General features: G+C 37.6%; 1 protein-coding gene across 1 annotated transcript; it reads left to right on the top strand.

Annotated features, from left to right (window-relative positions):
- Positions 1-39573: 39573 nt before the first annotated feature.
- LOC130870522 (amine sulfotransferase-like) lies at positions 39574-59389 on the top strand. Its single transcript, XM_057763305.1, has 6 exons — positions 39574-39715; positions 42421-42629; positions 46735-46861; positions 48105-48199; positions 57554-57740; positions 59271-59389. Exons 1-6 carry the CDS (start codon positions 39574-39576, stop codon positions 59387-59389), a joined length of 879 nt encoding a protein of 292 aa, XP_057619288.1.
- Positions 59390-72089: the final 12700 nt, after the last annotated feature.

Here is a 72089-nt window from a genome sequence, read left to right as displayed (position 1 = left end):
AAATATAAAAGAACATTTATAAACAATATTTGGGAATATGGGTATAGTTTTAGAAATTATATTAATTAAATCACTGCTTGGCCCATTAGTTCTAGCCTCTTATTGGCTAACTCTCACATCTTGATTTAACCCATTTCTATTAATCTGTATATTGCCACATGGCAGTGGCTTACCAGAAAAGATTCAGCATGTCTGTCTCTGGCAGCTCTGTGGCATTCCTCTCCTACTCCAACTTTTTTTCCTCCCAGCATTCAGTTATGCCTTCACTGCCTACCTAAGTTCTGCCCTATTAACTAGGCCAAGGCAATTTCTTTATTCATTAACCAAGGAAAGCAACACATGGACAGAAGGACCTCCTACACCAGAGGAGGAAGAAGAGAAGAAGGAGGGGGAAGAAGGAGAGGAGGAAGAGGAAAAAGAATAAGAATAAGAGGAAGAGGAGGAGGAGGAAGAGGAAGAAGAAGAAGAAGAAGAAGAAGAAGAAGAAGAAGAAGAAGAAGAAGAAGAAGAAGAAGAAGAAGAAGAAGAAGAAGAAAGTCTAAGAAACTGAAAAGAACACCATAAGTTAGAGGTAGAAATAATAGGAGTGGAAATAATAGAAACATATTAGAAGAGACTGCTTAGTGAGATTTTAGATTTCATTAAACCTTTAAAGTTCTTAGCAAAAAGAGAGTTGGTAAAGCCTACAATAACTGCTATTTGAACAACAGGTTTTCAGGTACAATGAGGTTCCCAAGGTAAAATGAGGAACCAATAGGGGTGATAAAAGAAGTCAAAGGAAGACAGCCAGTATTTCCAGTCAAGAGCATTAACAATGTATCATCCAGGAAAAAATAATATGAGAAAGCATATCTAAAGTCAAGAGAACAGGAATAATTCCCACTGTGAACAAGGAACAAGAAGTTTCAGGACAGAGATACCCTTCAGGTGGATGTAGAACTTTTACACAACTTCAGAGAATACACTCTTAGATTCCAATGATGCAAATATATACTTATTACTTTCAATGAACAGGTGTTGGGGTACTGGTTTTTGAGTTGTCCTCACAACTCTTCATTGCAGTCAGAAGAAAAGTCAAAGACTCTGAATAAATATGTGTACTATCTAATAGGTTTTTCTCTATCTTGATACTAGGTTTCTGTTAGTGCAGTAAGTAATATTAAAGATGAATTAAAAAGTAAAAGACCAGATATATTCTGAGCAAAGCCATTCTGGGGATTGGGATAAGTGAGGAACAGGAGAAAATCACATGGCCATCTAAAGGAGGGAGCATAAATATCCTTTATGTGTGGAAGTGATGATGTGTTTACCACAAGCTGGGTTTGTGCCCAATCATAATACTTCAGTCATGGATTGGGCCACTGGCAGCTTCAAGGAAGAAGTCCCCACATGATGGTTTTTCTGAGAGGGTGGCATTTAGAGAGGCAGGAATGAGGCCCCTGTAGGGGCAAGCTGTTCCAGTCAAAAATCCCAACCTTCTTTAATATAAGGGCACTGGTTCAAATCTGGCTACTTTCTATTGGCATGGGTAGTTGGATTAGGAAGCATTTGGTTAACTGTCATCTTGGAGATGTCAGTGATCTGTTCCTTGAGGAAGCAGAGAAGGTACACTACTAGGACAAAAATAGATTGTTACCATAAGACCTACGAACAGGGCTAGCCATGGGAAGAGTGAAGACTGTCAGAGAAAATGGAACGGAGATGTGCCCTGGTTGTATTGATGAAGTTTTTTTAGACAATTTGTGGAGTGGATTGATTCGATATTAGTTTCCACCAGGCCAGATTTTTTGATACGGCAGAACTCTTTCCCAGGAACATGCAGGTGTCTGTAAAACAGCTCTTAAGATTTATACCTTGGTGTCATAACAAAGACTATGGCTTTGGGCTAGAAAGCATGAACCCTTTTCCTATATCTAGGGAGTCTACTTTTTGCCTCATGAAACACCCTTTTAAGTCTATACTTAGGAGACAACCAAAGGAAATTTAAAATCTTGAGCTTGTGACTGAATAGTAAATATTTGGTGTTCTATTAGTTTCCCAGGACTTCATTTATGTTAAAACTCTGAACCTCCAAAATCCTAGTGTACTAATAGCATAGAAAGAGTACAGAAGTCCAAAACATCTTTGCATTCCTTAAATCATTTACTTAGATCTTTATAACTTGCATCTTTATATCTTAAATCGTTTTTTCATGTTCCTTTAGTGAAACATTCCCTCTGAAACCTATTTATCCTTTATTATGAAGTCTGTGAACAAGGCAAACCCATCTGTATTTTTAGCAAGAAACTTAATGAACTACTAAAGCACTTGTAGCCTTGGGGGACAAAGAGGAGACCTGATAAACTGGTGGAGCTGTCAGTAGCCTATCAAATACCATGAGATCTGGAAAGGAAAAATTTCACCTGAGTAAGCGGAAGTGCATACCAAGCAGCTCCAGAAACTATTAAAAATAACACAGACTTATTGGATACCTGGACAGTTACCCAAGGTACCTCCATGGTCTATGGGAAGAGAAATCCTAGGGCAGCCTCAGTCTTCAGCTGCCAGGCCCAGAAGATCTGACAGATTTTTCTGTGGAGTAGGAATTTGGGGTGACCAGCCTACCTTGTCTTAGCCAAGTGGGGTATTGATTCCCCAGTTTCTTGCTTGTCCACAGTCTGGACAAGGTCTTGGTAGTAATTTAGATGAAAGGCAGTTTTCTTTTCAGCTCTGTGACTGGATTTGTTATGTTTAAAGCAAACTCCAGGTAGAGATTCTTCTGTGCTCATTCATCTTCTTTGGAGGAGATAGGGGTGCTGCCAGGACCTGGCATGTCTCTATCATGAAAAGCATTTTTATCAAACATTTTAAATGCCACATTCAGATCTCTGAAGCATTTGAGGATCATTATCTATTAAGTACATCTAAACTGGATAAATGTTGTTTGCTTCTAGTTACTTGTTTTAGGCTTAACTCTGAAAACATTTCTGAGAAATTAAATCTAAACGTATCAAAGAAGGTGATCCTTTAGGCGGTGACTGGCAGTTAAGATAAGGATTTTAGATCCTTATCCCTGTTTAGTTTAGCCTTAAGAAATAACAATTTCTGAATTGAAGTGTTTTTTTTATTTGTTTTTTTTTTATTTTTTTTTATATCAGGATAAGACTTTTAACCCATAAGTACAGTCCACAAAGACTGGGAACTTCAAGACAAAGCCAAGTTTCAACAGTGTAAACAATTCAGTGTCTCTAAAGTCAATATTAAGAGCTTTACTCTTACATTACAAAAGGGCTGCCAACAAGGTACATCTCTGTCCTTAAATGTATGGAGGTGCAGATTTAATAGCTCAGCAAACCAGCAATGTTTTAAATCCCATTTCATAAACCTTGTTTCCAGGAACAGGACAGGACAGAACAGGAATTATCATACAAAAATCCATCATAATCCACAATATTTCTGTTGTCTCCTTAGTCGTCCCATTCCATGTAGTCATCTTTAATCATAATATCAATGAAGTCACAGAACTTTCCTTTTTTCCAACCTTAGTCAAAATTCTGACTGCCCATGTGGCTGTACTTAATGGTGACTGCACATGCAGCTGTACTAAGTTAAGATGGTGACAAACCACATTTTGATTCCCAGGACAGTTTCAATATGGAGTTATAAATTTTGAGTTAATATTATTATAGATTTTTACTTATATCCAATTCCTTAGATATTTTTAATAGGGTAGAACAGCATAAAATAACTTTAATATCTAAAACTAAATGGACATATGATTCTATTATTACAACAGATTCACTGGCCAGAAACCCTTAAGGCAAATTCTGACCACAGGCAGCTATTTGAACAGTAATAGTTGAGCTATCACCAAGACACAGGGAACATAATAAACTCACACATTCAAGACTGGTCAGGAACAAACAGGCACTGGCCACATTCAGCTGAGCCAGATGTAAATTTGTGTGGCTAACATATCTACAAGAAAATTTATAGGCTTGACTTCTCTAGCCAGCCAGCAGTAGAGTGCCCTATAGGTAAGTTGCCCCAATACCCACTCCAACATACCAAACGCTGCAAGCTACTAGCCCCATCTCACTCCCAAACTCACCTATCCTGCAACCTTGGAGGAATTCTAAAACACAGCTTGCTACAATACATGGAAGACCAAGAGGTGAGTGACTAGTCACCTGGTGGGACACCCCACTCTATAGGACCTCCACAGTGGATCAAAACCCCGGGCTTCTCCCCCAACTGTTTTGTCTTCCCTAGGCAGCCAGGAGGAGAGTTTCTTGAAGGTAGGCTGCCCCAATACCCACCCCATCCACTGAACCCTATGAAACATAGACATTGATAGTACAGAGCACATCAAGAATAATTCCCAAAGACTTAGACACTCACTGTATGGATTGAACTAAGGCCCAATGACACTGCAAGCACCAACTGAAGAAAGAGATGGGTAGGTACCAATGAAAGAATTCATCCAACAACCTAAAAAGCAACACAGTAACACCAGAACCCAACAGTCACACAACAGGAAGACTTACTTGATCATCCTAACCCAGAAAAAAACAGAAGAAAATGATTTTATATGTAACTTTATGAAGATTATAGAGACTTTTAAAGAAGAAATGAAAAACTCCCTTAAAGAAATAGAGGAAAAAACAAACAAAATGGGAAGAAATTAATAAATCCCTCAAAGAAACTCAAGAAAACCAAGAAAAAACAATCAAACAGGTGAAGCAAATAGTTCAAGATATAAAGACTGAAATAGAGGCAATAAAGAAAACACAAACTGAGGGAATTCTGGATATGGAAAATCTGGGTAAGCAAACAGGAACTACAGAGGCAAGTATAGCCATCAGAATACAAGAGATAAAAGAGAGTATCTCACATGTTGAAGATATTATAGAGGAAACTGATTCACTGATCAAAGAAACATTATATCCAACAAATTCTTAACACAAAACATCTAGGAAATCTAGGACACCATAAAAAGACAAAATCTAAGAATAATAGGAGTATAAGAAGGAGAACTACAGCTCAAATACACAGTAAATATATTCAACAAAGTGATAGAAGAAAAATGTTCCCAACCTAAAGTAGGATATCCCTATTAAGGTACAAGAAGCTTACAGAATCCCAAATAGATTCGATCAAAAAAAGAAAGTCCCCTTGTTATATGATAATTAAAACATACAGAAAAAAGAAAGAATATTAAGAGCTGCAAAGGTAAAAGATCAAGTACATATAAAGGTATACCCAACAGGATTACCCTTGACTTCTCAATGGAAATTATGAAAGCCAGAAGGTCCTGGGCAGATGTACTTCAGACACTAAGAGACCACAGATGCAAGCCCAGATTACTATACACAGCAAAGCTTGCAATCATCATAGATGGAGAAAACAAGATATTCCATATAAAAACCAGATTTAAAAAATACATATCCAGAAACCCAGGCCAACAGAAAGTATTAGAAGGAAATCCCCAACCCAAGGAAGCTAACTGCACCCACATAAACATAGGCAATAGATAATCTCCTATGAGCACAATTCAAAGCAGAGAATCACACAGCCACTATCACTGAAAAATAATATGAATTAACAAGCACTGGTCACTAATATCTCTTCATATCAGTAGACTCAAGTCACCTATAAAAACACCACAGGATAAAAGAATGGATATGAAAATAAGATCCAACCTTATGCTGTATACAAGAAACACACCTCAACTTCAAAGACAGACATTACCTGAGAGTAAAGGGTTGGAAATTGGTTTTCTGTTGCATGGGAGGGTGAGCTGATTGTTCTTCCCAGCTGCCTGGCTAGCTTACACCCAAAATAACCACACAGAAACTGTTTAATTAAATCACTTCTTGGCCCATTAGTTCTAGTTTCTTATTGGCTAATTCTTACATCTTAAGTTAACCCATTTCTATTAATCTGTGTATTGCCATATGGCCGTGACTTACCGGGTGAAATTCACAGCATTTGTTTCCAGTGGATCCATGGCATCTCTTTGACTCTGCTTTCTTCCCCCCAGAATTCAGTTCCATCTTCCCTGCCTATCTAAGTTCTGCCTTATCAATAGGCCAAGGGAGTTTCTTTATTCATTAACTAAGAAAAGCAACATATAGAGGGGACCCCCACATCACCTCCCCTTTTCTGTTTAAATAAAAAGGAAAGTTTTAACTTTAACATAGTAAAATTACATATAAGAGGTATCAAGTAAGAATTACAGTTATAATATTTCTATTTACTTTATATTTTATCATAACTATAACTATCTATATATTTGTGAATTCCATCAAAGACTCCAGAAGGGTATAATATTACCTAAATAAACAGGAAGCACATTGTTAACAACTTCTAAAACTCTAGAATTGACAGAGACATATCGCTACCTGGACAGTCACCCAAAGTTTTTCTGTATTGTTGGGGCATCCATCTTTGGCCTTCAGGCCCATAGTATCCAGCAGACATTTTCATGAAGCAGGAGATTTCAAAGTCAGTTTAGTAACTTTCTTTGGTATCCTGCAGAATGTCTTGCATAGTCTTTCATGAAGCAGGAACCTTGAAGGATCATCTCACCATTAGGCAAGTTCAGTAGTCATTTTTCTGTGGGTACTAAATGTCTATTTCAGCAGTTCAGGCAAGAGCAATTTCTTGCCCAAATGACTAAGGAGCTCCTTCAATGCCCATCTTCCTCTCAAAGTAATTGGTGCTGCCAGGAGCTAGAGTAGGAGGTTTTTCTGTCTATGTGTTGTTTTCATTGGTTGAATAAAGAAACTGCCTTGGCCTTTTGATAGGGCAGCACTTAGGTAGGCGTAGTAGACAGAACTGAATGCTGGGAAGATGGGAGAGAGAACTGCCATGGAGCTGCCAGGTCAGACATGCTGAATCTTTCCCGGTAAGCAACGACCTCATGAACATTATTAGAAATGGGTTAAATCAAGATGTGAGAGTTAGCCAATAAGAGGCTAGAACTAATGGGCCAGGCAGTGTTTAAATGAATACAGTTTGTCTGTGATTATTTTGGGTGTAAGTTAGCAGGGAGGCTGGGATGAAAAGCAGTCCTACTTCTCCCTATATCAATTGGTGCCTCAACGTGGTCGACATAAAATATGAGAGAGCATCAAAAAGAATACAGAGTTTAACAGACGTTTTGCTGTTTGCTGGCGGTGTGCCACAGAAAGTTTTTCCTGACTCAGCAGCTTTATCAAAAAAAAAAAAGCCTTATCGTTTCAAAATGGGGCTTCCTGGGCTGTGCTGCCAACGCGAACTCTGGCAATGAAGCATTTCAATGGCTTTTATGGGACTGGATGTTTTTGTGCCCACTCAGGATCAGAAAGAAAATACTCTGAGACCATGCCAATAACTCAGTGTAGATGGCGGGATCAGGTCTACTAGGCATACACAAGCAGGAGAGCATGGCAGATTCCTGCCGCCATACACAGAGATGTTTCCAGGCTGGCTGGCATCTGCTTGACTCTGCCTACTCTCTCTTTATATCTCAATTTGGATTTTCTACATGGCTTTACTCTGGCAAGCCATTGGCCAAAATTACTTTATTCATTAACCGTTAAAGGCAACACGTATACAGAAGAACATCCCACATCAGCACCTGTGCCTGCAAGACCTTCAATGACAACTTCATTTATTTGTATTTTTAATTTTGGTCTTTGTTCATTTATAGAAGTTTACCAAAATATTTGCTTTATAGTTTCTCCTGAATCTTTTGTTCTCTCTTCTATAGCCTTTCAATCATGCTGAGCATTATGTTTTCTTACAATAGGCATTAGGTTCTTTAATTGCTCTAGTAAGTAGTTTCTTCCATGATGACAGAAAAATTACCTTATCAAGTTTGGCATGGGGACCTGTGAGAGACTCCACAAGGCATTTCTCACTGACAAAGGGTACCTTGACTGTCCCTTGTTGATCTGCAATCATTAGTCCAATGCCGTACCTTGCCCACCTTCTGCAAAATCCAGAAGGGAAGCTGTTCTGTTTGGATTATGCTTAGAAAAATTATTGTTTATAGGAACATCATGTTTATAATCACTTTTAAGGTGACCTTGTTTACTGCAATTGAAACACTTGCCATTTTTATTTTTCTTCAGACCTCTGGAAATCACCTCTGTTATCTAAGCATCTTCATGGTCATGAGATTCAATATTGATTATATCTTATACTCATTTCTCCAAGGGTGCCGATCTTTTCTTTAATGGCCTAATTACCCTTATGCATTGTACATTAGCATTTTCAAAAGCCAGAGATTCAAATATTTTTTGTCTAGCTTCTGAATTTGATTTCATTCTATATACTGCTAAGGTTAATCAATGTAAGGAATCTGTGAAGGTTTCCTTTGGGTCTTGTATAACTTTAGTAAATGACTCAATTTTCTTTCCTACATCTCCAATTCTGTTCCAAGCATTCAAAGATGCTATATGGCATAAATCCAAGGTGTGACCATCATATAGAAATTTACTTTGTACATTAGCATAACCTCCCTCTCCAAAAAGTTGGTCTTGGGAGATTTCTATGCCTCTATCCCTACTTCATTGTTCAATGATATTAGATTCATCTTTCTACCAGGTACTCCATTGTAATTGAAGACCAGGTTCCAAGACTGATGTAACCAAGTCTTTCCAGAGAAGTTGATCATGATTTCAGCACATGCTTCAGGATATATAATGTGTGCCATATGAAACTATTACTTCCTTGAATCTTAATATAGCATTTCCATAGGAGTCCATTCAGCAATTGCACAGCCTTGGGGACATTTTTTATTTGGTAGTTGTAACTGTAAGGCTACTGGATAGATTAAAGTTGGCTGTTTGAAAACTTTAGGCCATTTCTCTCTAACCTTAAAGTGCAATGATGAGATTGCTTTTCCTTCTAGTACTTTCTATAGAGATGGGCTTGAGGATAGGTATTGCTTATATCTGGTTTTGTCATGGTGATTGAAAGTTTTGCTGGGTAAAGTAGACTGGGCTGGCATCTGTGGTCTCTTAGTGTCTGTGTAACATTTGTATTGATCCTTCTGGCTTTCAGAGTCTCCATTGAGAAATCACGTGTTATTCTGATGGCTCTGCCATTATAAGTCCTTGGCATTTTTCATTTGCAGCTTTTAATATTCTTTCTTTATTTTTATATTTAGTGTCTTAATTATTATGTGGCAAGGGGACTTTTTTGGTTTACTCTATTTGGTGTTCTGTAAGCTTCTTGTACCTTCATAGGTATTTCATTCTTTAGTTTGGAAAAATTTTCTGTTATAATTTGTTGAATATACTTTCTTTGCCTTTGAGCTGACATTCTTTTCTTTTCCTATGCCTATTATTCTTAGCTTTGGTCTTTTCATTGTGTCCCAGATTTTCTGAATATTTTATATAATGCCTTTGTTGGTTTTAAAGTTTTCTTTGACTTATGAATCTATTTCTCTATCATAACTTCAATACCTGAGATTCTTTTATCTCTTATACTCTGGTGGTTATGCTTACATCTTTAGTTCCTTTTCATTTACCCTGATTTTCCATTTCCAGAATTTCCTCAGTTCATGTTTTCTTTATTGCATCTATTGTAATCTTCAAATCTTAAAATGTTTCCTTCATCTGTTTGGTTTTTCTTGGTTTTCAAGAAGGGACTTACTGATTTCTACCGATTTTTCGTTTGTGTTTTTCTCAATTTCTTTAAGAGAATTTTTCGTTTTCTCTTTAAGGGACTCTATCATCTTCATAAAGACATTAAGATATTTCTTCTGATTCTTCTGCAGTGAGATGTTCAGATCTTGCTGTTGTAGAACTACTAGGTTCTTGTGATGCCATATTGCTTTGTAGGATGTTGACTGTATTCTTGCACTGTTGTCTACTCTTCTCTTCCTCTAATCAGTTTCTGTGCTTCCAGGGGCCACTGATACCATGGTGGATGTTTGGGTTTTTGGATCACAGTGGGCCTTGTAGATTACCAGGTCCTGTGGGGGCATGGTGGAATGTCCAGCCTGCAGGACTCTTGCCTGGAGACCATTTCCAATACCCTTGCTTATAGTCTAGAATTTTATGTATGTTATATTTTTTCTTATTGCATAATTTCACTTTTAAAAATATTAAATTCTTTAAAGAATGATTTTTTTCTATACTATAAACAATTATTCTTTCTAGACAGATTTTCTGAGGCTTGGTTTTTCATGGCCTATTTGAAATGATTAATGGAACATTTTCATTGAACTAAACCCCACAGTATCATTTTAAAGAGGAGGTAACCTCCTATTGTTACAAAATTCTACATCAAATTTCCAATATTTACAGAATAATTTCCAACAAAACACATGGACTGAATTTTGTATGTTTAACCATCCCTGCATCTTGGGATGAAGACTATATGATATTGAGGCTGATCTTTTTGTTGTGTTCTTGAATTCAGTTTTAAGTATTTTTTTTAAATATTTTTGCATTTATGTTTGTCTTAGCTTGGGTTTCTATTGCTGTAAAGAAACACTATGACCACATAACTCTTATAAAGGGAAACATTTTATTGGGGTATCTTACAATTTCTGAGGCTTAGTTATTTATCATCATGGTGTGACATGGTAGTGTGCAGGCAGAAATAGTCCAAGAGATGGAGATGAGAGTTCTATATTGTTATTGGCAGACAGCAGAAGGAGTCTGTCCATACTAGGCACAGTGAGCATAGAGGAGGCATCAAATACTGCTCCCACTTTGACATACTTCCTCCAACAAGGTAATACCTACTCCAACAAGACAATACCTCTTAATAGTGCCACTGTCTATGAGCTTATGGAAACCAATTACATTCATACTACCACAATGCTTATGTGGGAAATTGAATTGTAATTTTCTTTGTTGAATCTTTGTGTGGTTTGGGTATCAAGTAACTGTGGCCTCATAAAATAAACTTGGCAATGTTCCTTCTGTTTCTATTTTGTGAAATAATTTGAGAAATATTGGTATTAGCTCTTCTTTGAAAGTCTGGTAGATTTTTTCACTAAAACTGTCTGGTGTTGGTAATTTTTTGGTTGGGATATTCTTAATAACTACTTCTCTTTCCTTAGGGGTTACAGATCTATTTAAACTGTTTATCTGATCTTGATTTATCTTTGGTAAGTGGCATCCATGAAATAAATTATTAATTTCTTTAGATTTTTCCAGTTCTGTGAAGTATAGGTTCTGAAAGTATCACCTAATTATTATTTGGATACCCTCAGTGTCTGTTTTTATGACCCCCTTATTGTTTATGATTTTGTTAATTAGGATATTTTCTCTGTGTCTTTTAGTTGGTTTGTATAAGGTTTTGTTTATCATGCTGAGTTTTCTCAAAGAATAATCTGTTTCATTGATGTTTTTATTGTTCTTTTTGTTTCTATTTTGATGATTTCATCCCTCAGTTTGATTATTTCCTGCCATCTACCTCTCTTGGGAGTGTTTTCTTCCTTTTGCTCTAGAGCTTTCCGGTGTTCTCTTAAGTCACTAGTATGAAATTCCTCCAATTGCTTTTTGAAGGCACTTAGTGCTATGAACCTTTCTCTTAACACTCCTTTCATTGTGTCCTTAAGCTTGGATATGTTGTGCATTCATTTTCATTGAATTCTAGAAAGTCTTTAATTTCTTTCTTTCTTTATTCCTTGATTCACTGGAATTCAAATGAGAGTTGTTCAGTTTCCATGAGTTCATGGACTTTCTGTAGTTTGTGTTGTTGAACTCCAACTTTAACCCATGGTGATATGATAAAATACAGGTAGTTGTTACAATTGTTTTTGTATCTGGCAAGACTCACTTTCTGACTGAGTGTGTGGTTAATTTTGGAGAAAGTTCTGTGAGGTGTTGGGAAGAAGGAATATTCTTTGATTTTTGAGTGTAATGTTCTGTAGATATCTGTTAACTCCATTTGAGTCATAACATATGTTAGTTCTATTATTTTTTATGTAGTTTCTGTCTGGCGGACCTGTCCATTGGTAAAAGTGGGGCACTGAAGACTCCCAAATTAATGTGGGGTTTGATATGTGATTTAAGCTTTGGTAATGTTTGTTTTACAAATGTGGGTGTTCTTGTATTTGGGGCATAGATGTTCAGAATTGAGACATTATCTTGGTGGATTTATCCTTTGACAAATATATAATGTCCTTCTCCATCTCTTTTGATTAATTTTGGTTTGAAATCTATTTTGTTAGATATTAGAATAGCTACATCAGCTTGCTTCTTCAGTCCATTTGTGAAAAAACTTATTCCAATCTTGTACTCTGTCCTTTACCTTAATCCTTTATGTCTGTTTATGATGTTGAGGTGTGTTTATTCTATGCAGCAGAAGGATGGATCCTATTTTCAAAGCCATTCTGTTAGCCTGTGTCTTTTTATTGATGAATTGATCCTATCGATACTGATATAGATATTAATAACCAGTGATTGTTAATTCCTGATATTTTTGTTGTTGTTGCTATTTTTGGTGGTGGTTGTGTATGTATGTATATGTATGTGTGTGTTTCTCTCTGATGTAGAATTATCTATTGTCTGTGTTGTTTTTTCTTTTTTAATTAAAATTTCCACCTGCTCCCCGTTTCCCACTTCCCTCCCCCTCCTCCCACATATTGCCCCCTCCCCCACTCCCCTGCCCCTATTCCCACCCTCTTCTCCTCCCCCCACTCCATTCCCCCTCACTCTCAATATTGAAGAGCAGTCCAAATTCCCTGCCCTGCAGGAAGACCAAGGTCCTCCCACTTCAATCTAGGTCCAGGAAGGTGAGCATCCAAACAGGCTAAGCTCCCACAAAGCCAGTTCATGTATTAAGATCGAAACCTAGTGCCATTGTCCTTGGCTTCTCATTAGCCTTCATTGTCCGCCATGTTCAGAGAGTCCAGTTTCAACCCATGCTTATTCAGTCCCAGTCCAGCTGGCCTTGGTGGGCTCCCAATAGATCAGTTCCACTGTCACAGTGGGTGGGTGCACCCCTCGTGGTCCTGACTTCCTTGCTCATGTTCTCCCTCCTTCTGCTCCTCATTTGGACCTTAAGAGCTCAGACCGTTGCTCCAAATTGGGTCTCTGTCTCTATCTCGATGCATCGCCAGATGAAGGTTCTAAGACGATATGCAAGATATTCATCAGTATAGGATAGGGTCATTTCACGTTCCCTCTCCTCAGTTGCCCAAGGTACCAGCTGGGGATATCTCCCTGGACACCTGCGAGCCCCTCTAGAGTCAAGTCTCTTGCCAACCCTAAGATGGCTCCCTTAGTTAGGATATATACTTCACTGCTCCCGTATCCACCCTTCCTATATCCCAACCATCCCATTCCCCCAAGCTCCTCCCATCCTCCCCTTCTCACGTTTCTTACCCCATTTCCCCTTAGCCCCATGCCCCGTCACCCGCAAGTTCCTAGTTTTTGCCCTGCAATCTTGTCTACTTCCCCTATCCAGGTGGATGACTATACGTTTTTCTTTGGGTTCACTTTCTTATTGAGCTTCTCTAGGATCACAAATTATATGCTCAATGTCCTTTATTTATGGCTAGAAACCAATTATGAGTGAGTACATCCCATGTTCCTCTTTTTGGGTCTGGGATACCTCACACAGGATAGTGTTTTCTATTTCCATCCATTTGCATGCAAAATTCGTGATGTCATTGTTTTTAACTGCTGAGTAGTACTCTAATATGTATATATTCCACACTTTCTTAATCCATTCCTCCATTGAAGGACATCTAGGTTCTTTCCAGGTTCTGGATATTACAAACAATGCTGCTATGAACATAGTTGAACAGATACTTTTGTCATATGATAGGGCATCTCTTGGGTATATTCCCAAGAGTGGTATTACTGGATCTTGGGGTAGGTTGATCCCAAATTTCCTGAGAAATCGCCACACTGATTTCCAAAGTGGTTGCACAAGTTTGCATTCCCACCAGCAATGGATGATGTGCCCCTTACTCCACAACCTCTCTAGCAAAGGCTATCATTGGTGTTTTTGATTTTAGCCATTCTGACAGGTATAAGATGGTATCTCAAAGTTGTTTTAATTTGCATTTCCCTTATCGCTAAGGAGGTTGAGCATGACCTTAAGTGTCTTTTGGACATTTGAATTTCTTCTGTTGAGAATTCTCTGTTCAGTTCAGTGCCCCATTTTTTAATTGGGTTAATTAGCATTTTAAGATCTAGTTTCTTGAGTTCTTTATATATTTTGGAGATCAGACCTTTGTCTGTTGCAGGGTTGGTGAAGATCTTCTCCCAGTCAGTAGGTTGCCAGTGTCCTTTGCTTTACAGAAGCTTCTCAGTTTCAGGAGGTCCCATTTATTCAATGTTGTCCTTAATGTCTGTGCTGCTGGGGATATACGTAGGAAGTGATCTCCTGTACCCATATGTTGTAGAGTACTTCCCACTTTTTTTTCTATCAGGTTCAGTGTGTTCAGATTGATATTGAGGTCTTTAATCCATTTGGACTTGAGTTTTGTGCATGGCGATAGATATGGATCTATTTTCATTCTTCTACAGGTTGACATCCAGTTGTGCCAGCACCATTTGTTGAAGATGCTTTCTTTTTTCCATTGAATACTTTTAACTCCTTTATCAAAAATCAGGTCTTCATATGTTTGTGGGTTAAAATCAGGGTCTTCTACTCGATTCCATTGATCGACTTCTCTGTTTTTATGCCAATACCAAGCTGTTTTTAATACTGAAGCTCTGTAATAGAGTTTGAAGTCAGGGATGGTAATGCCTCCAGACGATCCTTTATCATATAAGATAGTTTTGGCTATCCTGGGATTTTTGTTTTTCCACCTAAAGTTGATTAATGTCCTCTCAAGATCTGTGAAGAATTTGGATGGGATTTTAATGGGGATTGCATTGAATTTATAAATTGCCCTTGGTAGATTTGCCATTTTTACTATGTAGATCCTCCCAATCCAAGAGCAAGGGAGATCCTTCCATATTCTGGTATCCTCCTCAATTTCTTTCTTCAAAGACTTAAAGTTCTTGTCAAATAGATCCTTCACTTTTTTGGTTAGAGTTACTTCAAGATATTTTATGCTATTTGTGGCTATCGTGAAGTGATGCTTCTCTGATTTCTCTCTCTGCTTCCTTATCATTTGTGTATAGGAGGACAACTGATTTTTTGTAATTGAAATTGTATCCTGCCACATTACTAAAGGTGTTTATCAGCTGTAGGAGTTCTTTGCTGGAGTTTCTGGGCTCGCTTACGTACACTATCATATAGTCTGCAAATAATGAGAGTTTAACTTCTTCCTTTCCAATTTGAATCCCTTTGATCCCCTTATGTTGTCTTATTGCTATCACTAGAATTTCAAGCACTATATTAAAGAGGTATGGAGAGAGTGGACAGCCTTGTCGTGTTCCTGATTTTAGTGGAATAGCTTTGAGTTTCTCTCCATTTAATTTGATGTTAGCTGTCGGCTTGCTATAAATAGCTTTTATTATAGTTAGGTACGACCCTTGTATCCTTAATTGCTCTAAGACCTTTATCATAAAGGGATGTTGAATTTTGTCAAATGCTTTTTCAGCATCTAATGAAATGATCATATGGTTTTTTTCTTTCAGTTTATTTATATGATGGATTACATTGATAGATTTTCATATGTTGAACCAGCACTGCATCTCTGGGATGAAGCCTACTTGATCATAATGGATAATTTATCTAATGTGTTCTTGGATTCGGTTTGCCAGTATTTTATTGAGGAATTTTGTATCGATGTTCATGAGTGAGATTGGCCTGTAGTTCTCTTTCTTGGTTGTGTCTTTGTGTGGTTTTGGTATCAGAGTAACTGCAGTTTCATAAAAGGAATTTGGCAATGACTTCTCTGTTTCTATATTGTGAAATACATTAAGGAGTATAGGTATTAGGTCTTCTTGGAAGTTCTGGTAGAATTCTGCATTGAAGCTGTCTGGACCTGGGCTTTTTTTGGTAGGGAGGTTTTTTATAACAACTTCTAATTCTTTGCGACTAACAGGTCTATTTAGATTGTTCACCTGGTCCTGGTTTAACTTTGGTATATGGTATTTATCTAAAAAAGTGTCCATTTCTTTTACATTTTCCAATTTTGTGGCATACAGGCTTTTGTAGTAAGATCTAATGATTCTCTGAATTTCCTCTGTGTCTGTGGTTATGTCTCCCTTTTCATTTCTGATCTTATTAATTTGATTATTCTCTCTCCACCGTTTGATTAGTTTGGATAGGGGTTTATCAATCTTGTTGATTTTGTCCAAGAACCAGCTTTTTGTTTCATTGATTCTTTGGATTGTTTTCTGTGTTTCTATTTTGTTGATTTCAGCCCTCAGTTTGATTATTTCCAGTCTTCTACTTCTCCTAGGTGAGTCTGCTTCTTTTTTTTTCTAGAGCTTTCAGGTGGGCTATTAATTCTCCAATGTGTGCTTTTTCCGTTTTCTTTAAGTGGGCACTTAATGCTATGAACATCCCTCTTAGCACTGCTTTCATAGTGTCCCATAGGTTTGAGTATGTTGTTTCTTCGTTTTCATTGAATTCAAGAAAGACTTTAATTTCTTTCTTTATTTCTTCCTTGATCCAGGTATGGTTCAGTAGTTGACTGTCCAGTTTCCATGAGTTCGTAGGCTTTCTGGGGGTAGCATTGTTGTTGAATTCTAACTTTAATCCATGGTGATCTGATAAGACACAGGTGGTTACTAATATTTTTTTGTAACTGTGTAAGTTTGCTTTGTTACCAAGTATGTGGTCTATTTTCGAGAAGGTTCCATGAGCTGCAGAGAAGAAGGTATATTCTTTCCTATTTGGGTGGAATGTTTTATAGATGTCTGTTAAGTCCATTTGATTCATTACCTTCCTTAATCCTCTTATTTCTCTGTTATGTTTCTGTCTGATTGACCTGTCCATTGGTGAGAGAGGAGTGTTGAAATCTCCTACTATTAGTGTGTGTGGTTTGATGACTGCCTTGAGTTTTAGTAATGTTTCTTTTACATAAGTGGGTGCTTTTATATTAGGGGCATAGATATTCAGGATTGAGACTTCATCCTGATGAATTGTTCCTGTTATGAGTAGAAAATGTCCCTCTCCATCTCTTCTGATAGATTTTAGTTTGAAGTCAACTTTGTTAGAAATTATTATGGCCACACCTGCTTGTTTCTTATGTCCGTTTGCTTGATAAACCTTTTCCCAGCCCTTTACTCTGAGTAGATGTATGCCTTTTTGGTTGAGGTGTGTTTCTTGTAAACAGCAAAATGTTGGATCCTGTTTTCGTATCCAATCTCTTAGCCTGTGCCTCTTTATAGGTGAGTTGAGTCCATGGATATAAAGTGATATTAATGACCAGTGGTTGTTAACTCCGGTCATTTTTCCTTTCTTTCTTTCTTTTGGTGGTAGAGTTTGTGTGTTTCACTTCTTCAAGTTGTGCTGGTGAAGGGTCATTAGATGTCTGAGTTATTGTGAGCATTGTTGGACTCCTTGGGTTGTGATTTTCCTTCAATTACTTTCTGTAAGGCTGGATTTGTGGCTACGTATTGTTTATATTTGTTTTTATCCTGGAAAATTTTGTTTTCTCCATTTATAGTGAATGAAAGCTTGGCTGGGTATAGTAGTCTGGGCTTGCATCCATGGTCTCTTAGTTTCTGCAGTACATCTATCCAGGACCTTCTGGCTTTCATCGTTTCCATAGAGAAGTCAGGTGTAAGTCTTATAGGTTTACCTTTATAGGTAACTTGACCTTTTTCCTTTGCAGCTCTTAATATTCTTTCTTTATTCTTATGTTTTGTCTTTTGATTACTATATGATGAGGAGATTTTTTTTTGATCCAGTCTATTCGGTGTTCTGTATGCTTCTTGGACCTTCTAAGGAATATCTTTCTGATGGAGGTGGTTCTTGTATCTTCTCTGTTGCTTTCATTGGTTAACTAATAAGGAAAACTGCCTTAGCCCATTTGATAGGCCAACCCTTAGGTGGGTGGAGTAAACAGAGAGAATGCTGGGAGAAAGAAGCTGAGTCAGGAGTCGCCATGATTCTCCCACTCCAGACAGTAGCAGGTTAAGATCTTTCCTGGTAAGCCAGCTCGTGGTACTACACAGAATATTAGAAATGGGTTAGATCAATATGTAAGAGCTAGCCAATAAGAGGTGGGAACTAATGGGCCAGGCAGTGTTTAAAAGAATACAGTTTCCATGTAATTATTTTGGGTAAAGCCATGCGGGCGGCCGGGTGCTGGGGACGCAGCCCCGCTGCTCTTATTACAACATCTTTCTTAAGGTTGGGAAAGTTTTCTTCTATAATTTTATTAAATATATTTTCTGGACCATTGAGCTGTACTTCTTCTCCTTCTTCTATCCCTATTATTCTTAAGTTTGGTCTTTTTATTGTGTCCCAGATTTCCTGAATGTTTTGTGATGAGAATTTGTTGGTTTTGCTGTTTTCTTTGATCAGTGTGTTTATTTTCTCTATGGTCTTCAGTGTCTGAGATTCTTTCTTCTTTCTCTTGTAATCTGTTGGTAGTACTTGTCTCTGTATTTCCTGTTCGTTTATCCAAATTTTCCATCTCCATCCTTCCCTCAGTTTGTGTTTTCTTCATTACTTCCACTTCATTCTTCAAGTCTTGAACCGTTTCCCTTACCTGTTTGATTGCTTTTTCTTGTTTCTCTTGGTTTTCTTGGGTACCTTTGAGAGATTTATTCATTTCCTCTACCTTTTTGTTTGTAATCTCTAATTGATTATGGCAGTTTTTCACCTCCTGTTTAAGGTCCTCTATTATTTTCACATAATTCACTTTTGAGTCAAATTCTTCTAATTCTTCTGGAATAGGGTGTACAATTCTTCTTATTTCGGGATTCCTGGATTCTGGTGATGTCACGTTGCCTTTCAGGTTGTTGGAGGAATTCTTGCATTGGTGCCTGCCCATCTCTTCCTTCAAATGGAGCCAGGAGAGGCCTGGTGTCTTGGTCCAGTCTTTGCTGTGACTGACTCCCTGGGTGTATCTCCTCAGTGTAGGGTCAGGAACCGTTCCCTTCCCGATGGACTCCTCAACACCAAAACATGGACGCCTGGTAGTCCAATGACCCACGGACAAAAGGGCGAATGTGGGGGGTAGGGCGGGGTCGAGTAGAACACAGGCGACCCTGCAGAACAAGCTGGAGGTGCCTGTGCTCCCTTTCGGGGGTTCTTGAGGCCTGCCAGGTAGGCAGGCACTCACCACTCTGAGTGGGTAGCCTTAGTGTAGGAGCAGGAAGCTGATCTTCAGCAAAGGACCTTGCAGACAAGGCAGGCTTGGTGGGGGGAGCTGGGGGAGGAGGGTTTGTGCTCTATTGTCTGTGTTTTTGTGGATGTAGCTAACTTCTATAAGTTGGAGTTTTCCTTCCAGTACTCTCTGTAGAGCTGGATTTGTGAATAGATATTGATTAAATTTGACTTTGTCATGAAATATCTTGTTTTCTCCATTTATTGTAGTTCAAAGTTTTGCTGAGTGTTATGGTCTGGATTGTCATCCATGATCTCTTTGAGTCTATCAGTGGTATGTACAGGCTCTTGTGAATTTAGTCTCCATTGAAAAGTCAGTCAAGTGTAATTCTGATAGGTCTTCTTTTATATGTTATTTGGCATTTCTTCTTTGCAGTTTTTAATGATTTTTCTTTATTCTGTACATTTAATATCTTTATTATGTGGTGAGGGGACTTTTTCCAGTCCGTGTTCTGTAAACTTCTTGTACTTTAAAGGTATGTCTTTCCTTCGATTGGAATTTTTTTTTTAATGATTTTGTTGAATATATTTTCTGTGCTCTGATCAGGGATTCTTCTCCTTCTTCTATTTCTATTATTCTTAGGTTTGATCTCTCCATAGTGTCCCAGATTTTCTGAATGTTTTATGTTAGGAATTTTTTAGATTTAACATTTTCTTTGACTAATGAATCTGTTTACACTATTATATCTTCAATGCCAGAGATTATATGTTCCATCTCTTGTATTCTATTGGTGATGCTTGCACCTATAGTTCCTGATTAATTACACAGGTTTTACATTTTTAGAATTTCCTCAATTTATGTTTTCTTTATTGTTTCTATTTCCATTTTCAGGTCTTGAACAGTTTTACTTGTTTCCATCAACTGTTCATTTTTTTCCTTGATTTTCTTGACATTCTTTAAAAGAATTTTTTGATTTCTTCCCATTTTTGTTTTTCTTCCATTTCTTTTTTTAAAGGCCTCAATCATCTTCATAAAGTTTTTTTAAGGTCATTTTCTTATGCTTCAGTTGAGTTGGGATGTTTATGTCTTGTTCTCATTTGATAGCTGGGTTCTGGTGGTGACATTGTGCTTTCTGATATTGACTGTGTTCTTATACTAGCATTTAAGCATCTGGATTTAGTGTGATTATAGGTCTTGGTGTTGATTCCTGTGTTTGTCTTTGTTGGGTGGATGTTTTATTCCTTGGTTTATGTTTCTTCTCTGGTCTTCCAACCCAAGTGGTCAAGGGTTCTGGTTCATGGTGAGTCTTCAGTCAAGTAGGGTGTCTCCACTTGGAATTTGGGTGCTTATACAAACACACAAAATCTTGCAGGCATTACATCTGGAGATCACATACCATTTCTTAAGTAAATGATAGGAAACATAGTCCTCTCGACAGTTCTAAACAATAAATCCAGATTGTCACTTGACAAAGAGAGGCACTTTCTTTCAGTTAATGCCCTAATTAATAGTCTGCAAACCACAACTGCAAAAGGAGAAATTTCTTTTGTTAACTTCTCTATAGAGGTAGGCTAAACTTGTAAGAAAAATAAGGAAACTATGTTATAGCCTATATTTCTGAGTATGTAAAAACATCTTAAAAATTTGGGGTTAATGGTTATAAAAACTGGACTTTCTGGAACTGGAAACTGGTTTGTTTGCAAATATGTCTTCAGAGGGACTGCAGTAGGAGTGAGCTGCAGGGACAAGGGACAGAGGATCCCATACAACACTCATAGTGACATTAAAAGCATTTTAAAACCTAAGTTACATTTTCTGTCTTGGGTGTAACAGTTGGCTATAGAAAGGAGAGCTTGTAACTTTTTTTCAGGACTATAAAGTTAGTTTGTATTTTGTACCTAGCCCTGGCCAGTCAGGGATGGTCATCCCTTGGTGTCTGAACAAAAGTTATAAAGTTGAGGTTAAAATTTGTTCGAAGAGTTAATCACTGTCCTTTGGCATTGCAATTAAGTTATGTGGCACTATTTACCTTGACTCAACAAATCACACAGTTGGCTGCATGTCCTTAAACATGATTGCCTTTTTCTGTGAATAATTTATCTATCTTAAAATCCATTTTCCAAAGCACTTTAAAGTCTTATATCAGCTGATAGTGTACAGTTATCTTGACAGCTGGGGAAATTACAGTTGTTTTCTTATTCTGTGCACTAAAGCAGTTCTCAAAAGAAATTTATATTTGACTTGGGCAACATCTCTTTGTATTCATTTTATCCATCAAAACTCTGTATAGATTAACAGTGTTAATATCAATTGAACAATACAGTTAAAAAAAAGCCATCTTCTTGAAAATCCACAGATAAAAATGCTCAGTAGATTGGTAATATATTCATGAGATACATGCACACATTATATACAGCCTGTTAAGGATGCAGTTAGCACACGCATAAAATTACAGACAGAAGTCTGTATATCTTGTAGACTTTGCAAAATGAGTTTCTCTCAATCAGAAGTTAATTCTGGTGAGCTGACACATTGAATATCAACTGTTATGTCCTTTGATAATGATAAAGACTCACAGCACCTGTTGTACACCTTGAAAAACAAAGTTGTGAAAGGAATTGAAATAATCCTATTGTGTGTAAAAAAAATAGTTAGCTAGACTAGTTGAGTAACGTTTTATAGTGTGGAAATAGGCTAGGAATCTGTTTCACTGAAACTACAGACAACCACCTGCTGGTACAAAGGGAGCTGGCTGAAATATACTTAGCTTGCTTAAACCTTTGTTAATAAGTAATAAAATGGGGTGAAGATGCTCTGGTGGGAAAATTAATAGAAAGAAAATGTTTGACTACTATTGTCTAAGTTTCTGTCTGTCCTTGTTTCTGTCCTGTCACCAGGTCCCACAGCCATTTATCCCCACAGAAATCACACAGAGGTCTATATTAATGATAAACTGATTGGCCCATTTGCTCAGGCTTCTTATTAACTTTTACAACTTTTATTAACCCATTATTCTTATCTATGTTAGCCTCATATCTTGGTACCATTTTCAATGGGGCAGGTCACATCTTGCTTCTTTCATGGCAAGCTCACAACTGTGGAGGACTAGCCTTCCTTTTTCCCAGAATTCTCCTGTTCTCTTAAATCCACCTCTACTTCCTGTCTGGTTGTCCCGCTTATGCTTCATGCCTGGCTACTGGTCAATTAGAGTTTATTTAAAGCATAATTGACAGAATATAAACAATTGTCATGCACCACTTTACCCTCTTTTGTTTTTTTTTTTTTCTTAAACAAGAACATTCATAGTCCATTTTTGGGGGGAATGTGGACATAGTTTTCCAGGTGACTTTCTGCTCGTTGGGGGCACTGATAATCTTATGGGGACCTAAAGACAATTTATATTTTTGATCAAGTCCTGGCTGGAGTATCCTGTGAAGCTTGATCATTTCAGGCAGCAGTCTTGAATCTGTTTTAGATGTAGAACTCAAACATCTGAGCCATCTGTTCCTACTGAAGATTTCTCAGGTTGTCTTTCTTGATCAAATATAATTTTTCTTAACTCAGAATGAACCCACAGCTTCTAATTGCCTGTGAAACAAAAGCAAAACCTCTTCTCCAAAGTAACATACCTTTTGACTTCAACTTTGAAGTCAAGGTATTTTCAAAATACCTATCTTCAATTAATTCAACAGCATTTATAAATTTATAAGTTTATAAATGTATAAACAAATATCTTTTGGCAGCTGTTGCTCCTTCCTCAGCATTCAAATAATTCAAAGAGAGCATAATAACATACAGTATCAAAATTCTCTGTATATTTTTCATCTTTACATGGCTTTATTTTAAACTCTATTTCTTTTATTCTTACTTTTAATTTTTGGCCTTTTGAGACAGGTTCTCTGTGTATCTTTGGCAGTCCTGAAACTTCATCTTCAGAACAGGCTGTCCTTGAACTCACAGAGATCCACCTGCCTCTGCCTCCAAAGTGCTGGGATTAAAGGTTTGTGCCACCACACCTTGAACTCACAGAGATCTGCCTCCCTCTGTCTCCCAGATGTTGGGATTAAAGGCGTGCACCACCAAACCCAACTACTCTCTTTCTTTTTATTTTAAGGTCTTTAACCTTTTTCTTTTCTCTCCCACACATACATATATTTTTAAACACACAGTAAACCATTTAGGGTTTTTTTTTTTTTGTCTTTAAAACTATCTTTACTGTATCTCTCTCTCTTTTTCTGATTATATGAGTCTTTAATTTGCTAAGCAATATGGATTGTATTAAAGCCATGGATTTGATGGCTGGATCCAGCCCATTCATTAGCTTTCTGAAATTTCAGGCTCATGGTGGAGGTACTGGCAGAAGCCATGTTTATTGCCACTACTCTATGGCATTTCAAGGTCCCTGCCAACAAACAAGCTGCAACACTGTGTCCACAAACATTATTCAAATGCTCTCTCTGTAGCTAGAACTCCTGCCTCCAAGAGTCAAAGTTTGCACTGGCAGGATGTCCCCGAAAGCTGGCATTTTAAGATGGTGCAGCTTTTTTCCTGCTATCGCTGAAAACTAAAAAGCATGCAGTCAGCTTTTATCAACATCATTTAAATGTTTTGTGGCAGACCGGTAAAAGAGTTGCAACGTTTTACAGCTAACGCTGAGTCTGGAAGCCTCTCTTAAATGAGAACATTTGCCTCTAGCAAGCAGAGTCCACCCGAGAGAGTGCTGCTATCAATAAGCCATACTTAACTCTATTATTTTATGTCTAGAATTAGTTCCCAAGCTCTATCAGGCTTTATGTAGATGCAGTCATCCACCAGTTGGGCACCATTTGTAACATGAGGGCCTGCTTGTTGGGGTTTCTGTCCTGCCTGGATTCTGTCCTCCCACCAGGTCCCACAGCCATTTAGCCCCAAAGAAATCACACAGAAGTCTATATTAATGATAAACTGATTGGCCCATTAGCTCAGGCTTCTAATTAACTTTTATAATCTATATTAACCCATTATTCTTTTCTATGTTAGCCACATGTCTCCGTACCTTTTTCAGCAGGGCAGGTCATATCTTGCTTCTCTGTGGCAAGCTCACAACTGCAGAGGAATGGGATTTCTTCTTCCCAGAATTCTCTTGTTCTCTTAGACACGACTCTACTTCCTGTCTGGTTGTCCTGCCTATACTTCCTTCCTGGCTACTGATCAATCAGCATTTATTTAAAACATAATTGACAGAATATAGACAATTGTCATGCACCAAACTACTTCTGGGCTTCTAAGAAAAACATGCAACTTGTGATCATAATGTGATTTCTTCCTTTGTAAAGATTTTAATTTGTTTTTTGGAAAATATGTAACTTGTCATTGTGGGGTAATCCTTTTGCATAGAAATCTTTGTATTGGGAGGTATAAATGGCTAATAAAGTTATAAGGGAAACATCAGGGAAGATTTAGGAGGAAATATTTCAGGAAAGATGTAAAAGAAAAACATCAGTGAAGAAGTAGAAGGAAAGCAACAAGAAAAGATAGAAGGAAAACAACAGTAGACAAACAGAACAGTACAGGAACAGAGTAGGAATGAGCAGGAGGAAGAAAAATATAAAATGAAGAATTAAGCTTTGTATGTGTGTGCAGTTGTACTGATGTCATACCTCCTTACCTGTTTCTCTGACCTGCTGCAGGGGTGGCCCCTTAAATAGCATGTTTACTTCTAGATTGTCACTTTTTGTTTGGGGGGTTGTAGGAGTTGTCAGAGAAGCCTTCTATATCTCTCTCTTTCAACTGTAAGTTTGTAATCATCACTACCACTGCAGATTACTCTTTTTTCCTTTTCAGTCAGCAGGAGCGTGGTTCATGGACTTCCAATTGGTATCTGGCAACAGCAGGGATGATGTACATCTATCTGACCTCCAGCATCAGTACGTGCCATGAGCCTCAGCATGGTTGCTGGTGATAGGATGGACAACAGGACCATTGACCCAGACTCCACAGTGGCCCTTCGCTTCAGACCCGCCGGCCCTCCTGATGATTCAGGGAACCAACTCTTCCATATTGGCCATTTGCTACCAATGACTTATGTAATTGGAGGGCTCAGAATGCACCATTTTCCTAGGATCCACAGGATTTGATTAACCTGTTGGAAACTGTTCTTTTTACCCATCCCTCTACTTGAGACGACTGCCCGCACCACACTGATCCCTTGAAGCTAAAGCTGCGTTGGAAACCTGAAAATGAAGTTCATCCTGTTGATATGGTACCTGCTACTTCATCTGTACCCAAGGAGTACTGAAAATCCCCATGCACCTTGGAACTTAACCTGGACCCTGATTAACCCTGAGACTGGGCAAACCTTAAAGTTGGCCACTGAAGTTCACCCCCTGGACACATGGTACCCCTAGCTAACTTTTGACCTATGCACTTTAGCAAAAGACTCTTGGGAAAACACTGAACGAACTCTTCAAGACTCTTACCCTGCTTGCCGACATTGTGACTGGTATATTTGTTCAGGAGGGAAGGAGAACTCGCCAGTGTGGGGGATCTGAAGTATTTTATTGTGCTGCCAGGGAATGTGAAACCAGTGCCTCCCAGTGGAGGACTAGCAAAAGAGACCTAGTCTCTTTTACTAGTACCACACCAGGAGAGTCTAAAATCAATATCACCTTTACTGAGGAGGGAAAAAGGGCTAACCCGTTAACAGGCAAAACTTGGAAATTACGATTTTATGTTCCAGGAGGAGAAGACAAAGGGATCTTGTTCTCCTTGCGGGTCATTGCAACATCTCCCTTGACTGTAGCATTAGGCCCCAGTAAGGTAATTAACCCCAGCTCAGATAAGAAAAATTCTTCCTCCCCTTCCAAGCCAAATATTGCCACAACCCTGCCAATTGCCTTCAGCACCTCAGTTTTATCAGCACTAAAGACATGCTGGGGTGCTGGGCCTATACCTAGTAGATCCTCTGAACTTGCAAACCCCATGTTTACAGTCCCACAACAGTCATTCTTACTTCTAAATAGTCCCAAGCCAGAACTAATTGCCTCCTGCTGGCTCTGATACAGCGCAAGGCCACCCTATTATGAAGGAATAGCTGTGTTGGCCTCAACCAACCATTCTAATTGGCAGAGAGAAAAGGGGGCCTCAGGTTCTTGCTGATGGTAGTCAAATACCTCCTTGACCCTAGAACAAGTCTCGGGCCAGGAACTATGTATAGGGACAATACCTAACCACTATTTACCCCTCTGCAATCACAGTATGCCACTCACAAACCAATCAGGATATTTGGTCCCAGCAAATGATACCTGGTGGTCATGTTCCTCTGGCCTAACACCCTGCACCCATGTAACTGTGCTGAATCAAACAAAGGGGTTTTGTGTCCTTGTATGTCTGATTCCCAAGGTAACCTACCATGCTGCTGAGGAGTTATCAACCCTTATTGAGGCTACCCAATATGCTCTTAGACAAAAGAGAGAGCTGGTCACAGTCTACCCTTGCCATCCTGATGGGAGCCAGCTTAGCAGGATTGGGAACAGGGGTAGCCTCCCTAATCACCCAACAACATTATTATGTGGATCTCCACATATCAAAAGATGAAGATATTCAAAGAATAGAAGACTCCATCACCCACCTACAGGAATCTCTGTCTTCACTGGCAGAAGTGGTGCTACAGAACAGAAGGGGCCTAGATTTACTATTCCTAAAAGAAAAGGGGCTATGTGCAGCTTTGGGAGAATAATGCTGCTTCTGTACAGACCACTCTGGAATTGTAAAAGATTCCATAGCAAAAGTCCGTGAAGGCCCAGCAAAAAGGAAAAGAGAGCATGAAGCCAACAAGAGTTGGTTTGAAGCCTGGTATTCCAAATCCTCTTGGTTTGCCACCCTCATCTTGTCCCTAATAGGGCCTCTGTTACTCTTCCTCATGATACTCTCACCTTTGGGCCCTAAATTATTAATAGAATACTCAAATATATGAAACAAAGGTTGGGAACTATACAACTTATGGTGCAACAGAGGTATACTCCCGTCAGGCCTTATACAACTGAAAGGTATGATAATATCAGTAGAGGCGATAGAATATGCGAACTATAATAAGCAGGCTCATGACTGAGACCCCTTAGGACCAAGAGAAGAGGGAAATGTGAGACACTCATCCCTTATTCTCAAAGGGATGAGAAGGAATTTCCTAGCATAACGTTTTAAATTTAGAAATCCCAGACTAGCTTCATGTTCCCAGAAAGATAGTGTCTCCCCCCACTCAGGAAATTCCAAAGCACAAGGATGCCCGCAACCTGGTGGAGACTGATAAAGATGGCCTGACTCAGCGGCAGGGTGGCCTTGCTTTGAAAACAAAGAACAAGCTGACTAAACAGGATAGAAGAGAAAGCAATGACCTTGCACTCATATCAAACCCCCTGAATGCCCAGAAGGGCTGCTTGTGATTTTTGCCTTTAAAAAAACTAACCCCACAAAGGAACTCTTAACTGCTCTCTTCCTCACTGCAACAGGGTGTTGGAGACAGGTTTTAAGCTAGCTTGCAATAAAAACCTTGCTTTTTGCAGTCTGGTCTTCTCTGGTTTCTGGTGGTCTTTCTGGGAGTCATAATCTGGGCACAACAAGGACAACTTTCAAGAATCAGTTCTTTCATTGAGCATGACAATGCCAAAGTCTGCCTTGGTGACAAGTTCCCTTACCTCTGAGGTATGTTGATAAGTCCTATTTAGGGCCTAATTTATAATTTCTGACCTCATTATACCTTTGTTTACTTTCTTGTAAAAGTCCATTGCAGCAGTAGAAAGTGGAAAGGGATTTGTGAAGTGAGTATATTAATCCAGTTTCCAAGCCTCAGGGTTTATTTCCTCTATGATGCCCTTCCACACTGTTTCATTTTTCAAATATGGAAATCATCAGACCTTTGGCTTTATACAATAACTCATGTGTGTATGTGGTGTGTGTATACCCTATTCTAAAATGTTCTTTTATTCTCTAGTCTCCTATTACTTACATAAGCCACTCTTAAATAATGATTCTCAGATTTCAAGTTATATAATTTGATTCATCAAGAGATTCACAAGCTACTTAATGTATAACTCCTCATTGATAAGGGGATATGTCACAATGGAAGGATAATTTAAACTAATAAACATTGACACTCCCCTTATGTTGCAAGCTTACAAACTAAGGCAATGTTTGTAAAAGAACTCATACTGTAAGAACAAAGAAATTTAAAATGTGGAAACCAATGAAAATAAACTTCTCAGGGACATGAAGAGATCAGCCAAGAATTTCTCCTTTTGTAATATGGATTGTCTTTGAACTGAATGTGTTAAGGGTCATTAGAGATACTAGGTTTTACATTTATGGAAGGAGATAAATGGAGAAAGAAATAAAAACTGCAACTGGTATACGACATAAAAACCCACATATTATAATGGTAGAGAATAGAAACAAGTTCCTCCTTCCACTCTTGAGATTTTTCCTAAAGTGTGAAATATTATAAACATGAAGAGGCTTAGGATAGTCCAATAGATGTCATACATAAATATTCAGAGTCATTATGAATATACTTACTAAAAAATTTAAATTTAGTTTTCTCTCTCTCCCTCTGTGTGTGTGTGTAGGTGTGCATGACACTGTGTAACAGAGCCCCAGACTTTAGTAGGCCCTGAGGCCTTAGCACAACTGACTCCGTGATGGAAGTACCATTCAGAACATAAAACTCCGCACGTACTCAGTACCACCTGCCAAAATGAAAACAAAGACAACCCATCAAAATTCATAGTTCTGGAAAAGACAGTATAATGTGCTAATCTTGCTTTTTGCCTTTTGTAGTTCTACTTCTGGCTAAGTGTTCATGGTAACTGAAGTATGTCAACCCAGTACATGGTTTTGTGCTTAAAAGCTCAGCCTGAGAAAGGTGCAGTGCTACACTGAGATCCCAAGCACACACTGTAGTCACTGGCCAGCTAATAAAGACTGTCTATTGACTTAAACACATATCCACAGTCTTCTCAGGTGAATGTCCCACACCAGTTGTGTGATATGGAGATTCTAGGACTATTTTGTAAAACTGGCTCTCTCCTACCTTTATTGGATTCCAGGAATTCAACTCACACCACCAGGTCTCTCCATCAAGGACCTTTACCTACATCTCACTGGCAGTGTGTATGAAGACTGTTTTAATTAATAAGAAAAGCAAACAGTTTCATAGGTTAAAGGACAAAAAAGTATAAAACAAACCTAAAATAAATCTCAAACATTAAAGTCTTATTAATTTCCCTCTTTGTCAATAACCTTAGAAATTCAAATTAAATTTGTATGAACTGATTCTATCACTTGGCTAATACTTGTGAACAGTGCAGCAATAAATAGCTGTGGTAATATTGACAGAGAGTTCTTATCGTATATTCCTAAGAATATAGATAGTTCAAATAATCGTCTTGTTTTCATTCTTTTGTTTCCTTATGAGTTCACATTTCCATCATTAATGGACTCAGGTTCTTTCCCACTGCTTCACCAGCATTTTTTTGTTATTTCTTTTCTTTGTCATGTCCATTTTGACCAGGGTGAGATAAAATCTCCACATGGCTTTCATTTGCTTTCCCCTGGTGGCTAAGGCTCTTGCCACATTTCCCAGGTGTCCTAACCCTTTGATGGCAGAAATCTTATAAAGCTGGGTGAATGATGTCAAAGGATATGATAAAAATTGACAGAAATGGTCTTTATAGCACATGCCTTTAATCCCAGCACTTGGGAGGCAGAGGCAGGTGGATCTCTGTGAATTCGAGGCCAGCCTGGTCTACAAGAGCTAGTTCCAGGACAGGCTCCAAAGCTACAGAGAAACCTTGTCTCGAAAAACCCTTCTAAAAGAAATTGTCTTTATAAAATCCAATGCTATATACGATAAATATTAACCGATATATTTTAAAGCTTTTTTCCTCTTTAATTTGCCCTCATGTGTGTGTTTAATTTGCCTGCATGTGTGTTTAATTTGCATACATGTGTGTGTTTAATTTGCATGCATGTTTGTTACAGATGTTCATAGCTGTCAGTGGAGCATTTTATTCTTCTGGATCTGGAGTCACAGGCGGTTGTAAACTGCCCTATATGGGTGCTCGGAATTGAACTCCGGTCCTCTAGAAGAGCAGCTACTGCTCTTAACTGCTGAGCATTGTCTCCAGCCTGAAGAAGTTCTAAAAGGTACTTTAAAGCCATTTAACCATCAGATCCATCAATATGCATCCATGCTGGGTTATTTTTAGGCAAGCCTGACTTACAACACTTGACAAATGTGTTTGCTTTATTGTCCTTGACAGGTGTTTCAGGTTTTTTTTTGTTTTGTTTTAAATGTCTTATTACAAGAAAATTAGTTTTATTTATACAAATATTAATTTATCTCTTCTTACTTACATTGAATATTCAATGATTTTATAAAATATTTTACCTATGATTTGAAGTAATATATATTATACTTATTTGAACAATGTCCCAACCATAGACAATGGCATTTATTTTTTTGTGTTTCAGTGATGCAGCTCAAACCCCAGACCCCTTATATATAGTATTGTACCACTGAGCTACAACCCTAGTTCCCAAAGCACAATTCTTCTGTCTTCATGAGAGTTCATAAGCAAAATATATCCTGTAGCAGCTACACTGTGGGTTTAAAATTTTGATCTGTTCGCAGCCCATTTGATATAAGGAGTATACTCCGGTGGGAGGCCAGAGAGCAGCAGGAAGCTGTTGACTGAGTTTTCTGTCCTGCCCTGTTCCCACAATTGTTAAGTTCCAAAGAAAACCACACAGAGACTACATTAGTTATAAACTGATTGGCCCATTAGCTCAGGCTTCTTATTAACTCTTATAACTTATATTAGCCCATTATTCTTCTCTATGTTAGCCTCTTGGCTTGGTACCTTTTTCAGCATGGGCGACACTCATATCTTGCTTCTTCTATGGATGGATCAGGACTGCACACCAAGCTTTCCTCTTCCCAGAATTCTCATTGACCTGCCTGTACTTCCTGTCTGTTTATCCTGCCTATACTTCCTGCCTGGCTACTGACCAATCAGCATTTATTTAAAATATAATTGACAAAATATAGACGATTGTCCCAAAGCAGAAAGCCAGTAGCCCAGCTGGCCAGTGAGATGGAGGGGGAAAAATCAACACTCCACAGTATTCCCTGCAACTGAGCAGGGCTGTGCAGAAACATAGCTGTATTACGATCATTGTATGCTATATACTTTAAATTTGCTGTGAGTTATAAGGCCTCAACCCTATCATAGGTTGAAAAGTCTGTACTAGCTTTCAATTCTACTCTTATTTTTTGTCTCCTTTTTCATACAACATAATTTTTCACTCCAAAAGCAGAGAAGGGTGTCATAAGTCTGCTTTATTACCTTTAGCTTTATTCCTTTAAGACAGAATCTCCCATGTAACCCAGAGCTCACTGAGTTTTGTCTTTCAGCTAGACTGTTGGTCAGCAAACCCCGGAACTCTCCTGTCTCTGTTCATCATAGCACTGGAATTAACATGCCCAGCCATACCTGTTTTTTTTTTTCATAATGCTAAGTATCTCAATCTTAAACCCTTATGCTTGTGCAGCAAGTGCCATTACCCACTGAGTCACCCCCTAACCCTGTTACACATTCCTTGGGAGATTGGGAAAAAAGTACTCCTGCATGTAGAGTTGGGGGAGGGTGGGTGAAGATGATCAAAACACATTGTACAAAATTCTCCAATAGAATATTAAAAGTTAAATAAAATTGGCAAAAGGAATAAATTTCATTTGAACCATGGTAAATTGGAGACCATTGTGCACATTGCTAAATATATTATTTCAAATCACAGGACTGTTATTCATAATCTTGTTGCAAAGTCAGTGTGGGTACAAATAGATTCGTTCACGTATCTATCAACAATGAAACTAATATTCCTGACAATGAATATATCCAACACTGAATAAAATTCACCTAAGGGTTACAGAGTCATCACATACTGTTATAAAATATTCCTGTAATAGACCTTTCTGAGCAAGACAATCAAATTGTATATCTTAGATGAAAACATTGATATGGTGGCTTATTTCTGTGAAATATTTTAAGTTATATTTATGACTTATACATATAATTAAATATATATAATATAATTTATAAATATTTCTAAAATAGAAAGTTTAGTGTATATCTTAATATCCTATTCAGACTTCTTTTATATTGTTACTTGTTTATGATTTTAGTCCTATCTTCTATTTGGTTGTTTATTTTTAATAATTTAAAGAAATATACAATGAATAAGAACTATTGATAGTTATGCTTTTATTGGGTTAAATAAAACCTTTTTTTTTGCTTTTTGAGACAGGGTCTCACTATGTAGCCTTAACTGGTTGGGAACTTGTTATGTAGGTCAGGCTGGCCTGGAACTCATAGAGATTCACCTGCCTCTGCCTCTTAAGTGGTGGCATTAAAGGTGCACACAGCCATTCCAAGTGTGCTAACCTTTCTTATCTTTACAGACTTCCAAACTTCAATGAAAGACATTTGAGTGGAAATGTAATTTTGTTCATGCTTTCACCATGTATAAGATCAAAAATATCTCATAAAACCCCGAAAGCATTCAGCTCAGTGACAATTAGTGTCTAATGTCACACAGTCAGAAATGCTTAGCTCGGCTGGTCCTTTGAGTAAACCAACTGCTATACTGATTTCCACACTTGGCACTGTAGGGCCCTCAAAAACTGGATTATTTTGCAAACACTGCTTCAGTTTGTAACACTGAGCACATAGGAATAGCTTTGAGTTTTAGAAGATTAAATTGCCCTCCCTCAGATTATGTCCTGTTCCCTTATCAGGGAAAGTTTTACATTAAATAGATTAAGAATCTCTTCTGGGGTCAAATTCTGTGTTTTGTGGGAACCTAAGAATCATCATTAAATTACCTAATTGCAGCTTATGTGGAAAACAGAAGACGGAAGAATGGATTAAGAAAGGAGAGAAGACGGAAGGACAAGACTGGGGCAAATGCCTACTACTGTAGAAACTAAAATGCAGGTTATATGTACAAATAAGGAAACATACATGATTGGAAAAGTATTGCTAAGAAATGGCACTTTGAGAATTTATTTGCTCAGCAAGGTTATAAAACCACTGAGTCCTCTATTACTACAAACTTCTTCTAATGGAAGAGATGAGCTTGATGAACAACAGGACAGGGGTATGGGAGACTGAAATGAAAACCTAGAGGAATGGAACCAGGCCCAGAACCCTAGACAGGCTGAAACAGGATCACCTTTTGTTCAAGGAGGGCATCAAGTTCATTGTAGCTGTTGCTTTCAAATCCTTCTTACATTTGTTTGGTGATTTCAGTAACTGAGTAAATATGAACTTTGTTTTCCTGTCGTTGTCTGTGGTTCCTGGAGTAACATGAGAGGTTTTTACAAAAGTCAACTTTTATCCAATTTATCAAGGCTGAAGTACTCGTCCCTTCCCTAGTTCACTACGCACCCGCTAAAACAAACTGTGTCAAGGCTATTTGTACCTCAGCAACCCTTCAATCCTGCCATTTTTATCAATTTGAACTGACTTGGTTTTGTTTCCTCAGCTGTTCTGTATCCGTGAGTAAAGAAAAATGTTTTGCATCTTTCAAGCCTCATTTTCTCTTCTGCATGCCTTATTTATTCCTTTATCTTGAATTTTCTGCCTTTCTCCTTTCTTTGGACTTAAATGGTAATAAGGAAATGCAGATCACCTTACAACACTAATATCAAGGTTCTATATGAATCTTTCTCTACATACCTATCTCCCTTACTTCTGAGAGACATGGTTCTTAAAAGTCTCTCTTAATACTGTAAAAGACAGACTACTTGAGTGACCAAACATGATAGGTATCAAAGAATGGCAGCTTCTTTCTTTCAGTTTTTAGAGGCTGCCTAACACACTGCTTATTGACCAGACATTTTGGAAATCACAATGATAATGTAGGGAATAGGTAGGTAACTTGGTGGAATATTTATGGTGCCAACGTCAACATAGTACTTCACCTACCATCTTGCAACCACTTTTGGTGAACAGACCCCAGGTATTCTGCTTCCGTTACTCATTAGTCAGGCTGCCTGGACTTGCTTCACAAAAATATAATCACTAGAGGCTAAAGACCCAGATTGTATCTTTCAATTATACTCAATTAAGAACTTCCAAAGGTTTCACACAGATAAAAGATTTTCTATTTCCTCTCTGTAGAAATCTAAACCCTGACTTGTATTGGTCAAGTGACTTAGATGTTTTAAAAGAGATTAAATGCTGTTTTCTGGCATGCAATTTATACTTTTAACACATTTATTTTCTTAATGCATACCAAAATTATTTGAGCATAAATAATTGAAATAGGCCATTCTAATGTTATTAGAACATATGATGTCCTCTTACCTATTTAAGCATCAAGTAGAGGTTTATCTGACAGACACTATACAGATACTTGCCTGCACTGAATTGTGCAAAGATGTAATCTGTCTTTAAGTTCTTTCCCCACCTTAATGAAAGTAAATTTATTGAATTAGCATAACTAGTCTTATTTTATTTTAGTTATCACTTTCTTGAGGTTTAGTTCAGATAAAAAGTAGTAAGTAAAAAACCCAACTAATGTTGAAAACTTTTTGTTATCTGAGAGTGTGTTCATTGAAATTTTGCTACTATTTACTAATAGGTAAATTTTGTCTATTTTAGTCTATCAAATAATATGTTTACATATTTTAAGCTAATCACTTATTTTCATTGTGTTTCTTCCTAGTCTGTATCTATTCATATCCCTTATGCCAATACATGACATAACTGAGATGTTAGTGCAAACACAACTGGCTATTATTTGTGGTTAGTGGCATATATTCATTGTACAAAGTTTCATAAAGACAATATCATTCAAGAATTAATTTATCATGCACTTTGAACATGTCTACCTCTATGACCCCTTAATTTCTCCTACCCCTACTGCCAATGTCCTTTCTTTCCCCAGAACCTCATTTATAAGTGTTTTTATGTGTCAGAAAATCTAGGGTCTAGGAATGTGAATAAACAGGAATCTACGGTAGTTTCACTTCATTAGTCTATCTCTAGATTGGGCCTTTGCTTTTTTATATTTGTAGGTTTTCTTTTTAGTTTTTTATAAATTCTAGATATCAATGTTCTATCAAAGGTATTGCAAGCAACAACTTTATTCTCTAGGCTCTATGCTCTCTGAATTAATTGCTCCTTCGGTGTGCAGAAACTTTTTAACCTCCATTTGTTAGCTGCATTATTTTCTTAGCTGTTGGAGTCATCTTCAGGAAATCTTACCTACCTCGTAGAGAGTTTTCCTTTCTGTTTCCCTCTAGCAGTTTCAGAGTTTCTGGTCTTATTTTAAGGTATTTAACCCATTATGAATAGATTTTTGTACAGGGTAAATATAGTTAATTGGCTTCATCCTTCCATGTATGGAATCATTCACCAAACTCTCTCCTTAGATTTCATGACAGTGAGTTAGTAGTTTTCAGATTCATGGCAGTCCTGACTCCTCATAGTACTGTGTGGGGACTTCTGATTGGGGGATTGTTTGTAATATTTTAGTTGCTGATATTGTTTCAGTTGGAGTGTTTTTAATTTGAAGTAGTACAAGGTTTTTATTAAGGGTGAGACATCCTACTGCTCCACTGGACTCAGGAATAACAGCATTTAAAACCTCCCACATAGCTTCGAGGTACCCAGTTTGACCTTCAATACTATTTCAAGAGCAGAACACTCCAGAAATAGCCACACCTGGTGTGTGGTTCCATAAGGAAAACACAGTAATAGCTACTTAAAAACAAGTAACTCCCTCAACTTAAATAATAAGGGTAAATAAAGGAACAGTGCTGGGTAAAGGAGATATGGACAGGGGAGAAGCAAGTAAGACTAGTAATTCAAGTTCGATGAACAGAAACATTAGAAGAGGGAAAAGTCAAAAGAAGTGAGGAACAGTAAAGATTAGAAGGAAGGTAAGTCAGAACCAGCCTGAGAGAAAAGAAGAAAGAAAACAGTAAACAAATACAAAAAGACAACCTAAAATATTCCTAGCAGTCAGGATGCTGAAGCAGGAGACCCCCATGTCCAGGCCAACCCGTGTATAGAAATCCTAACAAAACAGTGTGAGAGAGAGAGAGAGAGAGAGAGAGAGAGAGAGAGAGAGAGAGAGAGAGAACAAAACTGATGTACTAAATTGAAATTGTGTATTAGGGGATGAGGTCTGTACACAGTTTTTTAAGGTTCAAGTCTCCGTGCCAGGAAAGGAGACCAGTCATGGGAGGCCAGGAGGTGGAAGAGAATGTAAGGAGACATGGGTACATGTGACATGCTTCATTCACCAGCACTCAGGCTGTTTGGAGGTATACACACAGACCTACAGACACACACGGGTGACTGTCAAGAATAGGGAGAAGATGAAATCTCAGGCCTCTTTCCTTAAGACACCTTTATACAGAATCCCCAAAAGTGTCACTTTTGAAGTAAATGGTTGTATAACAGTTTATATCACTGTTTACAGGTTCCTGGTGTCACTGATTTTGTGCTCACTTGTTAAAGTTCAGCACTATCTATCTTGGCTTGTACTTTATCAGTATCTGGGCTGTGTTGTCTAAACATAAACTGGCCCCTATGACTCTCTGTTCCCTACAGGTCTCTCACATGGGCACAGTTTCCGGGCCTGTCTTTAGTCCATCACAAGCTATGGCTCAACCCAGATATCCATATACAGAACATTGCTATATTCTGGCTTGAAGTTTTCCCTCTGTAGCTAGAAATATTCTGCAGGTCAAATAAGAGTGCAGTCTCATGGCACTACCTCTGAATGATAAGCCATGCAGGGAGGGATCTCTGCCTCTGGAATGGCCTAACTTTTAACTCAACAAGATTCTTGCTAAAATGGCTTTTTGTCAGTGCTCAGCTAGCAGTTTCTAGCACTGCCCCATTTCTCTCTCTCTCTCTGTCTCTCTCTCTCTGTATCTCTCTCTCAAGCATACACACACAGAGAGACAGAGAGAGACAGAGAGAGACAGAGAGAGAGAGAGAGAGAGAGAGAGAGAGAGAGAGAGAGTCCCTCAGTTCCTCCCCAACTTTCCTTAAGATGCACTGGTATCAAAAGCACAGGACAAATATTCTGAAACTTTCTCTATTTTGAGCTGAGGTTCCAGCCCCAAACATTGACTCTCACACTGGAAGGAGGGAATCCTCCATTGAAGCTGAGCCTATGGAACAGACTCTAGAGTCTCCTTCTCTTCTGCTTTCTAAAATTTGTTTTTTCCCCTTTGCTACACCACAGATGGATGCTCTCCAGCTGCCCCTGGCTTAGTCTTTGTAGAGCTCATCAGTCCATTCATGTGCTGCACACCATGTCCCACTCGCTTCCTTTTTACTGTACATTTTTACTACACACACTGGTTAGGATGTGAGGCAAGAGGAACCTTTAGTCACTGTTAGTGCGAGTGTAAGCTAGTGAAGTTACTATGGAAATCAAAAATTCTAATAATAGAACTAAAATCTGAGCCAGTTCTATTTCTCTTGCACACATACCCAAGAGAGTCAACATACTATCACAGAGAGATAAATCCACTCTATATATAACGTTTTCATGTATTACCAGAATTTTGGAGGAGTCTACAAAATCGCTCATGTTGTTACTGGGAAAATAGTTCCCTATTGGTAGTCTTTGTCTCAGTAATAAAAGAATTTAAGCACAGACCAAAGGATAAGTTCATTAAATGAGTTTTAAAGAAAAACTCCACAGCAGGCAAGCTATAAACCTCAGCAGTTGCTTGGAGGAAGGAGGCAGAGAAGAGGAAGGCGGCATGCCTTATGAGTTGAGACAACACAGAGGCCAGTCATTTGGTGGACAAGCAGTCGCATGGCAGGGTGGGAGACTAAGACATAAATGAAAAGACCCACCGTACTGGAGAAAGCATATTTACTTCTGACTATCATCTGAAAGTAAAAGACAAAAAAGGAATTAAGAAAAAAAAAAGAAAAGTTGAGCAGACCCAACAGAAACTCATGTTAGCTTATAGAGACTAGACTAGAAAGCTGGAATTCTGAGAAGGAAAAGCATATTTTCTCAATAAAAAGCTAACTATTCCTCTTATCTCTTTAGCATGCTTTAAAGTAAGCCTGCCTTTCTAGGGAGTCCCATACCTAGGTCATTGCACTGCCCAACTGTAATATTCAGAGATGTCATTCTCTTGACCAACAGGAAAATGTTTCTCTTAATGGGGCCTCTATTTATAATAATAAAGAAATGGACACCACTTCAATATTTACTTACTTATGAATGGATGATGATGAAAGTGTGGTATATCCATACAATGGAATTTTATTTAGCTGTAAAGAAAATGAAATTATAGAATTTGAAGAAATATGGCTGAAACGGAAAAGCATTATATTAGGTGAGGTAACAGACTCACTAAGACAAATCATCACACGTTTTCTCTCATACACAGATCCTAGTTTCCAGATTTTATACATGTATAGGTACATGAATATAATACAAATATAAGTCATGTAAATAATAAAGAGACAGAGGGAAAAAAGTTTGAAAAAGGAAGACATCGGGGTAACAAAACATTTATGACAATTAAGAAAAAAGATGAGGTTGGACATTTGCAAGAACAGGTAATGAGAAGATCTAGAGGAGTGTGGAAAGATCACTCCCAAAAAGTGTGTACAAAAATGTATTGTGGAAACCTGGTACTTTGTATCATAATTAAAAAATATTTTACTATATTTTTATTTTAGATTCTTCTGTTGAAAAGTATAATATCATTATAAATATTTTATACAATATTTGTGACTATACAAGAATGATGTTTCTAAGGATCATGAGTCTTAGGTAAAAAATATTTATTAGAAATGGTCTCTCAAATGCCAAGTCTGAGAGATGCTACACAGAGACAGAAGGTCATCCATTCCCTAGGAAGAGGACACTTGAAGTATAGTCCATAAGGAAATTATTGTTTTCATAACAAAAGTACAAGGGATAAAAATTTAATGTACAAAGAAACTCTTCAGTTACAAACATATACTCTGCCCCGATTTTTTGCTGTCATCTTTCTAAGTTGACCAACTGGAAAACCTTGAATAAGTTGGTTGTATTCTCTGTACTCTAGTTTCCCCATTTGTATGTTTAGAATTAAGATCACCTTTCCCATCTAGAATTATAGAAAAATCTTTCTAACTTGCTGCTATGTTGTTTTTTAATATTTTATATTATGGTAATAAAAATGTAGTAATGTAAGATTGTTATAAATTTAAATAATCTAGCATATGTAGTTGCTTATTATAATAAATATTAATATGTGAGGGACATTTCAGTGGTACTTGGCACATGTAGACCACTCAAGAAGCATTGCTCACTATTGGAAAATACTACAATAGTGAATAAATTTTATGATTTTTACTTCTAGGTAAATCACTATGAACAATAAAGGTGAATATTTACTTAACTTCAAAGGCTATAACTTTGAAAGATCTTTAGTTGACATGAACACAGTAGAAAATATGGATGATCAGGAAATTAGAGATGATGATGTCTTCATAGTCACATATCCAAAATCTGGTGAGTGGAATAAATAGGCCATATGGCATTTGTCTTTGTTTTTCTTTTTTGTTTCTTTTTTTGTTTTAGACAGTGTTTTTTTGTAGCTTTGGAGGTGTCCTGGAACTAGCTCTTGTAGACAAGTTTGGCCTTGAACTCACATAGATCTTCCTGCCTCTGTCTCCCAAGTTCTGGGATTAAAGATGTGCACCACTACTGCCCGGTATCTTGGTTTGATAATAAGTGCATAAATAGTCTTCTTTCCACACACTGTCATTTAATCAATATTAGTTTCTTTTCTCACTGCTGCATCATCATGTTGGAGAAGTCCCAGTGGCAGGTGAAGGTTCCTTGTCAACTAACATCTGCTGTCCAACTTGATGAACCTAATTTAGATAACCCCTCATACAAGTACAATGATATCCTAAATCCCATCAGATAACAGTATCTGTAATCACCTATAGTTTAGAACAATGTATGGTAAAACATATATAAAACTCAAGTCTCTAAGGGTAAGAACACTTGCCATGAATATACTGTAATTTATTGTGGAAAAATGCTGAGGGGTGGGAATCAAATAAGAAGCCATCAGCAACTTTTTGGTAAATGATGACAAAATGCCTTAGCCTGTTGAACAGATTTGAGATAATTAAAAACATTTTCTCCAAAAGATACATGCTTTATTATGTAGAGACTTTATCTCAGACAATGATTAAATTTCCAACACATGCAATTTTGCTGACAAAATTTCAAAGACATCTGTAATGTACTTAAAATTCTCAAAAATAGAAAAAAAAATCTTGCAACAATGAGGCTTCCTGGAAGCCTGGAAGCCTGGAAGCCTTGAGGTTTGTGAAGCTAATCAGGACAAGGAAGCACAAGCACTCCCGTTTGACTCCTGTTTTCTGTTGGGCATGAAGATGAACTGAAGTTCCTTTTGTAAAGGTACTTCTACCTCAGCAGAAGGGAAACTTACAAGTGTTGGTGTAAGTTTTTGCAGTGGTTAACACAGACTAAATAGTAAAGCTTTAGGTGTTAAGATTTCACATCCCCACCACCCTCACTGCCCTTGTAAAATAACACCAAGATTTTAAGTCCATATTTGACCATTTCAGTAAATAAAGATGCTTTGCAAAAATATTTTTGTTCATATCAAATCCTACTTTGCTTTCTGTCATTGTAATATTTAATGTTCTACAAAACTTGGAGGACCCTGTAAGGCAGTCACTGATTCACTGTAGATAATAACTAAATAACTCAGGTGCTGATGAGATGCTGGGTGCTTCTGGAGGTCCTCAGAAAGATTGAAATGGGTGATGAGTATTGATATTGTACCACAAAGGATATTGACACATTCATTGTCAGAAGCCCTGGAGTCTGGGATATCTTGGCATGATCAGCTCTTTCAAAATTTCAGGCTCTGCTTCATATGGTGCACCCTCACCCCTTACTGGGAATAGTGACAGGTTGATCCAACCTATACCACTACCAGTGAATTGTCTGGAGTAGTCATTAATAATTAAGGGTTAATCAAATCTATACTGCCACCAACGAATTATTTGGAATAGCCATTAATAATTAAGGCTAAACCTAAGCACAACAACATTTGATCACATGGAGTCCATTCTTTTTTTTTAAATTTTTTTAATTTTTATTCTTTTTTTAAATAAAATTTCCACCTGTCCCCTTTCCCATTTCCCTCCCCCTCCTCCCAAATATTGCCCCTCCCCCCACTCCCCTTTCCCTATCCCCACTCCTCCTCCCCCCACTCCATTCCCCCTCCCTCTCCATACAGAAGAGCAGTACAAATTCCCTGCCCTGCGGGAAGATCAAGGTCCTCCCACTTCTATCTAGGTCCATGAAGGTGATTGTCCAAACAGGCTAAGCTCCCATATAGCCAGTTCATGTATTAGGATCGAAACCCAGTGCCATAAAGGGAATAGAATTGAAATTTTGCATGTATTTACTAAATACTTCCACTGTATGACTTGATCTAATAGTCCAGAGACCAAATGTCAATAACACTGAAATCTTTGGTTTCCTCTTTCTACATGTGTGCTATGATCAATTAATGGGCAGATGGCAAAGAAGTTTTTGAGAGTACAAAGCAAGATAAGAAATAGAAACTAGAAATATTTAATTCTATTAGTTTTTCAGAGTTCTAAAAGATAAGTAAACAATAATTTCAGAAATGAGTCAGAATTGCCCATAAACAGAAATAAAGTGGCATTCTGTAAACTGCTATGTATCTTATGAAAATTAAGAAATAAGCTAGAAGGCTCCAAACAGAAAAAACTGTCAGCAAGACAGAAATGCCACTATCCCTGGTGTGATCTCACCACACTGTATGTATCCACATGTAGTAATGCCATACTTTACCTGTTAATATCTGCAAATGTTATATGTCAATAGCAGTTAAATATTACTTAAAGGACTCCACATGAAACATAGAACTCAGAGTCACTACAAGAATCATCTGGATTATGATTACAAATTACCGTATCTTTGTAAGTGAGAGCGAAACAGAGAGTTGCAGAGTTCACCTTACCAACTTGAGTGTTCGATACAGAGAGTGGGGAATGATAAGCTGGCATGTGCGAGCATTCCTGTGGTGCTAAAGGAAAAGAGAGCTCCAAATTGCTCATAAAATGGATGTCATTAATGTTGGTATTCATTATTAAAACCTACTTTAGCATTGAAAACATGATTGTTAACTGTTTTGACAGGTACCATCTGGACCCAGCAGATCCTCAGCCTGATTTATTTTGAGGGCCACCGGAACAACACTGAAAACATCCAAACAATAGACAGAGCACCATTCTTTGAGTACAATATTCATAATGTGGACTTTGCCAAAATGCCATCACCTCGTATCTTTTGTTCCCACCTCCCGTATTATTTGGTGCCTAAAGTTTTCAAGAACAAAAAAGTCAAAGTATGTCAGAGAGTTTAGTGACTTACTGTACCCATGAAATGCCTTCTCTAAGTACTGAATAATTAGTCTATTCCAGTGTTTGGCCACTGTGATGCAGCTGCTATGAACATTCTTGAGTGTGTCTTTTGGTTTTCTCCCAGCAGCTTCCCTAGAGCCCACACCCATGAATAGAGCTGCAGAGCCACAGTGACCAGAGTACTCCACTTACAAAGGTGGTGCAGTAATTCTGAAGAAAGTGGATTTGTCATTTTTTGCAGAAATGTGTAAAAGATGACTTATTAATGTTTCCCTAGTAACTTGACATATCAGACTTTTAGATGTTTATCAACGTGGCAGCTAGGAAACGGTGTCTTAAATGTATGTTAATTTGCATCCTCATAATCATAATGGGAGTGCCAATGTTGAATGTTTAGTGGCCATCATTATTTTTGATTGTGTGAAAAGAGTCTATCAACAGCCCAATATTTTATTACATTCTTCTGGTCAATTTGCTTTCTATCACTTCTAGATATGAATCTATTTTAGCTCATCCTCATTGTTTTTTTCATGCGTGTTTTCATCAGCAACATTCTTAATTTCAGTGTCATCAAACTGATTTTTCTTGCTATTTTTTCATAATTATATTGAAAAATTACTTTTCATCCTTATATACAAACACCAGTTCCCCCTCTATCCTCTTTCCCTGTCCTCCACTTATCCCATCTTCATTCTCCATCCACTTCTCAGAGGGAGTAAGGCCTTTCTTCAGAAATCAACATGTCTGGAATACTAACTAGAGGCAGGAGCAAGCCTCTCCCCTGATATCAAGGCTGAGTAAGGTATCCCACTATAGGGAACAGACTCCAAAAAGCAGGTTCATGTACCTGGAATAGGCCCTGTTGCTACTGCCAGGGCCCCCTCCAACAGATCAAGCCACATAACTGTCACCCACATGTAGAGGATCTAGTTCAGTCACATGCAGTTCCCCACCTGTCAGTCAACAGTCCCTGAGCTCACACTAGCCTGACATGAGCTAAATGTCCTTCTCCATGTCTTTTGATTAATTTTAGTTTAAAATCTATTTTCTTAGATATTAGGATAGTTACACCCACTTGTTTCTTTGGTCCATTTGCTTGCAATATCCCTTCCTAACCCTTACTCTGAGGTAATCACTGTTGTTGAGGTTGAGGTTTGTTTCTTTATAAAGCAGATTGATGGATTGATGGGTCTTTTTTTTTTTTGTATTCATTCTGATAGCCTGTCTCTTTTTGTAAGTGAATTGAGACCATTTATATTAAGAGATATTAATGACCAGTGATTGTTAATTGCTGTCCTATTTGACTTTGGTGGTGGTAGTAGTGTTTGTGTGCTTCCCTTTGGGGCTTGATGGTATGAGGTTACCTGTTAGCTTTGTTTATTTTGTGAGTGCAGCTAGCTTCTTTGATTGGAGTTTTTCTTCTAGTACTTTCTGTAAAGCTGGACTTGTGGCTAAGTATTGCTTAAATCTGGTTTTGTCATGGAATATCTTGTTTCTCTATCTATGTTGATTGAGAGGTTTGCTGATTTTAGTAGTCTGGGCTGGCATCCATGATCTCTTATTGTCTGCATAACATCTGCCGAGGACTCCTTGATTTCACAATTAATGTTGAGAAGTTTGGTGTGATTCTTTAGGGTCTATCTTTTTATGTTATTTGGTCTTTTTTCCTTTGAAAGTCTTGGTGTACTTTTTTTTTATTCTGTATGTTTAGTGTTTTAATTAATATATTTGAAGAATATATTTTTGGGGGTCTAATATATTTGGTGTTTTGTATGCTTTTGTACCTTCATAGGCATTTCATTCTTTAGGTTGGGAAAGTTTTCTCTGATTTTTGTTGAATATTTTCTATGTCTGTGGGCTGGTATTTTTCTCCTTCGTCTATTCCTATTATTTTTAGGTTTGGTTGTTTCATTTTGTCCCAGATTTCCTGGATGTTTCACAGTAAGAATTTTTTGGATTTAACATTTTCTTTGACTGATGAATCAATTTCCTCTATTGTATCTTCAACACCTGAGATTTTATCTTTCATATCTTTCATTCTATTGGTCATGCTTGCATCTACAGTTCCTGTTCATTTGCCCTGGTTTTCCACATCCAGAATTTCCTCAATTTGTGATTTTTTATTGATTTGTATTAAGTGCTACATTTTTCTCTGCTCCCCTCTCTGCCTTTTCCCTCCCCCCTTCAACCATCCCCCAAGGTCCCCATGGACATGGGGACCTCAATTTGTATTTTCTTTATTGCCTCTATTTGAACTGTTTCCTTCACTTGTTGATTGTTTGTTTCATGGTATTCTTGACTGTCTTTAAAGGATTTATTGATTTGTTCCATTGTTTTTTTTTTCTTTTTATTCCATTTTTTAAAGGGAACTTTTCATTTCCTCTTTAAGGGCCTCCATCATTTTCATAAAGTTATATTTAAGGTCATTTTCTTCTGCTTCGTCTGTGTGTTGGGATATTCAGACCTGGTTGTTGTAGAACCACCCATTTCTGGTGATGCCATGTTGCTCTTTAGGTTGTTGTATGTATTCTTACACTGCTGTCTACCTATTTTTCCCTCCAATTGGTACAAGTGGATTCTGTAGCTCTGGTGGTTTGTTCTTCCTCCAGGTGCAATTCTGGCCTCTTTCTCGGGTGTAGTTTGGGCCTGTGGCTCCAGGAGTTGTTGTCCCTTCATGTGTAGGTCGGCCCATGGGTCCTGCATCAGGGGATGGTTGATGGGAGAAAGAGCTGCTGCCTGATTGCTGGGGGTTCTGTGGTTGACAGAAGTGAGGGGTTTAGGGTCTAGAGAGCAGGACTTTCCAGACAAGATATCAGATAGCCACTTGTTTCTTCCTGGTGCAGGTGGGGTCCGTGGGGCCTGTCTGATTTTTCTTTTAAATAAATTCACATTTGAGAATTTTTTCCTTGCTTTAAGCCTAGGGATACGTTCTCTGGGTTTTGATTTTCCTTTCTTATTCCTTTCCTCACTCCCTTACCTTATTTCCCTTATGAGAGTATTTTATGTAGCCAGAGCTGGCATGAGCTCCTCCTCCTGTCCTAGATACCCAGGTGCTAATGTTGTGGACAGACACCCATAGATTATTGCTTCTATGTGTGAGTTTTTAATCCTACTTATACTCTTAATTCATGTTTACATTATTTTTTTCTGAAAGATATGAAGGAAAAGCTCATTTTTATTTGAAGATCATAGATTACTAGTTATATCAATGTGATTATTATTTTTTGTTTTCAGATTTATCTCCTATGCTATCACATAATACTCGTCAATTGACCCTCATGGGTAATAAATTTTACTTTTAAATTTTTAATTAGAAATTTTATATAATATATTTTAATCACATAAGGCAAATTAATGTTCAGTATTTATGAATATTACAAATAATATTGATTTATGAGAATTGAGATAAATTCTTTTTAAACTTAACTTTTACTGTTTTTAAAAAAGAAAACAAGCTATCTTTTTCATTATCCATACCAATCCAAGTTCTTCTTTCTTCCTCCCCTCATCCCTTTTCCTCCACATAGCCCCCTACACTCTAACACCCCGATCCACTCCTTAGACAGGGTAAGACACATTGCTTTGGGGAAGGTCCAAGGCCGTCTCTACTATATCTAGGCTGAGCAATGTTTCTGTCCAAAGAGAATAGTTTACCCAAAATCCAGTACAATTAGTAAGGATAAATCCTGATGCCACTGCCAGTGGTCCCTCAGTCTGCTCCAGCCATGCAACTCTCACCCACATTCAGAGGGTATAGTTTGGACCTATGTTTGGTCCTTCCATGTTCAGTTGGAGTTGGAGAGCTCCCATTAGCTCAGGTAGACTGTTTCTGTGGGTGTACCCATCATGGTCTTGACCTCTTTTTGAACTACATTCTTAAACATGAAATGCCATAGAGAAAGGTTGCTTATTACAGTACTCTTTGTAATACCAAAATATAAATAAAAACCATTTGACTTTGTACAGATAAAAGACTAGAAGAAATAATTATGCTTATTGTTACAATTGAATATTATAAAATTGTATTTAAAAACTTATAAGCATATCTAAGATTTGATTAACGAAATAATTACATAATTCTTCCTACAGATTCTTTATATCTACAGAAATCCTAAAGATGTTTTGACCTCCTACTTTCATTTTTCAAATTTGATTGTTTTACTTGAAGCCTCAAATTCTGTGGAAACATTTATGCAAGCATTCCTAGACGGAAGAGGTAAGTATTAATTCATTGACCCATACTCAAATGAATTACAGAAAAGATGCCAGTAAGCCAAATTCTCAGACATATAGAACATAATATAAAGAAATGGAACAAGACATTTCTTTTTGAAAGGAACAAGAAAAAAAATACTAGAACAAGAAAAACAATAGCAGGCAAACAAAAAACAAAACACAAAGAACTTATCTCTCGTGACAATTGCATGTCAACTCTATGCACTATCAACTGTGTTTTCTACCTTTCTGCACCATTTGAGTATTGTCAGGATTACAAAGGCATGTCATGTACCAAGTATTTTGGTTTACAGATATTCTATCAATTCTTTCCAACTAGTGGCAAAGGTAGAATAACCATTCTGGCAGAGGAAATGCTGAGGGTTGTTGTATGTTTTGCTTGAACCTGTGTATGGCTTTATACTGCAGCTGTGGAATTGTTCATTCTACTACATAGGTGTATTAATTAAGGCAAGAGGCTTATCACTGTAGATAGAAGTTTCTGTCCCTCATAGACGTGCAGTCATTTAGTCCCAAAGAAATACAGAGGCTTATGTTAATTATATATAAATTGTTTGGCCTATTAGATCAGGCTTATTATTAACTAGCTATTACAACTTAAGTTAACTCATAATTCTTATATATGTTTAACTACATGACTTGGTACCTTTTCTGGGTGCAGCATTTTCATCTTGCTTCCTCCGTATGATGACTGCCTTTGCTTCCCAGAATTCTTTGTTTGGTCACCCTACCTATACTTCCTGCTTGGATCCTGGCCAATCAGCATTTTATTAAATGAATACAAGTGACAAATCTTTATATGGTAGAAGAGCATTTTTTCACAGAAGATCACATGTGGAATCAGTATTTCACTTGCTTGTAAGATGATATTCAGATTTTGCACCACTGTAGACAGTGAACAAGAGGAAAAACAGAGACCTGTAACCTCTATGGAGAAGTAGGAAGAAGGAACAGTATGTTTTAAAGCCACCTACATCCTCAGTCCCTTTATTTCTCTGTTACTTCTTTCCTACTCCTGTAGTAACATTACATTGGCAAGTTTCTATGAATGTCAGGTAATTGTTCCCCCAAACCACTAGAAGTTTTAAATAGGGATGTAGATGTTCATTGCAGGCCCTCCATTTTATTTCTAAAAATTCCAAATCAGAAAAGGAGGCACAGAGTTTGTTGTCCACTACATGGACACACAGCTTGGCATTTTCACTTGTTACTTTTCTTCCCAGTAGTAGGAAGCAATTGGTTTGACCACATAAGAGGCTGGTATGAACACAGACATGACTTCAACATTATGTTCCTGAGCTATGAAGATATGAAGAAGGTAAGATGAGGTAGTTGTATTTTTAAATAATGTCTTTTACATAGTTATTCTCTTGGTTGAAATGCATTCTCCCAGTTATCTTCATACTTTATTCTTCTTTGGGCTTTCTGTTGAAGATGATTCCTAATGTCCAGCCTCTGCCTCATTCACTGGACATTCTCTGTACTCTATTCTCTATGTAAATCTTTTGTGATCCTTTCCTATGCAACCACCTGTGTCAAAGGCAACCCCAAAACTTCACACCACCATTGGCTTTTATAACTAAAAAATTTTATTATCACATATAAATTACATCCATTAGTGATATTTGATGTTATATTCTTGCCAATAAATAGGATGTGCGTTGATCTTATCTTGCCACACTTCTGGCATTGTCATTCCTTTCTTCTCTCTCAGACCCTCCCCAATTGTTAAACACAATTCTAGTTTAAGGTTGACTTTTCAGTTTCAACATATAAGAGAACACACGAAATTTGTCTCATTGTCTTGCTTATTAACTTAAGTTGATATTCTGAACTTCATAAATTTTACTGCAGATGACAGAATTTCATTTCATTTTTACTTCTGAATGATAATTTATTTTATATATGATATATGACATATATCATAAAGTCTTTACTCTTTCATCTGTTGGTGGACACTAGGGCAAGTACATGTATTGTGGTTGAAAATGTATAGCAATAACACTAGATAACAGTAAGGTTTTGAATGGTGACTTCATTTCCTTTGGCTATATACTCAGGGAGGCTACAGCTCACTACTAAAGGCCAGCAAACAGCAGTGAGGCATGTAACTACTAAATATGTGAACAATTAGAGCCATAGACTATAATTTGACCAATGGAACAAGTTCTCTCTCTTTTAAAAAATCTTGGAGCATCTCTAAGATGAATCTATAAAATAGTTTTTGATTGATCACAATTGAACAGTATCTTAATATGCTGTGTAAATAAGAAAGAGTTAAAGTGCACCACATTCTGGTACTTATTGACATATTGATTGATGGTAAATAAGTGAAAGCTTCTGTGTGACAGGCTCCAAAACAAGAGTAAACAAGGACTTACCTTTTTATATAGTTCATGCTCTAACAAGGAAGGCAAATAGACAAAAAGTAAATACCCAAAGTAAAAAATCCTTAAGTGTATTTTGACTGGCTATATGGCAACGTGAGTAAAAGGACTTCCAATGTGTGCCTGAAAACCCGAATTCAATCATCACAACCTCCATAAAGGTAGAAGGCCAGAAATAACTTCATAAATTTGTCTTCTGAGCTCCACCCATGCACCATGGCATTAGTTCCAGTCTTGCAGCAAACATATTGCATGCTCAAACACATGCATGCACACACACTCTGATTTTTAAACTTTTAGAGATTTTAGACTAGAAAGTGTAGTTATTAAAGAAATGCCAAAAAAATGTTCGCAGTCATATAATGGTTTCTGGTATAACTGAAGTTAATGACTTCTCTGGAGGTAAAATTAACATGGGATTCACACGTTAATATAAACGAATTAACAAAAAGAAAATGGCTAAAAGCAAAATACAAGACAGAATTTTATGTGAAGCAATACAGTACTTAGAACCAAGTAAAGAAAGGACTTGAACATCAGTGGTGTGGGGTGGGGGACAAGAAACTAGTATGTGAGACTAAAATCAGGACCACACAAGATCTACGGGGCATGCTAATGATTATTTCTGTAATCCCAAAGTAGTGAGGAGACATTAAGAGTTATAAAAAAATGTCACAGCAATGGAACAAAATATTATTCCCTATCATGAGTTTAAAACTGAAAATGGTAAATGTTAGTAGACCAGTTAAAGATGAGGATTTACCGACTGAATATTCTCATACATCATAGCCATAATTATAAATGAAATTAATAATTTCAAACAGAGAAAACTACCAATATTCTCTAGTAATTATATTTCCACCAATGTTAAGATAATTTTGGTGCCTTCCTTGTCCATTGTTGTGAAATAACTGTAATTTTTGTCTAAAACTTCATGCTTACTTCTCCACTGATTATCACACTAAGACAATAAAACAGTTCATTTCAGGTAAGTTTGGTTATTCACTGACTTAGAAGTGCCACCCCTAGGAACTTCATGAGTATACAGAAACATTGCTGCTTTCCTTTCTCAAGAACAGAGTACTGAATAGAATGCAGACTGTGTTAAAAGATTCCTATTTATGGGACAAAATTATGGGTATAGCAATAAGTCATCCTCATTGATGAGGACAGTCACTGTTTGGAGAAAAGATGAGGCTTCCTACTAGGAAGAAATGCATTTGGTGGGGTTCTAAAATAACCTACATCTTTCACTTCCCTAAATACATGGTAGAATTATGATTCATGTCCTAATAACTTCTTGAACTGAGTGCTTGTTTATCCCAGATATGTTTTACTTTAAAATGTAATCATGGACAAGTAAAAGAATCTAGATATTTTAATTTACCTGAAAAAACACCAGAATCTACTTAATGGCAAATCCTTCTGGGATGTGAGGAACTTAATTTTTCCTTTTCCTGTGTTTTTAATTTTCCTTTGTATGTTCCAACTGGCCTAAGTCTGCAGTAAAGAATTGCATCTGTATCATGTGCCCTAGTTTATTAGTCACTGAAGATTAAATATGGGTGAAATCAGAGGGGTGTTCCTATATTTATATGAAAAACAGTTTGCTCTTTCATAAAATGTGACTCAGAATTATGAACAGAGAAAAGTGGGGCATTGAGGAAGTGTCTCTTTTGCTGAGAAACTATCCTGCTCATAGAACATGAGAGTCACAGTAGTCTAATGAACTGTATCACATGCAAAACTCCCTATTTTGTTTTTGTTAATTTGTTTCTTTTATGGAGATAGCATCACAGTATGTAGTTCTAGCTTGTCTAGAACTCTTCATTTAGACCAGTGTAACCTTGAACTTACAGAGATCCACCTGTCTCTGCCTCCTGAATCCTGGAATTAAAGGTGTGTGTCACCTCACCTAAGACAGGCAACGTTCTTCACACAGGGGACAACATGTTTTTCTTTTCATTCTGTACTATTCTGAGAGTTAAGTTTGATACTACCCCTGGCTCCAAGTTCAGGTATGATGAGTTCATCTGAGTTGAAGTTTCTACTAAAATTATTCACTGAGATTTACTTTTTATTAATTAAAGACAGTCTGTTTTTAATCTGTTCTCATTGGTAGTATTGGGTTGAGGCAGTTTAAATTTTTGTCTTTTGCCTCCTTGAATATAATATTATGTTAAAATTATTTCCAATAACTCCATTATTGGCAACATCCAAAATTCCATTATTTTTTTTCTCTTTCTTTCAGCTGCATTGCTCTGTTTTCATGTTCTTTCTGCTCTTGGTTTTGTGCAGTCATTGTGAATCAAAGCCATTTGTGCAAATCATTTAGCATTAGGATCCTATTATTTTATTCACCACAACACACTAAGTTCCTTCCACAAATTACCACATACAAAGGGGGAGACTACACCCCTTTATGATGAAGGTTTTGGAGAGATTAGGGATACAATGATCATACCTAAATATAATAAAAGCTATTTACAGCAAGACGACAGCTAACATTAAATTAAACGGAGAAAAACTCAAAGCCATCCCACTAAAATCAGGAATATGACAAGAGTGTCCACTCTCTCCATACCTCTTCAATATAATGCTTGAAGTTCCAGCAAGAGCAATAAGACAACATAAGGGGATCAAGGGGATTTGTATTGGAAAGGAAGAAGTTAAGCTTTTGTTATTTGCAGATGATATGATAGTATACATAAGTGACCCCAAAAACTCTACCAAAGAACTCTTACAGCTGATAAATACCTTTGGTAATGTGGCAGGATACAAGATCAACTCCAAAAAATCAGTTGCCTTCCTATACACTAAGGATAAGGAAGCAGAGAGGGAAATCAGAGAAGCATCACCTTTCACGATAGCCACAAACAGCATAAAATATCTTGGGGTAACTCTAACCAAGGAATTGAAAGATATATTTAACAAGAACTTTAAGTCTTTGAAGAATGAAATCGAAGAGGACACTAGAAAATGAAAGGATCTCCCTTGCTCTTGGATTGGGAGGATCAACATAGTAAAAATGGCAATTCTACCAAAAGCAATCTATAGATTCAATGTAATCCCCATCAAAATCCCATCAAAATTCTTCACAGATCTGGAGAAGACAATAATCAACTTTATATGGAAAAACAAAAAACCCAGGATAGCCCAAACAATCTTATACAATAAAGGATTGTCTAGAGGCATTACCATCCCTGACTTCAAACTCTATTACAGAGCTTCAGTATTGAAAACAACTTGGTACTGGCATAAAAACAGAGAAGTCGACCAATGGAATCGAATAGGAGACCCTGACTTTAACCCACAAACATATGAACACCTGATTTTTGATAAAGGAGCTAAAAGTATACAATGGAAAACAGAGAGCATCTTCAACAAATTGTGCTGGCAAAACTGGATGTCAATCTGTAGAAGAATGAAAATAGATCCATATCTATCACCATGCATAAAACTCAAGTCCAAATGGATTAAAGACCTCAATATTAGTCTGAACACATTGAACCTGATATAAGAGTAGTGGGAAGTACTCTACACCACATGGGCACAGGAGACCACTTCCTACGTGTAACCCCAGCAGCACAGACGTTAAGGGCATCATTGAATAAATGGGACCTCCTGAGACTGAGAAGCTTCTGTAAAGCAAAGGACACTGCCACTACGACAAAAAGGCAACCCACTGACTGGGAGAAGATCTTCACCAACCCTGCAACTGACAAAGGTCTGATCTCCAAAATATATAAAAAACTCAAGAAACTAGACCGTAAAAGGCTAATCAACCCAATTTTAAAATGGGGCACTGAGATGAACAGAGACTTTTCAACAGAAGAAGTTCAAATGGCCAAAAGACATTTAAGGTCATGCTCAACTTCCTTAGCGATCAGGGAAATGCAAATCTAGACAACTTTAAGATACCATCTTACATCTGTCAGAATGGCTAAAATCAAAAACACCAATGATAGCCTTTACTGGAGAGGTTGTGGAGAAAGGGGTACACTCATCCATTGTTGGTGGGAATGCAAACTTGTGCAACCACTTTGGGAAGCAGTGTGGCGGTTTCTCAGGAAAGTCGGAATCAACCTACCCCTGGACCCAGCAATACCACTCTTGGGAATATACCCAAGAAATGCCCTATCATACAACAAAAGTATATGCTCAACTATGTTCATAGCAGCATTGTTTGTAATAGCCACAACCTGGAAACAACCTAGATGCCCTTCAATGGAAGAATGGATGAAGAAAGTATGGAATATATACATATTAGAGTATTACTCAGCAGTAAAAAAACAATGACTTCCTGAATTTTGCATGCAAATGGATGGAAATAGAAAACACTATCTTGAGTGAGGTAAGCCAGACCCAAAAAGAGGAACATGGGATGTACTCACTCATATTTGGTTTCTAGCCATAAATAAAGAACATTGCGCCTATAATTCGTGATCCTAGAGAAGCTAAATAAGAAGGTGAACCCAAAGAAAAACATATAGGCATCCTCCTGAATATTAACCTTCATCAGGCGATGAAAGGAGACAGAGACAGAGGTCCACATTGGAGCACCGGACTGAAATCTCAAGGTCCAAATCAGGAGCAGAAGGAGAGAGAGCACGAGCAAGGAACTCAGGACCGCAAGGGGTGCACCCACATACTGACACAATGGGATGTTCTATCAGGAACTCACCAAGGCCAGCTGGCCTGGGTCTGAAAAAGCATGGTATAAAACTGGACTCACTGAACATAGGAGACAATGAGGACTACTGAGAACTCAAGAACAATGGCAATGGGTTTTTGATCCTACTGCACGTACTGGCTTTGTGGGAGCCTAGGCAGTTAGGATGCTCACCTTACTAGACCTGGATGGAGGTGGGTGGTCCTTGGACTTCCCACAGGGCAGGGAACTCTGATTAATGTTTGGGCTGACGAGGGAGGGGGACTTGATGGGGGAGGGGGAGGGAAATGGGAGGCGGTGGCGGGGAGGAGGCAGAAATCTTTAATAAATAAATAATAAAAAAGATGGAGACTAACACACTCTAGTTATCTTAGCAGGAGTCTAAACCTTCTGGTATGCAGAAGCAAACCCATCTCTGTTTTTTTATTTAATGTGTAGACTCCTCGGAAGCTCAGCTTTCATTAAATATGGAAGGGATTTCAAGCTTCTCATAATCAATATTTATTTCCACATCTACAAAGATAATTTGTGTGTCATTCTTATTTATTATTTTTATTCTTGAATTGGGGGTAGTGCTTCTTCATCATGAAGAATGTCACAACTTCTCTGGGTGAAACTAAACTATCATAAACAACTACTATACTCCTACTCAGGTTATTAACCCCAATTGCACTTTTACTTGTGATTTTAAAAACCATTATGTGGGTTTTTGATCCTACTGCACGTACTGGCTTTGTGGGAGCCTAGGCAGTTTGGATGCTCTCCTTACTAGACCTGGATGGAGGTGGGTGGTCCTTGGACTTCCCACAGGGCAGGGAACCCGGATTACTCTTAGGGATGATGAGGGAGGGGAACTTGATGGGGGAGGGGGAGGGAAATGGGAGGTGGTGGCAGGGAGAAGGCAGAAATCTTTAATAAATAAATAAATAAAGAAAGAAAGAAAGAAAGAAAGAAACAGCCAAGAGTGTTTACACAAACACTGAAAAGAAATATCAAAACTGAAAAAAAAAAGAAAGAAATGTGCCATTTCACCATCATGACTTGTTATGTAACCATTTGTTACTTCCACTATCCAAATTCTTTTTGCCAAGTTGAACCCTAGGATCATTAAGCCATAACTTCTTATTTTTTCTCCTCTCATTCCTGAAAATCACCACACTATGTTCTTCCTGTATTAATTTCTTCAAGCTTAGTACTTGGCATGAGTGGAGAAATGCAGCTGTATTTTTATTGACTTATTTTACTTACTGTGATGTCCTCAATGTCGTCAAGGCTTATTGCATCATATATCAGAATTCCCTCTTTCTGTCTGCAATCCCATTGTTTTTATGTTCCGTAATCTATATAAATTTGACTTGTTTCCACATTTTAGCTGTTGCTCATACTGATGCTGTGAATATGGATGTACAAATCTTTCAGAGATTTGTTTGAAATCAGAAGTGAAAGCCAGAAGAGGAATAGTTGGATTATACAATGGTTCTGCCTTTGCTTTATGAAGCAAGTGTTATACGTTTCCCTTTGCAAATGAACCACTTTATATTTCTACCAGCAGTACCAGCGCTTGTGATTTTCTGTCATTTGTTAAGGAGTAGTCATATAATAGGACACAAGTGGTGTGCCCTTCTTGTCGGTTTCCACTTCCCAAATGACTTGTGATAGATAGCATTTTTCTCCTGTGCTTAATGGATGTTTCTAGACTTCCTTTGAGAATCATTTATTTAAAGTTTTAGTTAGGTTGGTTTTGTTGTTGTTGATTTCTGAGGGTAATCCTGTATCAGATAAATGACATAAATACTGTTCCCATTCTATAGGTGAACTTTTCACTTCATTGAATCTGTCCCCTTTTACATAGGAGTTACTAAGTTTAGTATAATCAATTTTTTTTTTATTTTGGCTCTCTGTACATGTGGAGACACATCTCAGACACCACTGTGAAATCCTATGATGTAAATTATCCCATTGTGTCTCTGTACTTGTAGAGGGATATTCAAAGTACAACTGTGAAATCCTGTCTGTTAAATCATTCCGATTAAGTCTCTCTAAGAGCATCGTAGTTTAGGCCCTTGCTTTTATGTTTTCATTTGTTTGAAATACACTGTAAGGTGAGAATTCAGCTTTGTTCTTTTGCTTACAGACATCTGATTTACCCAAGAACATTTGTGGGAATGAATGAGGTTTCCCATATAACGTTCTTAACAGCGATATCAAAAATCATTTAACCATTATAAGTGAGAGATTATTTCATGGAAAGTCTATTCTCTCCTATTGGTTGATTTCTATATTCAAGTCATAACCACACTGTTAGAATCACCATGACATTAAAATACTTCTTTGTGGGTAGAGATGGTTCAGTACGTAAGGGGGTAGCTCTATGAGGTGTCAAAATTTCATATAAATTTTGAATAGATTTTCTTTTCCTCCTTTTTTTCCCTTTTTCCTTTTTGCCAAAACACTGCAATTTTATTACAGATGTCATAAAATTTGTGGATTGGTTCTATAGCATCTTGGTGGTGGTGGCATACACTTTATTCCCAGTACTCAGGAGGCAGAGGCAAGCATATCTCTGTGAGTTCAAGGCCAGCCTGGTCTACAGAGAGAGATCCAGGACAGGCTCCAATACTTCAGAGAAATCCTGTCTCAGAAATAAATAAATAAATAAATAAATAAATAAATAAATAAATAAATAAATAACAACTCTCTTCCAATTCATCAGTGTATGCTGTTCTGTTTGTTTCTGTTTTCTTTTTCTTTCATCGATGTTTTGTTGGTTTTAATGGACCTGTCTCTAACCTTTTTTACATTCATTCCTAAGATTTTTTAATCCTACCTTTTAAAGTTCATGTATTTTAATCTTACTTTACTGTTACTCATCACTAGTATTTATAAGTTCAACTAATATTTGTGGGCTGATTTTGATTTTATAACTTACAGATTTGTAAAATCTCACTGTTCTAGCAGATTCTTTGCCTTCCCTCATTTTTGTGTTACATATGAGATCATACTGTTGTTCATTTTACAGAGAACGTTTTACTTCTTTGCCTCTAATTTAGATGCTGTGTTTCTCTTTCATGACTAAATTATATACCTATTATTTCCCAGTAATATGTTGAATGGAAGTAGTAAAATCTGATGGATTGCTTACAACAGATAAAAAATGATCATATTCTCAACCAACTGTGATTCTAGCCAAAAATATTGAATTCACAGTTGTTTTGCATGGATGTACTTGAGTTCTTCTTCTCATTTTTTGATGTTTTTATTTAACAAAGATATTGAGATGGGTGCAGTAGCTCCTACCTCTAATCCCAGCCATTATGGGATGTTAAGAAAGAAAGACCATCTTAACTTTGAGAGCAGCGTAGACTACATACTGAATTCCAGACCAGCTTAGGCTACAAAGTCTCAAAAGAGCTGTGTTTTATTAATGGTTTATTCTCTATCAATGACAATAAATAATAATTTCAGTTTTTCTTCACCCTGTTTCTATGATGTTTTCATGTGTTGAACAATCTTTGCATTCCAAAGTAAATCCTAACTATTCATGTTACACACTGGGCTGTAACTCACACCTCCATTATAAGGTGAGTAACTTCTCAACCCATGACTTTTTCAGGACCTCAGGGGCTCAGTGCTTAAAATCTGCAGTTTTCTGGAGAAAGAACTGAGTGAAGAAGATGTGGATACTGTTGTGAGACAAGCTACATTTCAGAACATGAAATCTGACTCCCGAGCAAATTATGAAGATATAATAAGAAAGGAAATTGGGACAAGAAATGATCAAGGAACATTTCTCCGCAAAGGTGAAATTTACTGATCTGTAGTAGCAAAAAAAATGTTGAGTGCTCGTGGAGTACTTTCGAGAAATAATGTGTGTTTTAAAGTATTTCTCCAGGTGATAATGACGTTTGGAAGCATCAAGCATTGCAGTTGACCAAGAACCCTAAGGGTTTCTAGTAGTTTTAGTAAAAAATCTGAAAATCTGACAATTTCACTTAGTAAATAAATATTGCTTTCTTTCCTTATAAGGCACACAACTCAAGTTTTAAAGTATATCAGCAGTATTGTCCTAGGATCTATTTCATCATGTGCTATTGTTTTTTGGGAATTTCTTGCCTTATTTTGGTTTTGTTTTGTTTTGTTGTGTGTGTGTGTGTCTGAGAGAAAGAGAGAGAGAGGTTGAGAGAGAGAGAAATTGACAGAGACAGAGAGACAGAGACAGAAAGAGACAGAGAGAATGAGTGCTTCTCAGTGTAGTCTAAGCAACCACGGCTAACTTTACTTCATAATCCTCCTCCTGCCTCTACTGCACACCCTCCATGAGAGCTAGGATTACAGATATGGTGTTGCACTGCCTAGACAAGAACAATTTTATTTACTATTCTTCTAGGATAGTGGACAAGTAAACTTACTGTCTGTTTATATTGAAAACAAAATTGAAAATGTTGCTTCTTCATGTGTGAGATTTTTTTCATCATAAGAATTAGAGCAATGTCTTAGTAACTTTATTTGACATGAATTCAATAAAGTGAACAGGCAATAAACTTGTTATGATCTCATTATATGCCCAGAGATATGGATAACAATGAACATTTCCCTCTTGATACCCTTTTAACTTATCATTGCTGTGAGCATTAGCTTATATTTAAATATTGCTGGTTTTTTTTATATTTTTCAGAAACTATTTATTTTGTCTCTTCTGCCACTTAACATGGATTCTCACATCTCACTTCTCAGCAAGCCTAAATGTCTTACCCATGATAGCTCGCCATCCGTTCCAAATGCAAACAATGTATCATCCTCTCAGACAAATAAGAAAACCAAATGGACATTTTCATTTTAACTAGTGTAATGATCATTTCCAATTCCTACTCAGTAAAATCACAAAGTTAACTGTTCTGAAGCTCTATGTCACCTTGACATGACTTGCTAAAAACCTCTGGTTCTCATTTTTTTTTTGTTTAAAAATGAAAAAACCAAACATCATATACCTCAAAATCTGAAATACACTGTGTTTGAAGTCTAAGTGTTTTCCTAGTATAATGATTAGCACATAGCAAAATGTGCTTTTAAAATTCCAATTTTTTTAACCTTTAAGGTGTTTTTCTTTTCTTTTTAAAAATTGGCTACACCTCAGTGTTAGTAGCTAGTGATACCTATTTATTATGTTGCTGCTCTGAAGTTTCTTCTGTGATGAGAGGAAAGATAGCCAACCTAACCCTCCAGAGAACTCAGTGATGTGCAGTGTGAGCTGTAGTGAGTAGAGTGAGTTGGGTGAACTGCGTCCCAATACTGCTACTTATGTAGGTGCTATCCTGTGCTTCTCCCATTAGGAACCATTGGAGACTGGAAGCATCACTTGACTGTGGATCAGAATGAAAGATTTGATAGAATATTCTACAGGAACATGAAAAACATTCCCTTAAAGTTCATCTGGGATACAAATGAGTAGAATTTTAATTACCATGTGAACTAATCGTATAAAAATGTACTAACCAAATGCCATACTTAAATATTAAAATTAATTTCTTTTTATTATTTAATTATAAAATATAAAGCACAATTCTCTAATGAAATAATTAGTTTATGCTTAGTTTGCTGGCCATAATATTGATTTCCAAGGTAGCTTTTAGCATTGTTATCGTTCACAAAATTGGTGTAACAGAAAACATAAAACATGGCTTGTGGTTTTCAGAGATTCTTCTATAGTTCACATTTTATTTCCTTTAATTAAATTAGCATCAAATAAACATCAAAAATCCATTTATTCTTATATTTAACTTTAATTGATTGCTTTCAAAATCAATATGACTGTTCAAATGTTCTGTGTGAAATAGAGATGTCATATGAAAACATTTATGTGTGTAAAATTAATATAACAGAACTTAGTAAAGACATAAATTCAAAGATTAAACATATGCTGTTTTTAGTGTGGATGCCCAGGTTCTGGGCTCACACCTAGAGGCATATGGGGGTTCAAGGGCCATGCTGATATTGGGTCCATGCCATTTTAAATGACCTGCACTGCCAACCAGGTTCATGCTGACACCTGAGCTCAGTCTGCTACAAAGGACTATGTCTGAATCCATGGTCCAATCACAGCTGGGGTCTGTATTGATCAGTGAGGAGCAAGGAGTAAGGGTTATCTTTCCCTTGCCCACACCACCATGTGGCAGATCTTGGGGCTAGCCCCTTCACTCTCAGTCTTCAGTGTCTGCTCACCCACACCTGCACATCCATTCTACTATTTACCCATCATCTGTCTATCATTCCAGCTATCCATCCGTCCGTCCATACATTCACCAATTCTTACTCTGTAAATCAGTATTGTGCTGGGAGAAAAGTATATAGGAGTGTGAAAAGCCCATGCTTCACCTGTAAATCTGGTGCACAAAAAATACAGAGTATGAATTATTAACAAAGTATCATTAATTATTGGGAAGGTAAGTGAAGTTTTGCTTTAATTATTAGAATGTCATAATTACAACTTCAGGAGAAGGCTCACATATAAGAATATTTGGGCAGTACAAATTCGCCTTAATGAAAGGGAAAAAAGACACAATGTTGAGTGGGTGGATCTAGGAAGCATTGGGAGGGGAAGGAGATATGATCAAAACATATATAAAATTCTCCAAGAACTAACAAAAATAGTTTAAAACAAGAGAAAAAAACTAAAGGATTTGGCGATTTGTCTTTACCTGAACTTGGGCAGATAACACTATGAAATGCTTTCTTTTGGAGTCTAAAAACATTGAAACAAACTGTTGCTTTAAAAGCTATGATGTAGGTGCTGAAGAGAGGGCTCAGTAGTTAAGAACACTAGTTGCTCCTGCAGGACACCAGGATTTGGTGCCAGCACCCACACGCTAGCTCACCACCATCCTTTAATTCCAGTTCTAGAGTATCCAATAATTTCTGACCTTCTCAGTAACCAGCATGCAAATTATACACATGCATGCATGTAAGCAAAGCGCTCACATGCATTAAATAAAATAAACCTTAAAATAAGATGTAGGTGCTAGAGAAATGGCTCTGCAGCTATGAACATGTACTGCTCTTGCAGAGGACTAGAGTTTGGTTTTCAGCACCAATATTATGTAACTCACAAAGCACCTACAACTCAGAATCCAGGAGATCTGGCATGGGCACCTGCTTTCACATGCACATACTCACATGCATAGACATCATTGGAAATCCTTTAACATATATAAGGTGGCAAGCACACAGCTCTTAAAGAATTAACAGTATTTGATATCAAATTATATTTGGTAAGGGCAAGGATGGAGAACAGAAAGTAATTAAAGTAAGAGTAAAAAATATTCATTACTGTTAGTATATAGCTAGGAGATTTTAATTTCAGAAATGAAATGTGAATATAGCTGATGTGTATTATATATCATGTTGTTATGCTTTCCTCTACTAAGTTAAATATCCACATCATATTAGAAAATTTACTAAAGAAAATTCTAGAGTAGGTTCTTTCTGGAGTGGTAGAATTTAGCTTTTTTTCAAAATCTTTTAAGATTTCAAATTTTTAACTTTCCTAAAACCCAACTGAATTTGCATGAAAATTTTTTAAATGTTATGGAATTTTCTCTGTTTGGTTGATATGATCATCTTTCTAATGTGTTGACCATGATATTAGGTAAGCATCCTACAGATGCTGTTGACATTATTGAAAACATAAGCAAATCACAGTGAAAGTTGTGTAAACAGGAAAGTTCATAGCACTAAATGTGTACATAAAGAAGCTGGACATGACCTTAAGTATCTTTTGGCCATTTGAACTTCTTCTGTTGAGAATTCTCTGTTCAGCTCAGTACCCCATTTTTAATTGGGATATTCAGAATTTTAATGTCTAGTTTCTTGAGTTATTTATATATTTTGAAGGTCAGGCCTTTGTCTGATGTTGGATTGGTGAAGATCTCCCATTCAATAGGTTGCCTTTTTGTTTTAATGACAGTGTCCTATGCTTTACAGAAGCTTCTCAGTTTCAGGAAGTCCCATTTATTCATGGTTGTTCTTATTGTCTGTCTGTGCTACTCGGGTTATACATATGAAATGGTCTCCTGTGCCCATGTGTTGAGACTACTTCCCACTTTGTCTTCTATCAGGTTCAGTGTGGTCAGATTTATATTGAGGTCTTTAATCCATTAGGACTCAAGTTTTGTACATGGTGATAGATATGGATCTATTTTCATTCTTCTACAGGTTGACATCCAGTTATGCTAGCACCATTTACTAAAGGTGCTTTCTTTCTTCCATTGTATAATTTCAGCTTCTTTGTTGAAAATCAGGTGTTCATAGGTTTGTGGATTAATATCTGGGTCTTCAATTCGATTCCATTGGTCAACATCTATCAGCTTCCTTAGCAGTCAGGGAAATAAAAATCAAAACAACCTTGAGATACCGTCTTACACCTGTTAGAATGGCTAAAATCAAAAACACTAACAATATCCTATGCTGGAGAAGATGTGGAGTAAGGGGAACACTCATCCATTTTTGGTGGGAATGCAAACTTGTGCAACCACTTTGGAAAGCAGTGTGGTGGTTTTCCAGGAAACTGGGAGTCAACATAACACAAGATCCAGTAATTATACTCTTGGGAATATACCCAAGAGATGCCCAAACATACTACAAAAGCATTTGTTTAACTATGTTCATTGCAGCACTATTTGTAAAATCCAGAACCTGGAAAAAACCTAGGTGCTCCTCAATAGAAGAATGGATAAAGAAGGTGTGGCACATATACACATTAGAGTTCTACTCAGCGGTAAAAAACAATGACATCTTGGAATTTGCATGCAAATGGATTGAAATAGAAAACACTTTACTGAGAGAGATAACTCAGACAAAAATGATGAATATGGTATGTACTCCCTCATAAGTAGATTCTAGCCATAAACAAAGGACATTGAGCCTATTATTCATGATCCTAGAGAAGCTAAATAAGAAGGTGAACCCAAAGAAAAACCATATTTATCTTCCTGAATATTGGTAGTAGACAAGATCTCTGGGCAAAAGTTGGAAGCATGGGTGTAGGGGTGGGGTGGAGGGAAGGGGAGCTGGGGAGAGAGAAGGGAGAAGGGGAGGCCTGGGGAGAGCTTGGGGGAATAGGATGGTTGAGATGGAAGAAGGGTGGATATAGAAACAGGGAAGAAGATATTTTAATTAAGGGAGCCATTTTAGGGTTGGGAAGAAACTTGGCTCTAGAGGGATTCCCAGGTGTCCAAGGGGATGTCCCCAGTTAGGTCCTTGGGCAGCAGAGGGGAGGTTGCCTGAACTGGCTTTCTCCCATAGCCACACTGATGAATATCTTGCATATCACCATAGAACCTTCATCTGGCGATGAATGGATATAGACAGAAACCCACACTGGAGCACTGGACTGAGCTCCCAAGGTCCAGATGAAGAGCAGAAGGAGGGAGGACATGAATGAGGAAGTCAGGAATGCGAGAGGTGCGTCCACCCACTGAGATGATAGGACTGATGTAATGGGAGCTCACCAAGGCCGGCTGAACTGGGACTGAATGAGCATGTGATCACACCTGTCTCTCTGAATGTGGCTGATAATGAGGGCTGACTGAGAAGCCAATGATAATGGCTTTTCTTTCTGGGTTTTGATTCTACTGCATGTACTGGGTTTCTGGGAGCCTAGTCTGTTTGGATGCACACCTTCCTAGACTTGCATGGAGGTGGGAGGGCCTTGGACTTCCCAGAGTGCAGTGCACCCTGACTTCTCTTAGGACTGTAGAGGGAGGGGGCAGGGGGAGAAATAGAAGAGGGGGGAGTGTGAGAGAAATGAAAAGAGGGAAGGAGGTAGAAATTTTTAATAAATAAATAAAAATAAAAGAAATAATCTGGAAAATTCCCACAGTAGTGAATTAACAGAACATTTGAAACTTTAGAACAAAAAGAAGCAAACTTACCTAAGAGTACTAGACAGTAGGAAATAATCAAATTGAGAGCTGAAATGATCAAAATAAAAACAAAGAAAACAATACAAAGAATCAATGAGACAAAGAGCTGGTTCTTCAAGAAAATCCACAAAATAGACAAACCTTTATCTAAACTCACCAAAAGCACAGTTAGAGAATATCCAAATTAACAAATCAGAAATGAAAAGAGGGACATAACAACAGACATGGAAGAAAATCATCAGGTCATATTTTCAAAACCTTTACTCCACAAGTTGGAAAACTTAAAGGAAATGGACAACTTTCTGGATAAATATCACTTACCAAAATTAAGTCAAGACAAAATAAGCAAATTAAACAAACCTATAACTTCTGCAGAAATAGAAACTGTCATCAAAAGTCTCCCAACCAAAAAAGCCCAGGACCAGAATGTTTAAGCTCAGAATTACACAAGATTTTCAAAGAAAAGAACTAATACCAATACCCCCCAAATTATTCCACACTATAAAAACAGAAGGACCACTGCCACATTCTTCTTATGAGGCTACAATTACTCTGATATTCCAACCACAGAAAGACCTTGCTATGAAAGAGAATTACAGACCAATCTCACTCATGAACATTGATGCAAAAATACTAAGTAAAATACTTGCAAATCAAATCCAAGAGCACATCAAACCATTATCTACCATGATCAAGTAGGCTCCATCCCACAGATGCAGGGATGATTCAACATATGAAAATGTGTCAACATAATCCACCATATAAACAAGCTGAAAAATAAAAACCACATGATCATCTCATTAGATGCTGAAAAAGCTTTTGACAAACTACAATAGCCCTTCATGATAAAGGTCTTAGAGAGAACAGGGATACAAGGAGAATACCTAAACATAATTAAGGCAATATACAGCAAGCCAACATTAAATTAAATGCAGAGAAATAGCGATTCCTGTAAAATCAGGAACAAAACAAGATTTCCATTCTCTCTATATTTATTCAATATAGTTCTTGAGGTCCTAGCTAGAGCAATAAGACACAAAAAGGAGAGCAAGGGAATATAAATTGGAAAAGAAGTCAAACTCTCACTGTATGCTGATGATATTATAGTTTGCATAAGTGATTCAAAAAATTCTACCAAAAAATTCTACAACTCATAAACACTTTTAGCAATGTAGCAGGATACAAGATTAATCCAAAAAAAAAAAAAAAATCAGTAGCCCTCCTGTACACAGATGATAAAAGGGCCAGGGAAGAAATCAGAGAATCAACACCTTTCACAATAGCATAAAATATCTTGGAGTAACTCTAAGCCAACAAATGGAAGACTTGTATGACATGAACATTCAATCTTTGAAGAAAGATATTAAAGAAGACACCAGAAAGTGGAAAGAACTCCCATGCTCCTGGGTAGGCAGATTTAACATAGTAAAAATGACAGTCTTACCAAAAGCAATCTACAGATTCAACTCAATGCCCAGCAAAATCCCAGCAAAATTCTTCAAAGACCTGGAAAAAATGGTACTCAAATTCATATGGAAAAGCAAAAGACTCAGGATAGCCAAAACAACCCTGTACAATAAAAGAACTTCTGGAGGCATCACAATTCCTAACTTCAAACTACTACAGAGCTCCAGTACTGAAAATAGCCTGGTACTGGCATAAGAATGAAAGACCTCGGTAGGGACCTTCCCTCAGGTGGAGACCCCCGGACCCAAAAGCCAGGTCGAAACCACGGGTTGGATGCAAACTGCAAGAGGTTTATTAGGTAGACACGGGTACCTGTGGGCGGCAAAGTCTTTCGGAGGACTTGCGTGCCTGCAGAATGGGAGGAGGACTTTTTATAGGAAAGAGGGCAGCAAAAAGCAATTTACAGAAGCAGAAGCGTGGTTATTGGAATGAGGCGGGGGGCATGAATGGTTTTTCCTCTCCCAGCATGGATGTCTGACAGCAGACATCCTGTTCCTATCTTATAGATATCCTACTCTGCAGTCATCCTGCTTTGTAGATGTCCTATCTTAGAGATATCCTGTTTTCCTAAGGAAATGGGATGTTCTCATGAGAGCAGGCTAGCTGCTGATCCTGAGAATCTTTCAAGCAAACAGGACGTTCTCCCGGGAGCATGCTAGCTGCGGGTTCTGAGGAGGGGGTCTGTAGGGTCTTTCAAGAACAGACAGGAGAACAAATGGAACTGAAAAGAAGACCCGGATATCAATCGACACATCTTTGAACACTTGAGTTTTGAAAAGGAAGCAAAAAATATCAAACGGATAAAATAAAGCATATTTAAAAAGTGGTGCTGACCTAACTGGATATCAACATGTAGAAGAATTTAAATAGACCCATATCTGTCACCATGCACAAAACTCAAGTCCAAATGGATCAAAGACCTCAAAATAAAGCCAGCCACACTGAACCTCATAGAAGAGAAGGTGGGAACTACCCTTGAATGCATTGGCACAGGGAACCACTGCCTAAATATAACCTCAGCAGCACAGACACTAAGTGAAACAATTAATAAATGGGACTTCCTAAAACTAAAAAGCTTCTGTAAAGCAAAGAACACAGTCAACAAGACAAAACAACAGCCCACAGAATGGGAAAAGATATTCACTAACCTCGCATCAGACAAAGGTTTGATCTCCAAAATATACAAAGAACTCATGAAATTAGACACCAAAAAACACATAATCCAATAAAAAAAAATGGAATACAGACCTAAACAGAGAACTCTCAAGTGAAGAATCTAAAATGGCTGAAAGACATTAAAGATAATGTTCAGGGCACCAGGATAGCTATCATTGGGGTGAGGTTCTGACCCACTGCCGGGACAGGGAACTCAGAAGTTCCTCATCCCCCCCCATACTTCCTGGGCTCCCTGCAGGGGCTCTATTCCCCGCATACTGCCTCTCTCTTCCTATCCCACCCAGCTTGCATCCAGAACCCTCCCCCCTTCTGCTCGCCTTCCCTCTTTGGGCACATAACATCACTCAGCTCAGCCTCTCTGGGCACTGGGGCCGAATCCTCAGGTCAAACAGGCAGGCGGGAGTTCCTTTGTTTCAATAGCCTGCCTGCACCAAGCAAGGTAGGCGCTTTGTTTACGAACTACCCAACCAGCATGGAGATCTGATATTGGCACCAGGAGAGACATCACTGGAGCACCAGGAGAGCCATCACTGGAGAGTGCCATCATTGGGAAGGTACATCAGTAGGCAAGGAGACCTGATCCTGTAAAAGAAGATCCATAAGGGAGCATTCGGAGGAAGAGATGGGCAGGCGCCAATGCAAGAATTCAACCAACAGTCTGAAAAACAATATGAAACCACCAGAACCCAGTGACCTCACAACAGGAAGTCATGAACACCTTAATCAAGAAGAAGTAGAAAAAATTGACTTTATGAAAGTGATTGATGCCCTTAAACAGCATGTAAAAAATGCCCTTATAGAAATGGATGAGAAGTATAACAGAAAGTTTGAAGAATTGAGTAAATCAGTGAATGATACCCTAGGAAACCAGGGAAAAGCAATCAAAAAGATAATGGAAACAGTTCAAGACTTGAAAACTGAAATGGAGGCAAAGAAGAAAACACAAACAGAGGGCCGGCTGGACATGGAAAATCTAGGTAAACGAATAGAGACTACAGAAACAAGCATAACTAACAGAATACAAGAGATAGAAGAAAGAATCTCAGATTCTGAAGATACCATAGAGAAAATAAACATGCTGATCAAAGAAAACAGCAAGGTCAACAAACTCTCATCACAAAACATTCAGGAAATATGGGACACAATAAAAGACCAAACCTAAGAATAATAGGAGTAGAAGAAGGGGAAGAATCGCAGCTCAACAGTCCAGAAAATATATTTAATAAAATTATAGAAGAAAACTTTCCCAACCTAAAGAAAGGTATACCTATGGAGTTTCAAAAGCATACAAAACACCAAATAGGCTGGATCCAAAAAAAAAAAAATCCCCTTGCCATATAATAATCAAAACACAAAGCATACAGAATAAAGAAAGAATATTAAGAGCTGCAAAGGAAAAAGGCCAAGTTACCTATAAAGGTAAACCAATCAGACTTAAACCTGACTTCTCTATGGAAACCATGAAAGCCAGAAGGTCCTGGATAGATGTATTGAAGAAACTAAGAGACCATGGATGCAAGCCCAGACTACTATACCCAGCCAAGCTTTCATTCACTATAAATGGAGAAAACAAAATTTTCCAGGATAAAAACAAATTTAAACAATACGTAGCCACAAATCCAGCCTTACAGAAAGTAATAAAAGGAAAATCACTAACCAAGGAGTCCAACAATGACCATAATAACTCAGACATCTAGAGACCCTTCACCAGCACAACTCAAAGAAGGGAAGCACACAAATTCTACTACTAAAAAAGTGACCGGAGTTAAAAACCACTGGTCATTAATATCACTTAATGTCAATGGACTCAACTCACCTATAAAAAGGCACAGGCTAAGAGATTGGATACGAAACCAGGATCCAACATTTTGCTGTTTATAAGAAACACACCTCAACCACAAACACAGGCACCTACTCAGAGTAAAGGGTTGGGATAAGGCTTATCAAGGAAATGGACCTAAGAAACAAGCAGGTATGGCGATACTAATTTTTAACAAAGTTGACTTCAAACTTAAATCAATCAGAAGAGATGGAGAGGGACATTTTATACTCATAACAGGAACAATTCATCAGGATGAAGTCTCGGTCCTGAATATCTATGCCCCTAATATAAAAGCACCCATGTACGTAAAAGAAACATTGCTAAAACTCAAGGCAACCATCAAACCGCACACACTAATAGTAGGAGACTTCAACACTCCTCTATCACCAATGGACAGGTTAATTAGACAGAAACCCAACAGAAAAATAAGAGAATTAATGGAGGTAATGAATCAAGTGGACTTAACAGACATCTATAGAATATTCCACCCAAATAGGAGAGAATATACCTTCTTCTCTGCAGCTCATGGAACCTTCTCGAAAATTGACCACATAATCAGTAACAAAGCAAACATCCACAGTTACAGAAAAATATTAGTAACCACCTGTATCTTATCAGATTACCATGGATTAAAGCTAGAATTCAACAACAATGCTACCCCCAGAAAGCCTACAAACTCATGGAAACTGAACAGTCAACTACTGAACCATACCTGGATCAAGGAAGAAATAAAGAAAAAAATTAAAGTCTTCCTTGAATTCAATGAAAATAAAGAAACAACATACTCAAACTTATGGGACACTATGAAAGCAGTCCTAAGAGGAAAGTTCATAGCACTAACTGCCCACTTAAAGAAAACAGAGAAAGCACACATTGGAGACTTAACAGCCCACCTGAAAGCTTTAGAAAAAAAAGAAGCAGACTCACCTAGGAGGAGTAGAAGACTGGAAATAATCAAACTGAGGGCTGAAATCAACAAAATAGAAACACAGAAAACAATTGAAAGAATCAATGAAACAAAAAGCTGGTTCCTGGAGAAAATCAACAAGATTGATAAACCTCTATCCAAACTAATCAAACGGCCGAGAGAGAATTTGCAAATTAATAAGATCAGAAATGAAAAGGGAGACATAACCACAGACACAGAGGAAATTCAGAGAATCATTAGATCTTACTACAAAGCCTGTATGCCACAAAACTGGAAAATGTAAAAGAAATGGATACTTTTTTAGATAAATACCATATACCAAAGTTAAACCAGGACCAGGTGAACAACCTAAATAGACCTGTTAGTCGCGGAGAATTAGAAGTGGTTATTAAAAACCTCCTTTCCAAAAAAAAATTCAGGACCAGATGGTTTCAATGCGGAATTCTACCAGAACTTCCAAGAAGACCTAATACCTATACTCCTTAATGTATTTCACAATATAGAAACAGAAGAGTCATTGCCAAATTCCTTTTATGAAGATACAGTAACTCTGATACCAAAATCACACAAAGACTCAAACAAGAAAGAGAATTACAGGCCAATCTCACTCATGAACATCGACGCAAAAATCCTCAACAAAATACAGGCAAACCGAATCCAAGAACACATTAGAAAAATTATCCATTATGATCAAGTAGGCTTCATCCCAGAGATGCAGGGCTGGTTCAACATACGAAAATCTATCAATGTAATCCATCATATATATAAACTGAAAGAAAAAAACTATATGATCATTTCATTAGATGCTGAAAAAACATTTGACAAAATTCAACATCCCTTTATGATAAAGGTCTTGGAGAGATTAGGGATACAAGGGTCATACCTAAATATAATTAAAGCTATTTACAGCAAGCCGACAGCTAACATCAAATTAAATGGAGAGAAACTTAAAGCCATCCCACTAAAATCAGGAACACGCCAAGGCTGTCCACTCTCTCCATACCTCTTCAATATAGTGCTTGAAGTTTTAGCAATAGCAATAAGACAACATAAGTGGATCAAGGGGATTCGAACTGGAAAGGAAGAAGTTAAACTTGCGTTATTTGCAGATGATATGATAGTATACATAAGCGACCCCAAAAACTCCACCAAAGAACTCCTACAGCTGATAAATACCTTTAGTAATGTGGCAGGATACAAGATCAACTCCAAAAAATCAGTCGCCCTCTTATACACAAACGATATGGAAGCAGAGAGGGAAATAAAAGAATCATCACCATTCATGATAGCCACAAAAAGCATAAAATATCTTGGGGTAACTCTAACCAAGGAAGTGAAAGATCTATTTGACAAGAACTTTAAGGCATTGAAGAAAGAAATTGAAGAGGATACCAGAAAATGGAAGAATCTCCCTTGCTCTTGGATTGGGAGGATCAACATAGTAAAACTGGCAATTCTACCAAAGGCAATTTATAAATTTAATGCAATCCCCATCAAGGTCCCAACAAAATTCTTCACAGTCTTGAGAGGACAATAATCAACTTTATATGGAAAAACAAAAAACCCAGGATAGCCAAAACAATCTTATACAATAAAGGGTCGTCTGGAGGCATTACCATCCCTGACTTCAAACTCTATTACTGAGCTACAGTAATGAAAACAGCGTGGTACTGGCATAAAAACAGAGCAGTCGACCAATGGAATCGTATGGAAGACCCGGATTTTAACCCACAAACCTATGAACTCTCATTTTCGATAAAGGAGCTAAAAGTATACAATGGAAGAAAGAAAGCATCTTCAACAAATGGTGCTGGCAAAATTGGATGTCAACCTGTAGAAGAATGAAAATAGATCCATATCTATCACCATGCACAAAACTCAAGTCCAAATGAATCAAAGACCTCAATATCAATCTGAACACACCGAACATGATAGAAGAGAAAGTGGGAAGTACTCTACAACATATGGGCACAGGAGATCGCTTCCTATGTATAACCCCAGCAGCACAGACATTAAAGGCAATATTGAATAAATGGGACCTCCTGAAACTGAGAAGCTTCTGTAAAACAAAGGACATTGTCCCTAAGACAAAAAGGCAACCTACTGACTGGGAGAAGATCTTCACCAACCCTGCAACAGACAAAGGTCTGATCTCCAAAATACATAAAGAACTCAAGAAACTAGACTTTAAAATGCTAATTAACCCAATTAAAAAATGGGGTACTAAACTGAACAGAGAATTCTCAACAGAAGAAGTTCAAATGGCTGAAAGACACTTAAGGTCATGCTCAACCTCCTTAGCGACCAGAGAAATGCAAATTAAAACAACTTTGAGATACCATCTTACACCTGTCAGAATGGCTAAAATCAGAAACACCAATGATAGCCTTTGCTGAAGAGGTTGTCGAGAAAGGGGTACCCTCATCCATTGCTGCTGGGAATGCAAACTTGTGCAACCACTTTGGAAATCAGTGTGACGATTTCTCAGGAAATTTGGGATCAACCTACCCCTGTACCCAGCAATACTACTCTTGGGAATATACCCAAGAGGTGCCCTATCATATGACAAAAGCATTTGTTCAACTATGTTCATAGCAGCATTATTTGTAATAGCCAGAACCTGGAAGTAACCTAGATGTCCTTCAATGGAAGAATGGATGAAGAAAGTGTGGAATATATACATATTAGAGTACTACTCAGAGGTAAAAAACAATGACTTCTCGAATTTTGCATGCAAATGAATGGAAATAGAAAACACTATCCTGAGTGAGGTAACCCAGACCCAAAAAGAAGATCATGGGACGTAGTCACTCATAATTGGTTTCTAGCCATGGATAGG

The sequence above is a fragment of the Chionomys nivalis genome, chromosome 2 (assembly GCF_950005125.1).
Source record: "Chionomys nivalis chromosome 2, mChiNiv1.1, whole genome shotgun sequence".
NCBI classification, from domain to species: Eukaryota; Metazoa; Chordata; class Mammalia; order Rodentia; family Cricetidae; genus Chionomys; species Chionomys nivalis.
Note: the sequence above shows the minus strand (reverse complement) of the source record. Positions and strands in the feature narration are given on the sequence as shown.

Coding starts and splice junctions, on each gene's coding strand:
- LOC130870522 (XM_057763305.1), top strand. CDS start 39,574: ATGAACAATAAAGGTGAATATTTACTTAACTTCAAAGGCTATAACTTT. Junction 39,716..42,420: donor AGTCACATATCCAAAATCTG/GTGAGTGGAATA, acceptor CTGTTTTGACAG/GTACCATCTGGACCCAGCAG. Junction 57,741..59,270: donor AGGAACATTTCTCCGCAAAG/GTGAAATTTACT, acceptor TTCTCCCATTAG/GAACCATTGGAGACTGGAAG.